Here is a 72,089-nt window from a genome sequence, read left to right on the forward strand (position 1 = left end):
ATTCCTTAAAAAACTGGAAATAGAACTGCCATATGACCCAGCAATCACACTCCTGGGCATACACACCAAGGAAACCAGAATTGAAAGAGACACATGTATTCTAATGTTCATCGCAGCACTGTTTATAATAGCCAGGACGTGGAAGCAACCTAGATGTCCATCTGCAGATGAATGGATAAGAAAGCTATGGTACACAATGGAGTATTACTCAGCAATTAAAAATAATACATTTGAATCAGTTCTAATGAGGTGAATGAAACTGGAGCCTATTATACAGAGTGAAGTCAGCCAGAAAGAAAAACACCAATACAGTATACTAACGCATATATATGGAATTTAGAAAGATGATAATGATAACCCTGTATACGAGACAGCAAAAGAGACACAGATGTATAGAACAGTCTTTTGGACTCTGTGGGAGAGGGCGAGGGTGGGATGATTTGGGAGAATGGCATTGAAACATGTATATTATCATATGTGAAATGAATCGCCAGTCCAAGTTCGATGCATGTTACAGGATGCTCGGGGCTGGTGTACTGGGATGAACCAGAGGGGTGGGGTGGGGAGGGAGGTGGGAAGGGGGGTTCAAGATAGGGAACACATGTACACCAGGGGTGGATTCATGTCAGTGTATGGCAAAACCAATACAATAATGTAAAGTAAAAAAAAAAAAAAATTAATTAAAAAAAATAGAAATAGACTGACAGACATAGAAAACAAATTCATGGTTATGAAAAGGAGGGGAGTAAATTTGGAATTTAGGATTAATTATACACGCTGCTATAAATAAAATAAATAATAAGGATCTACTGTATAGCACAGGGAAATATAGTCAATATCTTGTAATAATCTGCAATGGAAAAGAATCTGAAAAAGGATACATATATATGTGCATGTATATATACATATACATACATATATATACATATATATATACACATATGCATATAAAACTGAATCACCTTGCTGTACACTTGAAAAATTTTAGTCAACTATATGCTAATATAAACTTAAAGCAGTTTGATGTATAGCAGGTATCTGGATCTTTTATTTCGCAAAGTCTCCACACATAGAACGGTGCTGGGAAATGCTACTTCTTCTAGTACTGCTGCTGACACTATGAATATAATCTACTTCATACTCAAGAGCACTGTAAGAATTAATGAGTGCACAGTGCTTTTGTGAAGGGATGAAACTTCCTGTGCCTATGCAGGTGAAATGGGCTGACACTAAATAACACAAAGGCTCCCCTAAGCAGGGTGCCATGACTACTAACATATGTATAATGATGCATCAACAGTAGGGGCAATTATATTAACTCTGACCTAAACTAACAATGGCTAAATCATCCTTACTAGGCAGAGCAGAAAATTGCACACAGCATTTTGGTACAGAGCAATGAATAAGATCACAGCACCTCAATGGCAGCGAGGCAGAGACAGCACTAAACGAAAGCTGTTGGATTCACAAGATACCCTGGCTCATTTCCAGGGAACACTTCCCTGTAATTAAACGTCAAAAGGGTATTCATGTACCCCGCACTAACTCAGTGTTGAGCCATTTATCCCTTTGAAGACACATATATGAACATTATGTGAAGACAGATAAGCAACATTTCAGCTGAATAATAAATATTTTTTTCCTTTACAAGTCTCCAGCTTTGAGTATCTCCCTGCTGCCTATGTAAGACAGTGCAGAAAGATGACAGGAGACTGGTGCTGTCTTGAGCATCATTCGGGAGGATTACAACATGACTTTACCGGGTAGCAGCACATGTGGTTATACTGGGCATTCATTAGAGGAAAGAAAACTTCTATGAGAAGTGAGAGAGCACATTGTAGTCTTAAGAGCTCCTTCTGGTTCAATGGCCTTTACTAATCATTAATAAGGGAAAATAATTGTTTTATTATTTTGCTTGAATAGTAAGAACTCCCAAGCCACTCTCAGGGTGTCAAAAGCTCACTGTGAAGTCTTTGTCCCCCTTCGCCACTGAATCGAGCGCAAGGATGCCTGTGGCTGTGAAGTCACCCTCAACTTCTTGTGGTGGAGCTTGCTCTTCCTTGGCTCTTCTGTTTAACAGGAGCTTTGTGTGAGCCAGTTGCTATGGACGTTGCTGCTGCTTCAGTGAAGTGTTATGAATAAAGCCGCCGTTTCCTGAAGGCTTCGAAAACAAAACAACTGGTTGGTTTAACAACCATCTTTTCAAGGGCTTTCTGCAGGATTAGGAATAGAAGTATGCTGCTTAGAATCTGGGAACTCCCCTCTTTCCTTTAGAAAATAGAACAAAGTAGAACATGTTTTTTGCTGCTTCCTGAAAAACCCAGCTACTTGATAAGAAATAAGCACAAATTGTTAAGACTCTTTTCTCAAAGCCTGGCTATGGTTGAGGTTCTGAGGCCACAGTCAAAGGCTGTATCTTCATTCACATATTTCACTGTTCCATGTGTTGCAGTGGGAATCTCGCCTATAGGACATAATTACACATACGTATTAATCAGAGTTCTCCGTTCCAAAGTTGCTCTCATGCTGGTCAAGGACAGATTCTTAAAGGCAGAGAGGTGAGACAACTGAGTCATTAACGTCAAGACAGTTAATGCTCAGAATTGCCATCTGCTTATGAGAATTTATAAATACTGCCATTTTACAATGTGAATTTTAGAATATAGAGTCACACTTTTATAATATGACTTTTTCTGTTCCTGTTTTAGTTTTGGTTTCATTTAATTCTGATTTGTAGCAGTAATTTCCTGGGGATTCTGTCTAGTTATCTTTGGGGAAAACAATGTATAAAACCCTTCTACTTCAAAACAAGACATAAATAAGATTTCCTTGTGTTAAAAAAAATCAGAATTATGTTACAAGTGTTCATTTTTCTTGCACATTTTCTTCTTTTTCTATTCACATTCCAACAACCAAGGCCTGGCCTTATATAACCAATGTGACCATGTTAAAATGCTAAAATATAGGACTCCCTTGGTGGTTCAGTGGTTAAGACTCCACACTTCCAAGGTAGAGGGTATGGGTTTGAGTCTTGGTTGAGGAACTAAGATCCCACATACTATGTAGTCAAAAGAGAAGACCATATCTCTAAAATACTTTAATGTTTAAGAATGATTAAAATTATAATTAAGGTAATAAAAACAAACATTAAATTTCAGGAAGCAGCCAGTCACCATTCTGAAGGGCCCATAGAATTGCAAAGTGGGGCAGAAGGCAGGAAGCTTCCATAGGATAAAGAATAAGAAAAAAAGAAGAGAGAAAAAAAAAGAAAAGAAGGAACACAGAAATAAGTATAAAGCCCATATGAAATGGCTTATTCTTTTCCTGTTCCTAAAATTGTTGCAGGAAGGGTGACCCCTTCCAGGGCCCAAAACCAGGCTCTTGTCTAACACTCGGAAATGAATTGACTAAGGAGACACATGTGCTGACAAAGCAAGGGATTTTATTGGGAAAGGGCACCAGGGCAGAGAGCAATAGGGTAAGGGAACCCAGGAGAACTGCTCTGCCACATGGCTCACAGTCCTACCAGTTTTATGGTGATGGGATTAGTTTCCAGATTGTCTTTAGCCAACCATCCTGACTCAGAGTCCTTCCTGGTGGTGCAGGCCTTGTTCAGCCAAGATGGATGCCAGCAAGAAGGATTCTAGGAGGTGGTTGGACTTGTGGTGTCTCCTTTTGACCTCTTCCTAACTTTTCCAGTTGGTGGTGGCTTATTAGTTCCCTGATCATTACCAGGATCTCCTTTCCTAAAACAACTCATGCAAATGGTTACTATGGTGCCTGGCTAGGGTGGGCGGTTTCAGTGTGCTTCCCCTAACAACAGGAGTCTGTACCATTTATTTCCTATCTCAATTAAAGACCTCATCATTTCAGTTGCTCAAAGAGACACATAAGATGTGCATCCTCTTCCCTTCCCTCCTGTATCATGAATATTGCTCTACCTTGTAGATTTCTCTTTCCACAGTTTGTGATTGATTTCAGAATAAAATACAGTCTCCTTAAGATGGCATGAAAGACCTTCCTGTTCTGGCCCCTAACTATTCTCCAGGCTCATTCTCTGTTGTCCACTGTTTCCCACCTCTCAAATCACTTTTCAACTACTTGCAAGTCCTTAAATGAACTGTTCTCTTTCTCATTTTCATAATTTCCCATATTCTATTCTTCTTCCATAACACAAGCATGCTATATTTGCCTTTCTAGAAACATTTGTCACAAGGCATTGCTGTTGTTTATTTATGTGGTTTTTCCAATAGACAGTGAACTTCTGGAAGGCAGATACCATGCTTCAGCTTTGTGTATCCTCTATAACTAGCAAAGAATTTAGCATATGCTCTGTATTAAACATAATACATGAATATTAGCACATTTCCCATATTTTAAAAGATTCAATGACCTTGCTTCATCTTCAGCATACAGTACACACTCTTCAGCTCCTCTCCCATACCATCTCTTCCCACTTTCTATTTTATATTTCAACAGTAAGGAAATACCACTTTTCATTGTCTCATACTGATTTACATCTCTTTGCTTTTGTAAACAATGTTGCTCATGCCCAGAACAAATCCCCACCTCCCATTTTCTGTGCAGTAAACTTCCATTCATTCTCAAATATTTGCTTTAAGCATCAGGTTTCTTGGAAAGTTGCTGTGCATTCTCTCCTTTCCCTTTCCTACAACTTTAGGCTCCTTCTCCTTTAGCATTTTAGAAAACTTTTCCTTCATTACAGTACTTTTCATATTATTTTCTACCTGTTGCTCTTATTGTCTTTCTCTTCTGAGAAAAAAATTAAATCTTTTTTACATCCTCAGTACATAACAAGACACATGGTGGGGACTCAATAATATTGAAAAAGGGTGAACATAATAAATCCAGAACTATGTCCTTGATCCCTGTCCTGCTTGTCTGAAAAATTTCCATTGCATCATGACACTTTACATGAAAAGATTTCTCTCCAAGATAATCACACAGTATTTCAATGATGCCTTCATTGCACAGTACATTCTAAATTCTGCATTAAATAGGAAACAGATTAAGATGCTGTAAGAGAGACCACAAAGATATAAAATAAGGTTAAAGTTTTCTGCTATCTCTTATAACATTCTAGAGATGATTGTCTTAGTCTACTGTTAGTTTTTTTCTTCCCTACACCAACCAATTCTCCAATTATCTGACACCAACCTGGTGTCCTACAATTGAGTTCTGATACTGACTAACCAGAATTGATATCAGACTCCACAGATTAAGGACTTAATCCCACAAGATTGCCCTCACTTCAGATGCCAATCTAAAGTAACAGGTCCCCACATTACCCATACTTCTGTTTGACATAGTTACAAAGTTAGAGGTTCCCATAACTGTTTCTCCATGTTTGATAATTTGCTGGAACTACTGACAGGGCTCTGAAAAAGGCTATAAACTTTGTTATCCATTCCGTTCCGTTCAGTCATGTCCGACTCTTTGCGACCCTGTAGACTGTAGCCTACCAGGCTTCTCCGTCCATGGGATTCTCCAGGCAAGAATACTGGAGTGGGTTACCATTTCATTCTCCAGGGGATCTTCCCGACCCAGGGATCGAACCCGGGTCTCCCGCATTGGGGGCAGACGCTTTAACCTCTGAGCCACCAGGGAAGCCCATACACTTTGCCTTCCAACTCCATGACAGTGGTTCTTTGGATCAGGACTCCGGTGAAGAGGTGCATAGGGTGATTTCCTTAAGAGTCCTGATCCAAAGAACCACTGTCATGGAGTCGGAAGGCACTGCCCTTTTAGGACATGAATATATGTTCCCAAACCTGAAAACACTGTGTACCCTATCATTTATGAATTTTTATGAAGGTTTTGTTATCTAGGTATGGTTGATTAAATCACTGGCCATTGATTATTAACTCAGTCTCCAGCCAATTTCTCCTCCCTGGAGGCTGAAGAGTGGGACTGAAAGTTCTAAGCTTCTAATCAAGGGTCAGTCTTTCTGGTGACCATCCCTTATCCTAAAACTATCTAGGGGCTTCTCAAGTGTTGCCTCATTATAACAAAAGACACTTCTATCACTCATTGCTCAGCAAATTCCATGGGTTTCAAAATCTCTGTGCCAGGAATCAAGGACAAAGACCAAATATGTTTCTTAGCACAGCAGCGAAGGGTCTGTTACGTGAAGTTGTTCAGTCACCCAAATTATTTCTTTCTTGTTTCTCCAGTTGCTCTTGGCTAGGTAGTTGAAGTTAAGTTGCCACTATGAAAACTCAACAGTCTATGGGAGGGCAAGAGAGGATTCAGGAGATAAGATTTCTTTTAATCTTGTGAAATGGGAGTTACATATATCTATATATCATTTCAGCTTACATTCTGTTTGGAAGACATCTAGCTATAAAGAAAACTAGAAAATGTATTCTCAAGCTGGGTGGCCTACGCCCATCTAGTAAAGTTCTTATGGAAGAGGAGAGATCAGTTCTTAGAAAACAAATAACAGTAAAATTCAAGTTCTTATTTTGAAATTATTTTTCTGGCCCAAAGCACATTATTTTGACAGTCAGTTGGTGTTTCAGGAGCAAACACAGTGCAGTGTCTATGAGTGTAGGTTCTGGAGCCAGTTCAAACTGAGCTCTAATCATTGCTGGGAGTGTGGCCTTTTGACAAATTTGCTAAACTTTCTGTGTTTCTTATCACTCTCAATTGGATGTAACAAAAGTATCCACTCTTTACATTGAGAATTAAATAAATTAATATAGAAGGAAAGCTTAATATGTTTCGGACACAATGCAAACTCAATATAAAAGTTCGCATTTATTCTATCTATTCCCCCAGGTATTCACACTTAATTTTCTCCTTGTGGATGTAAAGAAATATTTATTGAGTGAAAGACCAACCTAACTAAATGGTAAGTGTGCTCTATATATTAAACAACTCAAGAAATGAATATCTTTGTAACCTGTGTTCAATTTCTGTTCATTTCTACTTTTGTCCTCACTTGGAGATTCTCTGTAGTTACTTTTTTATACTATCAGTGTATCTTCCTTTAGAAGCCATCTCTTTCTAATTTACTGATTGTAGTATCTTTAAATTTTTCCTACCAGGTAATTGAATTGATTAAGGCTGTGTGAAATAGAATTAAATAAGCTATGGGAGATAATCCAAGCGACATTTTTATGACATAAAGTAAGCATACATTTTAGTGCATTGTCCTTGTGAATCTTTTATTATCAAAGTATATTTTTGCCTATTTCCTGTATCTATGGATAGCATTACCGAAGAAGTGTCTCTGAAGAACACGTTATGAAGTTTAATATACACTTAGAGAAAATTACCAAAAACCGAATAAAGTTTTTAAATGTGGATATAAGAGGAATTAAAAAATGCAATTAAGTACCACAACATGTTGAATGAAAATTTATTTTACTCTCTATAAAAAAAACAAACAAACAAAGAAAACAGAAACCTAATTAGAGTTTATTGGTAAAAATATCCATGAGGCAGTCTTCCTTTGGTCTATAGATCACAAGAAATTAGAGGCTTTCCAAGTAAATGTATGGCATATACTCAGACACATTTTTGAAGGCACTTCCTCTGATGCTGCCTGAGTATGCAAGTCTCTCCTTCTGTGTCTTTTTTTATTTTATCATTATTTTTTTTTTTACATGCTATCCCCTGTTTTGCATTCTGGCCAGGATAAATCTATTTTTATCCTTATTCTGTCATATTGCAATCAGGAAGCAAAACAGTGATGGTGACACTATTAGGGAAGACAGGAAGTTTTGGAAGCAGCTAAAATTGAAGTATATGCAGATATACAGATGAGACCACCCTTTTGGTAGAAAGTGAAGAAGAACTAAAGAGCCTCTTGATGAAAGTGAAAGAGAAGAGTGAAAAAGTTGGTTTACAACTCAACATTCAGAAAACTAAGATCGTGGCATCTGGTCCCATCACTTCATAGCATATAGATGGGGTAACAGCGGAAACAGTGGCTACTTTATTTTTCTGGGCTCCAAAATCACTGCAGATGGTGATTGCAGCCATGAAATTAAAAGACGCTTACTCCTCGGAAGGAAAGTTATGACCAACCTAGACAGCATATTAAAAAGCAGAGATATTACTTTGCCAACAAAGGTCTGTCTAGTCAAGGCTATGATTTTTCCAGTGGTCATGTATGGATGTGAGAGTTGGACTATAAAGAAAGCTGAGTGCTGAAGAATTGATGCTTTTGAACTGTGGTGTTGGAGAAGACTCTTGAGAGTCCCTTGGACTGCAAGGAGATCCAACCAGTCCATTCTAAAGGAGATCAATCCTGGGTGTTCATTGGAAGGACTGATGTTGAAGCTGCAACTCCAATACTTAGTCCACCTGATGTGAAGAGCTGACTCATTGGAAAAGGCCCTGATGTTGGGAAAGATTGAAGGCAGGAGGATAAGGGGACAACAGAGGATGAGATGGTTGGATTGCATCATCAACTCAATGGACATGGGTTTGGGTGGACTCCAGGAGTTGGTGATGGATAGGGAGGCCTGGTGTTGTGCAGCTTATGGGGTCGCAAAGAGTTGGACACAACTGAGCTACTGAACGGACCTGAACTGAAGATTGAAGTCCAATAGGGTATGTATGCATGTGTGTGTGCGTAGTTTGATGCTGCAGTTATAGTTGTCTGCCCAGCCCCCAGCAACTCCTAGACTTCCAAGAAGCCAGAGATCCTAGTTATTGAACCTGAATGACAAATGATATGACAAATGGGTAATGAAAGTATCTGTTGTCTTAAATTGCTGCTCAATAGCCATATGCTGTGTGCTCAGTTGTATCTAATTCTTTCCAACCCCATGGACCATAGCCCAGCAGGCCCTCCTGTCCATGGGATTCTCCAAGCAAAAATACTGGAGTGGGCTGCCATGTCCTGCTCTAGGGGATCTCCCCTACTCAGGGATGGAATCAGAATCTCTTGCATCTCCTGCATTGGCAGGCAGATTCTTTACTACTGAACCACCTGGGGATCTTGCCCAGTACCCATAGTCATCTTTTATATCTGCCAGGAGAGTACAGAGTTTTGTCCCTTCATCCCCTTCAAAGATTTTTTTGTTTGCTTTTTACTCAATGCAAAGTCCCTTTTATTTTCTCACTAGCAAGGAAGAAAACAACATATAAATTTTAAGGAACAAAAGTCAATGCATAGCAGTGCCCTTTTTAGAAAAGTCTCTTGCATTCTCCAACAATGTGTGCATATGCAACTGTACTGGCATATTCTTTAATAACTGGACTGTCAAGAGTATAATGCTGTGCTTAGTCTTGCAGTCATGTCCAACTCTTTGTGACCCCATGGACTGTAGCCCACCAGGCTCCTCTGTTCTTGGGGATTCTCCAGGCAAGAATACTGGAGTGGGTTGCCATGCTGTCTTCCAAGGGATCTTCCCAATGTAGAGGTCGAACCCAGGTCTCCCACACTGCAGGCGGATTCTTTACCAACTGAGCCACCAGGGAATCCCATCAAGAGTACCGTAAGCAGAAACAAATCCAAACAGGCCATCCTTATCTAAATATTGTTGGCAATATTGAGTCTTTTTTCACATTTCATCACTATGAAATGGCTTTTCTCTTTCCATCTTCCAACTCTTAAAGTCCTTTGTGATTATATTGGAACACTCAGATAATTGAGGAAAATCTCCCAATTTAAAGTATCTGATAAGAAACCTTAATTTCATCTACAACCTTAACTTCTCTATCCATGTAACATAGCATTGTCACAGGTTTCCGGGATTAGAACGTAAACATCCTTGGGGGACTCTTCCTTTTTTCCCTGCCTACCATAAAAGTCATGTAATTATATTAGTATTAGAACACATAATTTCTTGTACCTATAATCTAACAAGGTAAAGGATAAGTAAACCAGATCATTAGGTTTAGAACCGGGATTTGACCTAAATACTATTCTCCTGAGCACTTTAATATCTTGTTTCCTCAAAATGCCCTTTTAAAACTTGGATAATACTCAAATCAGATTCTGGATGTAAATTAAAGCACATTTAATGAACAGCACACAATTCAATTGTCCTCCAATTCTCTTTAGCATTCAGTCAGCTGACACTTGCAGGTTTTCAAACAGTTTCATAAAGAGAAACACATAAACTCTGCTGTAGGGAATACACTGAATTTGAAACTAAGATTTAATGGGGTTGCGGAGAGTCGGACACGACTGAGTGACTGAACTGAACTGAACTGAATTTCAAACTATGGAAAATTTTAGAAAGATGAGCAAAAAGATGCTTGCATTTACAGTGGATTTGGAAATATAAAATTATTTTTGTTACTGTCAATGTGCAATATCTGTTTTACAAATAATTAGCATTTTATTGATGTTTTATTTCAACAGAGTATTTAAAAAATACCATAATGTTAATTTGATGATCTTACTTTAGTAAATGCTCATATATGTTACTAGAAACAATAATATACTCATTCCAAGTAATATGCAAGCATATATTTTTAATTTAACTAAGATATTTACTATGTGCTTATTTTATGCATCATTTTATAAGGATGCAGACTCCTAGAATTTACATATCTAGTAGATGAGAGAATAAAGACAAACTCATATAAAACATTCCCTTGATATCTCCTCATGTTTTGCTTTAATACAACTAATATAAAATATAATTTCTCTCTCTTTTTTTCTGTGGTTAACCAATGCAGTTTGGTTAACTGAACTACAGTCTTCTTGAGAAAACAGGACAGGTAGAGGAAAACTCTATTTTTGTTTCAATTATTTTAGGTGAATGAACGTAGCTGATTTGTGCCTTTAGGCTCTGTACACACACTCACAATGATCAAAAGAGTAAAAAATTAAAGCACCGAAAGTGTCAGTAGATGCTTGTTACACACACACACACACACACCCCTTGTTTTTATATGGATCATGTTAAAAGAATGAAGATAATAAAGCTATATTGTACATGTATTTCATATTTGTCCTGCATATACAGAGACTAAGTAAATATTCACCAAATGAATGAGGTTTCCTCAATGAGTCTGAGGGGCTTTCCAGGTGACTCATACAGTAAAGCATCTGCCTGCAATGCAGGAGACCAAGGTTCGAACCCTGGGTCAGAAAGATCCCCTGGAGAAGGAAATGGCAACCCACTCCAGTACTCTTGCCTGGAACATTCCATGTATGGAGGAGCCTGGTGGGCTACAGTCCATGGGATCCCAAAGAGTCGGACACTGAGCAACTTCATTTTCACTTTCACTTTCAATGAGTCTATCCAACACATTAAGGTCTTTAAGGTTGCAAAGAAGAGACAGGCTCAGATAGCATTTAAAATAGAAATTTATTGAAAATGTACATGGGAATCTAGGAAAAGAAAACTTCATCTTTTAACCACATGGCCACTCTGAGTCCTAGGTTTTCTAACCCTGTATGTAGCCAAGCTTCCATTGAGTACTAGAGCATTATCTCAGATCCTTGTAAGATATGTAAGGATTTTTCTTAAAGAAAGCTTTTTTTCTTTATTTCTTTAATATCTATCATTGAAAAAATTTTTAATTTATTTTAATAGGAGGATAATTAAAATATTTTGATTGGAGGTTAATTGCTTCACCATATTGTGATGGCTTTTGCCATACTTCAGTATGAATTGTTCATGGGTATACATGTGTCCCCTCCATTCTGAACCTCCTCCAATTTCCCTTCTTACCCTATCCCTCCAGGTTGTCACAGAGCATTGACTTTGGGTGCCCCACATCATACATCAAACTCTCACTGGTTATTTATTTTACATATGGAAAATTTTGATACGTGGAACTAGTTTAATGACTCCATATCTTCATCACACAGCTGCAACAGCCATCAAGTCATTGCCACTCTTGTTTCTTTATTGTTTGCTCTACTGGACTTTACCTCTTTGGATTATTTTGAAGAAAGTCCTAGACATCGTATCATTTCATCTATACATATTTATAGGTGTGTCATATTAAAGTTGGCAAGTTGAATGTGAAATTTTAAAGTGCCTGGTTAAATCAATATTTTGTCAAATATTTTCTATTGGATTGTCTTCTATTATTGAATTGTAAGAATACATTATATGTTGCATGTATGAGTTGGCTTTTATGGATTTGTGTTTATATTTAAGCAATATCTTCTCTCACTGTATAATATGTCTTTTGAATCTTTTTATGGTCAAACAAAACTGAAGCAACTTAGGATGCATGCACACAGTGTATTTGACAAATAGAATTTCTTATTTTTATTGCAATCTATCTTATTGATTTTTGACCTTTATATATTTAGTAATTTTTCTATCCAGTGGAAGAAAGGTTTACCTACACCAAAGTCATGGATATGTTACTGTATGTTTCTATGGCTTGAGTGTTTGTGTCCCCCAAAATTCATTGGTTAAATTCCTAATGCTCCATATGATGGTATTAATAGGTGGCATCTCTGGGAATTTCTTAGGACAGGAGCATGGAGCTCTGACGAGTGAGATTAGTGTTTGTGGTAAAAAAGACCCTACTCCCCATCCCCTTCCACCATGTGAAGATACAGTGGGAAGTCAGTAGTCTGCAACTCGGGAGGAGGGCAATTGCCATAACCTGAACCTTCTGTCACCCCAGTCTAGCCCTTTTAGCCTCCAGTACTATGGGAAATAAACCTCTGTTACGTATTCATTACCCAATCTGAGATATTTTGTTTAGCAGCCCAAGCAGACGAAGACATATGTTATTTTCTAAAAACTATTTTTTTAACTTTCACATTTATCTTCAATCTAACTGGAATTTATATTTGCATAATATGAAAAGCAGGGGCCAAGATTAACTTTTTAATGTGGTCATTTAATTGTCTCAGCAGTATCTATTGAATGCAAAACCCTTTAACACAATCTATGGTACCTCTATCTTTTATTAGATGAGAATATGTGTATGGGTCTCCATCAGTATTACAGTATTTTGATAACTGCAGCTCTATATATAAAAGAATAAGTCCTCTAGAAATTTTCTTAGTTTGTTTTGGCTTGGTCCTTTGCTTTTCCATAGCATTTTAAAATATACTTGGCAAATTCCACCAGAAATTAAAAAGCAAAAGGCTGCTGATCTTTTGATTAGAATCAAAACTATGTATCAGTTAAAAAAAAAAAGGTATCTTTCCAAATAGTGAGTATTCTAATCCAGGAACATGGTATATCTCTCCATTTATTTAATGACTAGCAATAATGTTTTGTTCTGTTTTAATAGAGATTTCCTCTAAAGAAATTTAACATCATTCATTAGTTTACTCCTACTACTTTTTTATGTCTTTGTAAATGGTATTTTTAAATTTCATTTCCTATTTGCTGATTGTACTAGAAATGCATTTAGGTATTAATTGGTATGTATTATTTGGGTATTAACTTTGTAACTTATGTCCTTGCTAAAGTTATTTATTAATTCTAATATTTTTCTGTAGATGCTTTTAAATTTTCTATTTTACAAACAATAGTTTCATTTTTTTATCCAAAGCCTTATACCTTTTATTTTCCTTGCTTCACTGTATTGGTTAAAACATCCAGTATGTGATTGAATAAAAGCAATACATCGTTTTTAAAATTTTTATTTATTTATTCTGACTGTTCTGGATCTTCATTGCTGTGTGGGCTTTTCTCTGGTTGCCGTGAGTGGGTTTCTCATTGTAGGGAAAGAGAAAGTCGATCAGTTCAGTCCTGTCCGACTCTTTGCAACCTCATGGACTATACAAGCCATGGAACTCTCCAGGCCAGAATACTAAAATGGTAGTCTTTCCTTCCCTTCTCCAGGGGATCTTCCCAACCCAGGGATTGAACCCAGGTCCCCCATATTGCAGTGGATTCTTTACCAGCTGAGCCACCAGGGAAGCCCAAGAATGCTGGAGTGGGTAGCCTATCCTTTCTCCAGGGAATCTTCCAGACCAAGCAATCGAACCGGGGTCTCCTGCATTGCAGGCAGATTTTTTACCAACTGAGCTATCGGGGAAGCCCATTGCAGTGGCTTCTCTTATTGTGGAGCACAGGCTCTAGGGCATGTGGGATTCAGTAGTTGTGGCCCGGAGTCTCAGTAGTTGCAGTTACCAGACTTTACAACACAGACTCAATAGTTGCGGCACAGGGGCTGTTTCTCCACAGCATGTGGGGTCTTTCTGAACCAGGGTTTGACTCTGTGACTCCTGCATTGGCAGGCAGATTCTTTACCACTGAGTCACCAGGGAAGCCAAATACTAACATATTAATCTTTTGAATCTCAGTAAGAAAGCTTTCAGTATCCACTATTAAGTTTGATGATGTTTTAAAGGTTTTGTAGATGGTCTTTATCAGGTTAAACAATTATTCTACCTCTGATTTTTTTATGAATGGATTATTGTCGTGATCAATGATGACTGTCCTTATTTTTGTTAATGTGAGTTGCATTGCTTTTCCAATGTTGAACCAACCTAGTATTCCTGAAATAAGCCCAACGTGGCCAGGGTAGAACTATTTTTTATAATAAAGGTTGTGGATTTCTGATAGTTTATTTGGAAACTTTGCATCTATGTTTATAAAGCAGATTTTCCAGTAGTGGTTTTTTCCTTACATTTTAGTGACCTTTTCAACTTTTGATATCAAGTTTATGTTGGTCTCATAAAATGAATCAATATTTCTTTCTTCTTTATTTTTTGGGTCATTTTATATATTATTGGGAATTGTTTTAAGTATGTCTTTAGAAGAATATTAGGAAAATAATCTAAGCTTAAAAGTTTCTCTGTGGAAAGACCTAGAATTAAATGACAAATTATTTTAATAGATATGAGTATTCATTTTTTCTATTTCTATTGGATTCAATTTTGCTAAATTGTATTTTCTCATTTCATATCTATTTTCATATTTACTGGCATAAATCTTATTTATCATTCTATTTACTAATATTTTATTAAGTTTAGGATCTCTCACTTGATGTTACTTTTTGTTGCTGATACTAGAAATGTATTCCCTCTTTTTTATTACTAATCAATCTTAATATAAATGTTTAATTTTTATAAGTATTGTCAAAAAAGTGAGATGTGGGTTGTCTCTGCAGATATTAGAAGATATTATAAAAAATAAGATAGAGCTCATGAATAGAAAGATAAATTAATAGAGCAGGGAAAAAAGTTCATTTGAATGTGGACTTTTAATATTTGAGAAAATTGATACCTCAAATTAGGAGGGAAAAGATGGAGGCTTTAATAATTGGCATTGTTCCAACTAAATAGCTTTATGGAAAACAAAAAAATTGAAACCTCATCTTAAACAACTTCTGTGTGTGTGTGTGTGCGCGTGTGTGTGTGTGTAGTGGTTAGATCTGTTGGTCATCAACCCACATTTTCTACTAGATGAACTATCCCTGACATGGCCAGCCTATTTGTTCATTCTTATCAAGCTTGTCCAATAACAGTTCTGGTGCTGATCCCTACCTTAATCTGATAGAGAAGATGTATACATTTACATCCAGTAATCAATTTATATTCCACTGTAAAATATGTACAAAAATAAAAAGCCACAACAGCTTCAAGATTCTTCTTATAGCCAGTTAAGTACAATGTAATGAAATTATATGATTATTAATGTATGCTATATTTAATGCAGATATTCAAAGGGAGTAGTATGACTGATTATTCAAAAAACTAATAGTTCATTATTTCAAACTTTCTATTTCTCAGCTAGCTGATCTTCTCTCAAGTCATGTGCAACTGACTTTCCTTTGCATAGTTCATTTAGCTTGGAATCTGATGAAAGTATTCTGACTTCTTGGTAAGCTCTTGGAATAAGCCTCTGTTGCTCTGGGAAAATATCCAAAATTTATGGATCAGTAATCTAATTCAGATTGGCAACTCCTATGGAATGAACTAAATTTCCCTTTTACTGTGTTCACCCTCTCAGGTGGAGCACCTGGTCACAAGCTCGGTTCATCACCTCAGCCCAGTTCTCAAAATCACCTTCACAAGCCATGTTTCTGCCTTTTATGTAGCATCCAATTTCCAAGCCTGTGCTGATAAGTTGGATGACATGAATGAGGATGTAAATGCCATATCTGACAGTTTTTGTAGCTCAGTGTCTTCCTTCTGTACCACAGATTTCAGGCTTTCTGAGTAGATAAGATTCAGTATAGAGTGTTATTTTATTCAACGGGAAATGGTAAGTGCTAACTTAATATGATCGTGTATATGAAGAGTCTTGATTGGGAACAAACAGTGTAAAAAATTCTAAAAGAAGCATAACTTTGGGAAGAATAGAACACACATTCTTTCAATCATTCTAGAAAATATGCTGAGAAAAAGGTAGAGGGTGTGATACTACCAGCTAAAAACTTTGAACTTTTGAGATCATAGGAATATTTTCAAGGTAATAGAGTCACAATGGTACTTAGATTCTAGTCTCAGCTCTTTAAGTTTTATGACTTTGAACAATACTTTATGATGCCTGTCTATATCGTTGAAGGACTGGTGCAAGTAACCATTAACAGCCTTTCAGTTTCACTGTGGTGAATCTAAACCTTGTTATCTTGATATCTTCACTTTGAGACATAGATAGGACTGGATTTTCAATTGACTAAATCTAACTACTTTGTCTTGAGGTATATGGAAATTCCCTTTCAAAAAAGCATCTACCTAACCTGTGCTTTGGATATGAAAATAAACTTATGGCATCTCTTTTTGATCATGAAAGAGTTTTAGTTATCAGGAGAAATGGTTTCTAAGGGATTACCAATCTATGAATCTAGACTTCTTAGAATAAATGTTCTCTGAATAGAGTGCAAGAAAGGAACACAAATGGAAGAGGAAAGTATTTTAAAAAGAGGGACAAGAAACCTCATCTTACTCTGAAACTAACTTTAAGTCAATGTTTTTGATAAATAGCAGTCAACCTCCAGGGGACTTTTCAATAGGCTTTCCCATTTGGTTCCCACAGGTATGCTAAACAGAAGCCAAGGGAGGAAAAAAATCCACTCCACTAAAAACTGTCTGTGAGAGGAGCTATGGCAGAAACTATATCTGATCTTCACTGATAATAGTGTTACATAAAGTTCGTAAGATGTCCAGAATACCAAACACCGACAGAAGATATATATGCTATGATGAAGGAAAATATGTGTTAACATGTACAGATACATCTTAAAGAAACATAAAACAGATGAAAGAGTAATGAACTGCTTATTGTGATATAATTATTTGTGTATCCATCTATCCTGGCATTCCAACATATGTATTAACAAAATTATGCAAAACAGCTGTAGAATATTGAATATGTTTCCATGCATGTGATGGAGTAAAACTCAAAGGAAGCATAATTTTAAGAAAATAGAAGATATGATCCTCCAATAATTCCAGAATATTTACCAATAAAGAGGCAGAGTTTGGAATCATATAACATACAACCTTCAAAATTTTGGGGTCCAAGACTATTCCCAGGGTATTAGAGAATGTTTGTAAAAATTCATTCCACAAGGGGCAGGTAGCATTTGACCTCTTGAAATTAGCACCATTCTCACAACAGATGTGAGCTGAAAGTGGGAGAAAATAAATAAATAAATAAATAAAGGCCCCCATCAACTCTGACTGCAGGGGGATCATTTTTACAGGCAGAAAGTAATTATCCAGCTGGAAGTCAGCCAGAACACCAGAGAGAGTGAACATCCTTATCCCATCTCACAATTCTGTGGGATTTTTAATGAACACAAGTGGTCATGACCTTGAGTTTTATGTTCCATACACAAAAAGAACTTAACAACAATGCTGGGGTGTTGCTTCCATCGACCTAAACTGCAGGGCACTGATTCAGAACCAGCAATTAAATCTGTGAACACTAGGAGGATAATGAGGACCCCTGCAAAAATTACTCAGTTCAATTCAATCACTAATTTTATAGAAGAGTAATATTTGGCTGCTAATAGCAAACTGCAAAAGTGCTTAGCAATTTTCTATAGAAGAATTTAGTATTTCAATGACAAAATGAAGATAGTCTATGAGGGTTTAATGCTGCTTCTGCTGCCACATAGACCAGCTCTTCCATCTTCCCCAACATCATTTTTACTGTATTTTTGTTCATTAGTCATGGTTTCCCTGTCTTGGACTAATTTTGCACACATGTATTTGATCTGCAGTGAATGGATGACAGATTAGCCAGATTGCAAATCATAATTGAGCAGAGATCCATGTAATGTAAATCACATAACCCAGCATCCACTTCTGTTTGCCAAGACAGCATTCCTGGAAGTTGCCAAATAAAATGACAGTCCTCAGATTGAATACCAAGCATTATTTATGAGATGGTAGACTTTTGAGAGCCTCTTAACACACACCAAGCTCTGACTTTGTGGCTACAGACCATGAATAACCAAAAAGAGAAAGCCTCTCAGAGGATGTAATGGGATCACAAGACAGAAATGGGAAAGTGTCACTTTTGATCACTTAGTACGTGCCAGACTTTGTACTGGGAATTTTACATGTAGTATTTCATTAAATTTTCTCAGTAACTGAATGGGTACTATTAATGATATTTACAAATAAGGCTTCTGCTGCTGCTGTTAAGTCACTTCAGTCGTGTCCAACTCTGTGTGACCCCATAGACGGCAGCCCACTAGGCTCCACCGTCCCTGGGGTTCTCCAGGCAAGAACACTGGAGTGGGTTGCCATTTCCTTCTCCAATGCATGAAAGTGAAAAGTGAATGTGAAGTCACTCAGGTGTACCCAACTCTTTGCAACCCCATGGACTACAGCCTACCAAGCTCCCCTGTCCATGTGATTTTCCAGGCAAGAGCACTGGAGTGGGTTGCCATTGCCTTCTCCACAAATAAGGCAGAGGGGTGTTAACTTCTGTGCAGGAATGCAAGCAACTAATACCTCTGTCTTCACCTCCCTGAACTTCTTTGCAACTAAAAATGAAAAACACACATAGACCTAGTCTACAAGTTCATGTTATTTACATAAATCTGAGAAGAGAAACATTATGGAATGAATAGTCCATATAATCACATCTTTTGTAAAACCTTGACAATTAAATTGTAGTTTATATAGCTAACCGTAGACAATGATGTTTTATTGTGCCAGGCATTTATTTTCCCATTTCCTTTAAACACATCCCCTCAACACTTCATTTGTTGCACTCTATTGAGGGAGCCAGTCTTTCAAATTATTTCTTGGATTCACTTGCTTCTGTAAAAATTCAGCTAATAGGAAGGAACTAGCATGACATTGAAGGACAGGATACATAAAAAAGCAGGATACGTGTTCTCTTCTCTCTGCCTCAAGCAGTAACCAGTGAATTTCTTCTTTCCTGGCTTCAGCTCCTGCCAAACTAGTCCTTCCTCTCTGCCCCTAGATGCTGTTGTCAGTTACACAATTTTCTTAATTTCATTTTCAAGTTGTTTACTGTTACTTCATAGAAATAAAATTGATCTTTGTATTGATCTGGTGTCCTGCGATACTGATGAACTCTTTTGCTGCTTATAGTAATTGTTATTTGTGGTTTCCTTAAGATTTTTATGTAAATGATCATATCTTGTGCAAATAGAAGTGGTTTATTCCTTCCTTTCCAATCTGGTTGCCTTTTGTTTCTTTTCCTTGTCTCATTGCCCTGGCTAGAATCTGAAGTACAATGTTGAATAGAAGTGGTAAAAGCAAATATCATTGTTCTGTCTGATTTTAAGGTGCAAACATTCAGTCTTTTGTCATTAAGTATGATGTCAGCTGTGTGTTTTTTGTAGGTACACTTTATCAGGTTGAGGTGATTTTTTTTATTTCTCATCTGTTTATTTTTGTCATAAAAAGGTGTTGGATATGTTCAGTTACTTTTTCTATGCTTTTTGAGATAATGATGTGCTTTTAGTCTTTTAATCTGTTAATATGATGTATTGAATTAAATTAATTTTGGATTTTAAACAAATGTTGCTTTCCTGGGCTAAATTCCACGTGGCCAGGGTGTATAATCCTTTCCATATTTTGTAGATTCAGTTTGCTAGCATTTTGTTAAGAATTTTTGCATCTGTATTCATAAGGGGTATTAGTATGTAGTTTGCTTTCTTGTTTTAACTTTGTCTGGTTTTGTTATCAGGATATTATTAGCCTCATTGAATGAAGAGTTTTTCTTTTTCTGTGTTTTGTAATATTTTGTGAAAGATGTGCTCTAGATATTGGTAGAATCCAACAATGAAATCATGTTACCTGGAATTTCTTTGTGTGAAATTTTAACCACTAATTCAATCTTTTTGTTTTTCGATGTTCAGATTTTTTAATTACTTCTTGGATCAGTATCAATAATTTATATATTTCATGGATTTATTCATTTCATCTAGGTTTTCTAATTTTTGGCATTCAATTATTAATATTTTCTTATAATCATTTTTATTTCCATAAATTCAGTAGAATATTTTTTCTTTCATTCCTAATTTTATTTACTGTGTATTTTCTCTTTTATTCTTGATCATTCTAACTAAAGGTTTGTCAGTTTGATCTTTCCAAAGAACTAATTTTTTATGTCATTGATTTTTCTCTGTTGCTTTTAAATTATATCACCTATTTTTACTCTAATTTTATTATTCATTCTTTTGTTAGAATTAGGTATGTTTTGCTTTTTCTAGTTTCTTATGGTGCAATGTTAGGCTATTTCAAGTATTTGTACTTTAAAAGCTTTTATCACTAAAAAAATCCCTCTAAGGGATGTTTTACTTCATTCTACAAGTTTTAGTATGCTAGAATTATTTTTTTATTCATCCAGAAGCATTGCCTAATTTTTCTTGTGATTTATCTTTGACCCACTGGTTATTCAAAATAGTGTGTTTTATTTTTATTTTCACATATTTGTGAATTCCTAAATTTTCTTCTTTGTTTTTAACATTATTCAAAATTTTGGTCGAAAACGTACTTTATATGAACTTACTCTTTTTAATTTATTGACAACTTGTTTTACATCCTAGTGTATAGTGAAAGTGAAAGTGAAGTGAAGTCGCTCAGTCGTGTCCAACTCTTTGCAACCCCACAGACTGACTGTAGCCTACCAGGCTCCTCCGTCCATGGGATTTTCCAGGCAAGAATACTGGTGTGGGTTGCCATTTCCTTCTCCAATGTATAGTAGATCATGGATAATGTCCTATGTACTCAAAAAGAATGCATATTCTACTGTTATTAGGTGAAGGATTCTATAAAGGTAGAGTGGATAGAATTATACTTATAGATTATATATATCTTGGTTAATGATGATGACATATATAGTTGGTTAATGATGTAACCCTTTTTACTTTTTGATTGGTTGGTCTATACATTATTGAAAATTGGGAAATGAAATCTACTATGATTGTGAATTATATATTTCTCCTTTCAATACTGTCAGATTTTGCTTCATCTTTCTGATATTATGTTTTTAGATATACATTTGTAATTGTTATAACTTGCTTGTAGAATGACCCCCCTTATCATTATAAATTGTCCTCCTTTGTACCTATTAAATTTTTTGCTTTTAAATCTATTTTGACTGACATTAATCATGTCAATTCAGATCTCTTTTGGTCATTGTTTGCATAGTATATCTTTTTTTTTTCATTCTTTTCTTTCAGCATGTTTATTTTAATTTAAAGTGTTTCTTGTAGCTAGCATATGGTTTCATCATTTTTTAAACTACTCTGATAATTGCTGCCTTTTGATTTGCAGATTAATAGGTTCGATTCATTTATATTTAATGCAATTACAGGTAAGGCTGGATTTACATCTATTATTTTTCTGTTATTTTTGTCTCTCTCTTCCTCCATTTCTGGAGTGGGTTCCCGACCCACGGATTGAACCTGTGTCTCCAGCATTGGCAGGTGGATTCTTTACCACTAGTGCCACCTAGATCTTTTCCAGCATATCATTAATCATGTTTTTTTTTTTTTTTTGCTATAATTTTTAGTTATTTTCTTAATGATTATCCTAGAGATAAAAATTATTATCTTAACTTAAAACAGTCTATTTTGGATTTGGATTAGAGCTGACTTTGTTTTAATAGTATATAGGAACTTTGTTCCATAATACATCCATTCTATCTACCCTCCTTGTCTGTTTATGTATACAACAATTATATGCAATGCATTTTTACTATTTCTATGCTTTATTAATAGTTGAAAACAAACCTAGCAAACTGGAGGTGATGACACCCTAGAAACCCAAGCAATGAGAGAAATAACCTTGCATTTATCCCCTTTTTAAAAGAATTAAATGCACCATAGGAAAAGTAGATTAAAAGAAGAAAAGGGGAAAGCCCTATGCATAAGTAGGGAGAGGGAAGAGACCCAGAGGAGAAACAGCCCCCTGCACCACAGGTTTCCTTGAATAAATTTTCCTCAAATTTTTGCAATTTACAGAATTCCAAGAAAGTGTTTGCTAATTTACAGAATTCAAAAAAGCTGATTTTGACATGTTTTTGCTAGTGTTTTTATTGCTTTTTCACTTGAGAAGCTTTATGAAGGACCTTGTGCCCCTTTCCGAAGTTCTATTCCTAGAAACATTTTAGGGAATATTTTAATATAACCTCTTCTTGTACATGTATAAAAGCAATTGTTAAGAACAATTTAATGTCCAATATAATGTGAGTCACAAACAGAAGCCACATATGTTATTTTAAATATTTACTGGTTATATTAACCTAAGTAAAAAGAAGCAAGTAAACTTAATTTTAATAAGCTATTTAACTCTATATATTCATATAGTTACTTTAACATATAGTCATTAGAAAACATTGAACTATTTCATATACTTTTTTGCATACCAATTCTCTGAAATTTTGTGTGTATTTTAACTTACATTGTAATTCATTTCAGACTAGCCGTATTTAAAGTATACAAGAGTCACATACAGCTAGTGACTATCATGTTTAGGGTATAGTTATAGAACATATTACTTGAGTTATTAACTATTCTGCCCCTTGCAAACTGAATTACATTGTTGTTATTTATTTATGTATCCTTTAAATTTTCTGAACTTGTAAAATATGAACTTAAAATGACTTTTACTTTACAGTTTTGTCAAAATACTGAAAGAGATGGGATTACCAGACAACCTGACCTTGAGAAACCTGTATGCAGGTCAGGAAACAACAGTTAGAACTGGACACAGAGCAACAGACTGGTTCCAGATCGGGAAAGGAGTACAAGGCTGTATATTGTCACCCTGCTTATTTAACTTATATGCAGAGTACATCATGAGAAACACTAGGCTGGAGGAAACAAAAGCTGGAATCAAGATCACTGGGAGAAATATCAATAACCTCAGATATGCAGATGACACCACCCTTATGGCAGAAAGTGAAGAACTAAAGAGCCTCTTGATGAAAGTGAAAGAGGAGAGTGAAAAAGTTGGTGTAAAGCTCAACATTCAGAAAACTAAGATGATGGCATCTGGTCCCATCACTTCATGGCAAATCGATGGGGTAACAGCGTCTGACTTTATCTTTGGGGGCTCCAAAATCACTGCAGATGCTGATTGCAGCCATGAAATTAAAAGACGCTTACTCCTTGCAAGGAAAGTTATGACCCACCTAGACAGCATATTAAAAAGCAGGGACATTACTTTGCCAACAAAGGTTTGTCTAGTCAAGGCTATGGTTTTTCCAGTAGTCATGTATGAACGTGAGAGTTGGGCTATAAAGAAAGTTGAGTGCTGAAGAATTGATGTTTTTGAACTGTGGTGTTGGAGAAGACTCTTGAGAGTCCCTTGGACTGCAAGGAGATCCAACCAGTCCATTCTAAAGGAAATTAGTCTGGGTGTTCATTGGAAGGACTGATGTTGAAGCTGAAACTCCAATACTTTGGCCACCTGATGGGAAGAGCTAACTCATTTGAAAAGACCCTGATGCTGGGAAAGATTGAAGGCAGGAAGAGAAGGGGATGGCAGAGGATGAGATGGTTAGACAGCATACCGACTCAATGGACATGGGTTTGGGTAGACTCCGGGAGTTGGTGATGGACAGCGAGACCTGGCGTGCTCCAGTTCATGGGGTCGCAGAGTCAGACACAACTGAGCAACTCAACTGAACTTGTTGGCCAAGTTTAATTCACTGCATGCTTTTGTAAATACAGTCTTATTGGAGATCAGCCATACTCATTCATTTGTTTACTTCCTGTGGCTTCGTTTGAACTAAAATGGCAGAATTCACTAGTTGAGACAGAGATTATATTGCTTGAAAAGCCTAAAATACTTATTATCCAGCTCCTTATATAAACAGTGTGTTAGGTCTTGCTTTAGATAGTTATAAGGATTAAATTATTTAACACATGTAAAATACTTTAATAGAAGTTAACATAGAAGTATTTCTCATATATTAGCTAAAATTAAAATAGACACAGAGAAGAAATGTATCTGGAATACTTTGTACCTGAAAATACTGCAAACAGCAGAAAAGAACAGCTTTCCCCACTTAGCTTAATTAGCCGAAGTATGTTGTTCTTAACTTTGATGAATTTTAAGATAAAACAGATACAATAGTTTTTATTTGGAGGCACAATAACCTCATCATGTAAAGCATATTTAGAAACTCTATTATGCCAATGCATTTCAAATTATGGTGCTTTACCTATAACATTTTCGTGGCATTTACTCCAAATGTGATTTTTTTACAATGGTAAAATGAAAGGTCAGCTTTAGGAGCATTATATCAAAATTTTCTACCCAAGTCCTTGACCCAGGAGATACTACATAAGTGTGAACCAATGGGATTTTTTTAAGCTATCTCAAATATTGGCAAATATGCCACCAGGTTAGGGAGAAGAAGAGTCCAAAGGAGATGTCATGAGGGAATTTCCAGTCTTGATCCCATGCAGTAATTATAGTCATTAACTCCAAGTAGTTGTCAGTCACAGAAGGTAATTTGTTTAAAACAAACATCATATGAAATAATGTTAGGGCACCATTGGTATGTAGCTACTGTCTTCCCTGTTCTCATTAGGACAATTTATTTTTAAATAAGTTTCAAACAGATAGAAAATTTAATTGAAGTCCACTGATTGTTTGTATTCTCTCCTTCCATTTGTGCCACATACATCCAGGCTTTAACCAACATTACAGAGTATGTACTCTGCCTGATGCTGTGGGCACTTAAAATTAACAGTTGGAATTTTGTTCTCTAGGAGTTAAAATTAAGTAATTAAGTATAATATGAAGCCAAATGTATTTACTACCAAGTTATTTTGTGCTGTGGGACAACAGAAGGACAAGAGGCCAGTCTGATTGACACGGCCTGGAAATGTTATGTGGAAATGCCCTTTGATTTGAGCCTTCATGGGTAGCTTGGCATTTCCTGACTTCAAAACAGTCCCTGGTGATTGAAACTTTAAGATATCAATATATATGAGGGCTTCCCTGGTGGCTTAATGGTAAATAATCCACCAGCCGACACAGGAGACACAGGTTCAATCCCTGGGACAGGAAGATCCCCTGGAGAAGGAAATGGCAACCCACTTCAGTATTCTTGCCTGGGAAATCCCATAGACAAAGGATCCTGGTGGGTTCCAGTCCATGTGGTCACAAAGATTCCAATACAACTTAGCAACTGAACAAGAAGAAGAAGAATAGCACAGGGACCTCTATTCAATAGTCTGTAATAATCTATATGGGAATAGAATCTAAAAAAGAGTATATACATGTATGTGTATAACTGATTTACTTTTCTGTACAACAGAAACTAACACAACTTTGTAAATCAGCAATACTCCAAAAAATTAAAGAAAGAAATAAAAGATTGTTTGTGGAGTATTTTTGCATACTATGTTAACCATCAGTCAGTTCAGTTCAGTTCAGTCGCTCAGTCGTGACCAACTCTTTGCGACCCCATGAATCACAGCACGCCAGGCCTCCCTGTCAATCACCAACTCCCAGAGTTCACTCAAACTCATGTCCATCGAGTCAGTGATGCCATCCAGCCATCTCATTCTCTGTCGTCCCCTTCTCCTCCCGCCCCCAATCCTTTCCAGTATATCAGAGTCTTTTCCAGTGAGTCAACTCATCGCATGAGGTGGCCAAAGTATTAGAGTTTCAGCTTTAGCATCAGTCCTTCCAATGAACACCCAGGATAGACCTCCATACCCTGTAGGAAAACATGACCCAAGAGCAAGTTTTCAGGTAAGAATAAAACATATTTAAATTCTCAAAGTTCTCCCCAGTGGATAATGAAAGACAACAACAAAAAAAGGTATACAATGACCCTCGGGAGAGGTAAATTTCCCTTTATTCCATCTATCAATCTTAGTAACAGAAATAGATATTTATATATTTTTAGGAAAGAGGAAAAAAATTCTGAGTCTTTATAAGAGTAAACTCTCTCCCTGTATTGTCCTATTTAATATTTTCTATTATGATTCTCCCTTTGGATTAAGCCTTTTTCCCATGAAGCTGGTACAATAAGATAGACTGAGGTGACTAGTCAGTTCAGTTCAGTTCAGTCGCTCAGTCATGTCCAACTCTGCGCGACCCCATGAATCAAAGCACGCCAGGCCGGTGACTAGTAGAGGAAGCTTAAAGTTCTTGCTCTGGAGCATAGGGATAAAGCAGACCCCTCTTTTCTTGTTCTATATGTTCTTGGACTTATTGAAGGAGCTAGTAATTCAATGTGAGCTTAGAAAAGAGTTTGGCAAACTCATCATTATTGATATTTTGGCCAGATAATCCTTTGCTGGGAAGGGGAGGGGGCTGTCCTATGCATTATAGGATATTTAGTAACTTCTATGACCTCTACCCACTAGATACCAAAGCACTCCCCTGTGTGATAACTAAAATATCTCCAGACATTGCTAAACAACCCCTGGAGACAGAAAATTGTTCCCAGCTGACAACTACTGGCTTAGAGACAAAGCAGGACAAGAAGGCTTTCAGTATGTTCAGTTCTAAATATGGGGCTTGTCTCTTACAAACAGGAGAGTGTTAATGGTGCCTCATAATCCACTTAAGTACACAGAGCATTTTTGTTGTTCAGTCACTAAGTCATGTCCAGCTCTTTGCAAACCCATGGACTGTAGCATGCCAGGCCCCTCTGTCCTCCACTGTCTCTGGAGTTTGCTCAAATTTATGTCCATTCAGTCAGTGATGCCATCCAACCATCGCATCCTTTACAACCCCCTTCTCCTATTGCCTTCAATCTTTCCCAGCATCAGGGTCTTATTCAATGAGTTGGTTCTTCGCATCTTGTGATGAAATACTGGTACTTCAACATCAGTCAGTTTTTCCAGAGAATATTCAGGGTTGACTTCTCTTAGAACTGACTGGTTTGATCTCTTTGCTGTCCAAGGGACTCTCAAAAGTCTTCTGGAGCATCAACCTTCAGTCTTCTTTGTGGTCCAGTTCTCATAACCAGACATGACTACTGGAAAAACTATAGCTTTGATTATAAGGATCTTTGTTGTCAAAGTGATGTCTTTGCTTTTTAATATGCTCTCTAGTTTTGTCATAGCTTTCCTTCCAAGGAGCAAGGGTCTTTTAATTTCATGGCTTCAGTGAATGTGGAGCCCAAGGAATGTTGAATGTTGAATTTAAAGCCAGTTTTTTCACTCTCCTCTTTCACCCTCATCAAGAGGCTCTTTAGTTCCTCTTCATTTTCTGTCATTAGACTGGTATCATCTGCATATCTAAAGTTGATATTTCTCCTGGCAATCATGGTTCCAGCTTGTGATTTATCCAGCCTGGTATTTCACATGATGTACATTGCATAAGTATGAGTGAACTCCGGGAGTTGGTGATGGACAGGGAGGCCTGGCGTGCTGTGATTCATGGGGTCACAAAGAGTCGGACACAACTGAGCAACTGAACTGAACTGACACTGGATAAAAGTTAAATAAGCAGAGTAACAGTACACACAAAGCATATACATTAATAAATGTGGTTTTAAAACTTATAATGAAGAACTATAAGTTTTTCCTAGAACATCCTCTCTTCTAGTTCCCATTAGACACCTTATACTAAGTAGCCCTTCAAGGATTCAGATGTTGAGAATGCTAAGGTCATAGGTTACTACTAAATATATTTCAACCCAATTTATAATTTTAGCATTTTTTGATAACACATTAGATATACAGTTTAAAATAGTTTCTGGCTCCCAGTCACCAAAATAAATAAATAAAATGAGAAAGAATTTTCACTTACCAATAATTCAAGTTGGATTGAGAGAAAATGTAGCTTAACTTATGGCATAGAATGAACAAGAGGACAAAAAGAAACTTTAAAAACCTGGGGTATATGGCATCTCAAGGAATTGCTCTTTGAGTGGAACAAAATAGTATTTTCATCCTCCTGACCAATCTAAAGCAATTTTCCTTCTTTTGCCAAGAGAAAGCACATGAGAGAGCAAGAACAAGAATGTGTGTTAGAGAGAATTGTAGAAAATAAGATAACTGAGTAGAATAAGGCTAATTCAGGGTAAAAATAGTGCTTTTGGGGGATGAAGAAGAGTAGTGTTTAAATAAGAGCCCTAGTAATTTGGCATGAAAGTGAAAGTGAAGTTGCTCAGTCATGTCCAACTCTTTGCGACCCCATGGACTGTAGCCTAACAGGCTCCTCCATCCATGGGATTTTCCAGGCAAGAGTACTGGAGTGGATTGCCATTTCCTTCTCCAAAGGGTCTTCCCGACCCAGGGATCAAACCCAGGTCTCCCGCATTGTAAGCAAGACGCTTTACTGTCTGAGCCACCAGGGAAGTAAGTTATATTATTTAAAGCACAAATGTAAGCTGCTGCTGCTGCTGCTGCTAAGTCACTTCAGTCGTATCCGACTCTGTGTGACCCCATAGACGGAAGCCCACCGGGCTCCCCCATCCCTGGGATTCTCCAGGCAAGAACACTGGAGTGGGTTGCCATTTCCTTCTCCAATGTGTGAAAGTGAAAAGTGAAAGTGAAGTCGCTCAGTCGTGTCCGACCCTCAGCGACCCCACGGACTGCAGCCCACCAGGCTCCTCCATCCATGGGATTCTCCAGGCAAGAGTACCGGAGTGGCTTGCCATTGCCTTCTCCGAAATGTAAGCTAAAAGTGTATATTTTCATAGTTTGCCATATCAGACAGGATATGGAGAAGATGCCATTTCATTATAGTAGAAATACTCTAGTTTCTGGATATTGAATGGGGTGTTGTGCACAACACAAGTCTCCACTGAGAGATTTTAAGGGGAGATTTGACCATGACACACCTGAACAGAAAGCTGGCCTAGGATCAAGCTGTACATCCTGTATGGTACAAATGCTGAACTAATGAAATCTCACTTTATCCAAGGCCAAGAAAGGGTTGTAAAAAATTGAACAGAACAAAGGAAAGAAGAGAGCATCCAGAAGAATTGAATGCAGAATATTCTGAAAATGACCTAATGCACAATTCATAACATAATTTGACTACTTCAACAGAATTCAGTAAGGTGAGGCCACTAAAAATTAATGCAGTAATCCATGTGGAGAAAAAGACTAAGCTGAAAAGACAAAAAAGTAAGAAGAAAAGTGGCTGTATTAGAAAGGGTGATAGAAACACATGTACTCCAATGTTCATTGCGGCACTCTTTATAATAGCGAGGACATGGAAGCAACCTAGATGTCCATCTGCAGACGAATGGATAAGAAAGCTTTGGTACATATACACAATGGAGTATTACTCAGCCATTAAAAAGAATGCATTTGAATCATTTCTAATGTGGTGGATGAAATTGGAGCCTATTACACAGAGTGAAGTAAGCCAGAAAGAAAAACATCAATATGGTATACTAATGCATATATATGGAATTTAGAAAGATGGTAACCTTAACTCTGTATACGAGACTGCAAAAGAGACATAGGTATATAGAACAGTCTTTGGGACTCTGTGGGAGAGGGTGAAGGTGGGATGATTTGGGAGAATGGCATTGTAGCATGTATATTATCATATGTGAAATGAATCACCAGTCCAGGTTCGACGCATGATACAGGATGCCTGGGGCTGGTGCACGGGGATGACCTGGAGGGATGATATAGGGAAGAGGGAGGTGGCAGGGGGGCTCAAGAAGGGGAACACATGTACACCCGGGGTGGATTCATGTCAATGTATGGCAAAACCAACCAATATATTAATGTAAAGTAATTTGCCTCCAATAAAAAATAAATTAATTAAAAAAAAAAAAGAAAAGGTGATAGCTTAGATAATAAAGACTATCACTGGGGGATTGCAGCTTCTGTTTAAGATGTAGAAATCTAGAAAAAGCATCAATCTCTCCCTCTGTGTATGTTCAGCGTGAAAAACCTGGTTACTATACAAAATTACATTTTTTAAGAATTGTCATAAAGTCTATGTAAACATGGTGTCTTTGATGAGAAACAGAACACAAGCACTGGCTCAGCTAGAGAAAAGCATGGGAAGAGATAAAGCCATCAGAAAAGTGAGTAAGAAGAACTTAAATAAAAATTTTAAAGTATTTTTGAAAAAAACTGAGATTGGGCTACCATGAGTGATTGAAACCCCTAGAAGCCACAAACATTAGTAGAGTTTGCACCTGTTCTCAGACTCTGCTGCACAGCCTTCACTTAGTAGTCACAAGAGAGTGAAGTTGCCATGGAGGACTGGAGAAAACTCTCCTCAGTGGTGCAGGGCTGGCGGAGGGGCATGTCTGCTGCTACAGAAAAGGCAGAAAGCACTACAGAAAGCATTGTTGCTAAAGAACAGTAAGCCCTGACATTCCTGGAACACAGGAGAAAAACCCTGTGGCTGGGGAAAGGAAAATGAAAAACACCTTTCTCACAAGGGGAGTGTCAGGACTATGAAATTTACATAGAAAGATAAAGAAACTAGAATAGTCAGAATAACTCTGAAAGAAGGACAAAAATGGAGCTTTCAATCTACTTGATATCAAAGTTTACCACAAAGCAACATTCTCAAGGCAGTGTGGTGTTTGCAAAGGGGTGGTATAGATTAGAATACAACATTGGAATAGAATAGAAAATTCAGAAATGGATCCATACACATAGGGTTAATTTTCAACAAAGGTTCAAAATAAACGCATGGAGAAAGCATAATCTTTAAAACATAACTGCTGCTATCTCTGCAGTATTATTGCCTAATATTTACTAATTGTTGATTTGCACTATTATAAACCATTTACCTGAGTTATTTCACTTAATAATAGTTTTGTGGTGATGTTACTATTGCTCTTTCCATTTAATGGAGAAGAAAAATAAAGCTTAGAAGGGTCATATTATATGATAAAATCATAAAAATAGTGTCCAGTAGCCTCTGGTGAAGGTCTGGGTTGACAGTGGCCTGCTGCGGGGTCAGGAGCACTGAATACAACAGTCCTGGGAGCCATGGCATGCCGGCATAAGTCCTTTTGAAGGAGGTCACCATTACCCCTACCATAGTTTGACCTCAGGCCAAATTACAGGGAAGAAACACAGCCCCACCCATCATCAGAAAATTGGATTTAAGATTTACTGAGCATCAGTTCAGTTCAGTTCCATCGCTTAGTCATGACTCTTTGCGACCCCATGAATCACAGCACGCCAGGCCTCCCTGTCCATTACCAACTCCCGGAGTTCACTCAAACTCATGTCCATCGAGTCGGTGATGCCATCCAGCCACCTCATTCTCTGTCGTCCCTGTCTCCTCCTACCCACAATCGCTCCCAGCATCAGACTCTTTTCCAGTGAGTCAGCTCTTCGCATAAGGTGGCCAAAGTATTGGAGTTTCAGCTTTAGCATAAGTCCTTCCAATGAACACCCAGGACTGATCTTTAGAATGGACTAGTTGGATCTCCTTGCAGTCCAAGGGACTCTCAAGAGTCTTCTCCAGCACCACAGTTCAAAAGCATCAATTCCTCGGCGAGCAGCTTTCTTCACAGTCCAACTCTCACATCCATACATGACCACAGGAAAAACCATAGCCTTGACTAGATGGACCTTGGTTGGCAAAGTAATGTCTCTGCTTTTTAATATGCTATCTAGGCTGGTCATAACTTTCCTTCCAAGGAGTAAGCGTCTTTTAATTTCATGGCTGCAATCAGCATCCGAAGTGATTTTGGAGCCCAAAAAAATAAAGTCTGACACTGTTTCCACTGTTTCCCCATCTATTTCCCATGAAGTGATGGGACCAGATGCCATGATCTTCGTTTTCTGAATGTTGAGCTTCAAGCCAACCTTTTCACTTTCCTCTTTCACTTGCATCAAAAGGCTTTTGAGTTCCTCTTCACTTTCTACCATAAGGGTGGTGTCATCTGCATATCTGAGTTTATTGATATTTCTCCCGGAAATCTTGATTCCAGCTTGTGCTTCTTCCAGCCCAGTGTTTCTCATTATGTACTCTGCATATAAGTTAAATAAGCAGGGTGACAATATACAACCTTGACGTACTCCTTTTCCTATTTGGAACCAGTCTGTTGTTCCATGTCCAGTTCTAACTGTTGCTTCCTGACCTGCATACAGGAATCTCAAGAGGCAGGTCTGGGATTCCCATCTCTTTCAGAATGCTCCACAGTTTATTGTGATCCACACAGTCAAAGGCTTTGGCATAGTCAATGAAGCAGAAATCGATGTTTTTCTGGAACTCTCTTGCTTTCTTCATGATCCAGCGGATGTTAGCAATTTGATCTCTGGTGCCTCTGCCTTTTCTAAAACCTGCTTGAACATCTGGAAGTTCATGGTTCACATATTGCTGAAGCCTAGCTTGGAGAATTTTGAGCATAACTTTACTAGCGTGTGAGATGAGTGCAATTGTGCGGTAGTTTGAGCATTCTTTGTCATTGCCTTTCTTTGGGATTGGAATGAAGACTGACCTTTTCCAGTCCTGTGGCCATTGCTAAGTTTTCCAAATTTGCTGGCATATTGAGTGCAGCGCTTTCACAGCATCATCTTTCAGGATTTGAAATAGCTCAATTGGAATTCCATCACTTCCACTAGCTTTGTTCATAGTGATGCTCTCTAAGGCCCACTTGACTTCACATTCCAAGATGTCTGGTTTCAGGTGAGTGATCACGCCATCATGATTATCTTCATCGTGAAGATCTTTTTGGTACAGTTCTTCTGTGTATTCTTGCCGTTCCGTTCCGTTCCGTTGCTCAGTCGTGTCCGACTCTCTGCGACCCCGTGGACTGTAGCCTACCAGGCTTCTCCGTCCATGGGAATCTCCAGGCAAGAATACTGGAGTGGGTTACCATTTCCTTCTCCAGGGAATCTTCCCAACCCAGGGATCAAACCCGGGTCTCCCGCATTGGAGGCAGACGCTTTAACCTCTGAGCCACCAGGGAAGCCCACCTCTTCTTAATATCTTCTGGTTCTGTTGCTGCTGCTGCTGCTAAGTCACTTCAGTCGTGTCCGACTCTGTGTGACCCCATAGACGGCAGCCGACCAGGCTCCGCTGTCCCTGGGATTCTCCAGGCAAGAACACTGGAGTGGGTTGCCATTTCCTTCTCCAATGTGTGAAAGTGAAAAGTGAAAGTGAAGTCGCTCAGTCATGTCTGACTCATAGCGACCCCATGGACTGCAGCCCACCAGGCTCCTCTGTCCATGTGATTTTCCAGGCAAGAGTACTGGAGTGTTAGGTCCATACTATTTCTGTCCTTTATTGAGCCCATCTTTGCATGAAATGTTCCCTTGATATCTTTAATTTTCCTGAAAAAGACATTCAAGGTCAGGAGGGGCGGCCTTGAGGAGATACCCCTCGTCCAAGGTAAGGTACAGTGGCTGTGCTTTCTTGGAGCAGCTGTGAAGAGATACTCCACGACCAAGGTAAGTGAAACCCAAATAAGACGGTAGGTATTGTGAGGGGATATTAGAGGGCAGACACACTGAAATCATAATCACAAAAAACTAGTTGATCTGATCATATGGACCACAGCCCTGTCTAACTCAATGAAACTAAGCCATGCCGTGTGGGGTCACCCTAGACGGACAGGTCATGGTGGAGAGGTCTGACAGAATGTGGTCCACTGGAGAAGGGAATGGCAAACTACTTCAGTATACTTGCCTTGAGAACCCCATGAACAGTATCAAAAGGCAAAATGATAGGATACTGAATGAGGAATTCCCTAGGTCGGTAGTTGCCCAGTATGAAGGGATGGAGCCAAAGCAAAACAAATACCCAGTTGTGGATGTGACTGGTGATAGAAGCAAGGTCCGATGCTGTAAAGAGCAATATTGCATAGGAACCTGGAATGTTAGATCCATGAATCAAGGCAAATTGAAAGTGGTCAAACAGGAGATGGCAAGAGTGAACATAGACATTCTAGGAATCAGTGAACTAAAATGGACTGGAATGGGTGAATTTAACTCAGATGACCATTATGTCTACTACTGTGGACAGGAATCCCTTAGAAGAAATGGAGTAACCATCATGGTCAACAAAAGAGTCCGAAATGCAGTTCTTGGATGCAATCTTAAAAACGACAGAATGTTTTCTGTTCGTTTCCAAGGCAAACCATTCAATATTACAGTAATCCAAGTCTATGCCCCAACCAGTAATGCTGAAGAAGCCGAAATTGAACAGTTCTATGAAGACCTACAAGACCTTTTAGAACTAACACCCAAAAAAGATGTACTTTTCATCATAGGGGACTGGAATGCAAAAGAAGGAAGTCAAGAAACACCTGGAGTAACAGACAAATTTGGCCTTGGAGCACAGAATGAAGCAGGGCAAAGGCTAATAGAGTTTTGCCAAGAGAACGCACTGGTCATAGCAAACACCCTCTTCCAACAACACAAGAGAAGACTCTACACATGGACATCACCAGATGGTCAACACTGAAATCAGATTGATTATATTCTTTGCAGCCAAAGATGGAGAAGCTCTATACAGTGAGCAAAAACAAGACCAGGAGCTGACTGTGGCTCAGATTATGAACTGCTTATTTCCAAATTCAGACTTAAATTGAGGAAAGTAGGGTAAACCATTCGACCATTCAGGTATGACCTAAATCAAATCCCTTATGATTATACAGTGGAAGTGAGAAATAGAGTTAAGGGTCTAGATCTGATAGATAGAGTGCCTGATGAACTCTGGACGGAGGTTCGTGACATTGTACAGGAGACAGGGACCAAGACCATCCCCATGGAAAAGAAATGCAAAAAAGCAAAATGACTATCTGAGGAGGCCTTACAAATAGCTGTGAAAAGAAGAGAAGCAAAAAGCAAAGGAGGAAAGGAAAGATATAAGCATCTGAATGCAGAGTTCCAAAGAATAGCAAGGAGAGATAAGAAAGCCTTCCTCAGTGATCAATGCAAAGAAATAGAGGAAAACAACAGAATAGGAAAAACAAGAGATCTTACTGAGCATAGCCTTGCCTATCAGAGCAAGACTCAGTTTGCCCCACAGCCAGCACATCCCATCAGGAAATTTCCACGGCCTCTTATCCTTATCCATCAGAGGCCAGACAGATTGAAAACCACAGTCACAGAAAGCTAACCAAACTGATCACATGGATCACAGCCTTGTCTAACTGAAAGAAACTATGAGCAGTGCTGGGTAGGGCCACCCAAGATGGGAGGGTCATGGTGGAGAATCTGAGAAACATGGTCCACTGGAGAAGGGAATGGCAAAACACTTCAGAATTCTTGCCTTGAGAACCCCATCATCAGTGTGAAAAGGAAAATAGATGTGACACTGAAAGATGAACTCAAATGTCGGTATGGGCCCAATATGATACTGGAGAAGAGCAGAGAATTAAGTCCAGAAGGAATGAAGATGATGATCCAAAGCAGAAACAAAGCCCAGTTGTGTATGTGACTGATGGTGGAAGTAAAGTCTGATGCTACAAAAAACAATATTGCATAGGAACATGGAATGTTAGGTCCATGAATCAAGGTAAATTGGCAGTGGTCAAACAGGAGATGACAAGACTAAACATCAACACTTTAGGAAAAAGTGAACTAAAATGAACTGGAATGGGCGAATTTAATCAAGATGATCATTATATCTATTACTGTGGACAAGAATCCCTTAGAAGAAATGGAGTAGCCCTCATAGTCAACCAAAGAGTTCAAACTGCAGTACTTGGGTAATCTCAAAAGTGACAGAATGATCTCTGTTGATTTCCAAGGAAAACCATTCAATATCACATTAACCCAAGTCTATGCCCCAACCACTAATGCCGAAGTTGAATGGTTCTGTGAAGACCTACAAGACCTTATAAAACTAAAAAAAAAAATAAAAATGTCCTTTTCATCATAGGGGACTGGAATGCAAAAGTAGGAAGTCAAGATACCTGGAGTAACATGAAAGTTTGGTCTTGGAACAAAAAGAAGTAGGGATGAGTTAACAGAGTTTTGCCAAGAAAGCAAAATGGTCATAGCAGACACCCTCTTTCAACAACACAAGAGATGACTCTACACGTGGACATCACCAGGTGGTCAACACTGAAATCAGATTGATTATATTCCTTGCAGCCAAAAATGGAGAAGTTTTATACAGTCAGCAAAAACAAGGCCAGGAGCTGACTGTGGCTCAGATCATGAACTCTTTATTGCCAAATTTAGACTTAAATTGAATAAAGTAGGGAAAAACACTCAGCCATTCATATATGATCTAAATCAAATCCCTTACAATTATACAGTGGAAGTGACAAATAGATTCAAGGGATTATAGACCTGATAGAGTGACTGAAGAACTGTGGACGGAGGTTCATAACATGGTATGGGAGGCAATGATCAAGACCATCTCAAGAAAAAGTAATGCAAAACAGCAAAATAATTGTCTGAGGAGGCCTTAAAAATATCTGAGAAAAGAAAGAGAAGCTAAAGACAGAGGATAAAAGGAAAGATATACCCATCTGAATGCAGAGTTCCAAAGAATGGCAAGGAGAGACAAGAAAGCCTGCTTAAGTGATCAATGCAAAGAAATAGAGGAAAACAATAGAAATAAAAGACTAGAGCTCTCTTCAAAAATAATAGAGACACCAAGGGAGCATTTCATGTAGAGATGGACACAATAAAGGACAGAAACGGTATGGACCTAACAGATGCAGAAGATATTAAGAAGAGTTGTCAAGAATACACAGAAGAACTATACAAAAAAGATCTCTGTGACCCAGATAACTGCAGTAGTGTGATCACTCACCTAGAGCCAGACATCCTGGAGTGTAAAGTCAAGAGGGCCTTAGGAAGCATCACCGTGCACAAAGCTAGTGGAGGTGATGGAATTCCAGTCAAGCTATTTCAAATCCTAAAAATGATGCTGTGAAAGTGTTGCACTCAATATGTCAGCAAATTAGGAAAACTCAGCAGTGGCCACAGGACTGGAAAAGGTCAGTTTTCATTCCAATCCCAAAGAAAGACAATGCAAAAGAATATTCAAAATACTGCACAATTGTACTCATTTACATACTAGCAAAGTAACATTCAAAATTCTCCAAGCTAGTCTTCAACAGTCCATGAACTGAAAATCTCCAGGTATTCAACCTGGATTTAGAAAACTCAGATGAACCAGAGATGAAATTGAGAACATAAGCTGGATCATAGAAAAAGCAAAAGAATTCCAGAGAAACTTCTGTTTCTGCTCCATTGACTAAGCAAAACCTTTGACAGTGTAGATCACAACAAACTGGAAAATTCTTAAAGAGATGTGAATACAAGACCGCTTTAGCTGCCTCCTGAGAAATCTGTGTGCAGGTCCAGTTCTAACTTTTGTTAGACACAGTTAGAACTAACAACAGCTAGAACTGGACATGAAACATGGACTGGTTCCAAATTGTGAAAGGAGTACATCAAGGCTGTATATTGTCACCCTACTTATTTAACTTACATGCAGAGTACATCATGTGAAATGCCAGGCTGGATGAAGCCCAGGCTGGAATCAAGATTGCAGGGAGAAACACCAATAACCTCAGATATGCAGATGACACCACACTTATGGCAGAAGTGAAGAGGATATAAAGAGCCTCTCAATGAAAGAGAAAGAGGAGAGTGAAAAAGCTGGCTTAAACTCTATATTCAAAAAATGAAGATCATGGCATCTGGTCTTATCACTTCATGGCCAATAGAATGGGAAACAATGGAAATAGTGATAGATTTTATTTTCTTCGGCTCCAAAATCACTGCAGTTGGTGACTGCAGCTGTGAAATTAAAAGATGCTTTCTCCTTGGAAGAAAAGTTATGACCAACCTAGACAGCATGTTAAAAAGAAGACACGTTACTTTACTAAGAAAGGTCCATCTAGTTAAAGCTATGGTTTTCCAGTAGTCATGTATGGATTGATGTGAGTGTTGGACCATAAAGGAAGCTGAGCACTGAAGAATTGATGCTCTTAAAACATGGTGTTGGAAAAGACACTTAGAGTCCCTTGGACTGCAAAGAGATCTAACCAGTGAATCCTGAAGGAAATCAGTCCCGAATATTCATTGGAAGGACTGATGCTGAAGCTGAAGTTCCAGTAGTTTGGCCACATGATGCAAAGAGCTGACACATTAGAAAAGACAGTGATGATGAGAAAGACTAAATGCAGAAGGGGACAGCAGAGGATGAGATGGTTGGATGGCCTCACCGACTCAATGGACATGAGTATGGGCAAGCTCTGGGAGAGAGTGAAGGATGTGGAAGCCTGGCGTGCTGCAGTCCATGGGGTCACAAAGAGCTGGACACGACTGAGCAACAGAATACCAACAATAAGAAAATACATGGACATATATTCTTATCAAGTAAAAACTTTAAATAAGAATTGAAAGAAAAAAATAGCTTTAAGAAACATGGTCTTTGTGCAAATAGATGGGAGATTATCTTTAATCAGTAATATTATAACAAATTTCATACCCAAATTTATTTCAAATTTAAAAATTACTTTTATAATGGAAAGTATCTAATATAAAATATATTAATAATACACTTAATATAAAATAATACACTTAATAATAATACACTTAATATAAAATATATTAAGAATACACTTTCAAATTAAAGGAAAATGACAATAAAAATAAATATCCACTCAAATTAAAACCCCACCTTCTTAAAGTTTAGATTATGACTTTGTAATATGTATTTAATATCTATTTCTAATAAAGTTAATTTCCTTTTTAATTTCTTTCCATTTAACTTTTTTCTTAGCTACATCTCCATGTATTTTTCAGTTTACCATTTCAAAAATTTATCAATTTCCAAAACAATAGAACTTTGAGATTTTTATTAAAGTATATTTATCACTCAGTTTGGAATGAATTAGCTTTTTTAAATTTTTGGTGTTTCCACTTATAACAGGTTTTAGTTTCTCTTTAGTATGTCTCACTCAGTTCTAGAGATCAATGCTTCTTTTGCTTTCTGTTGGCTAAGGTTTTTATTATTATAGTCATTGAAAAATTTTAAATCCTACTTTCTTTCCTTTCAGTTCAGTCATTTAGTCATGTCCAACTCTTTGCAAGCCCATGAATCACAGTACGCCAGGCCTCCCTGTCCATCACCAACTCCCGGAGTTCATTCAAACTCATGTGCATTGAGTCAGTGATGCCATCCAGCCATCTCATTCTCTGTCATCCCCTTCTCCTCCTGCCCCCAATCCGTCCCAGCATCAGAATCTTTTCCATTGAGTCAACTCTTCCCACAGGTGGCCAAAGTATTGAAATTTCAGCTTTAGCATCAGTCCTTCCAATGAACACCCAGGACTAATTTCCTTTAGAATGGACTGGATGGATCTCCTTGCAGTCCAAGGGACTCTCAAGAGTCTTCTCCAACACCACAGTTCAAAAGCATCAATTCTTCAGCACTCAACTTTCTTCACAGTCCAACTCTCACATCCATACATGACCACTGGAAAAACCATAGCCTTGACTAGACAGACCTTTGTTGGAAAGTAATGTCTCTGCTTTTTAATATACTATCTAAGTTGGTCATAACTTTCCTTCCAGGGAGTAAGCATCTTTTAATTTCATGGCTGCAATCAGCATCTGCAGTGATTTTGGAGCCCCCAAAAATAAAGTCAGCCACTGTGTCCACTGTTTCCCCATCTATTTCCCATGAAGTGATGGGACCAGATGCCATGATCTCAGTTTTCTGAATGTTGAGTTTCAAGCCAACTTTTTCACTCTCCTCTTTCACTTTCATCAAGAGGCTTTTTAGTTCCTCTTCACTTTCTGCCAGAAGTGTGTTGTCATCTGCGTATCTAAGGTTATTGATATTTCTCCCAGCAATATTGATTTACTCTACATAGAAGTTAAATAAGCAGGGTGACAATATACAGCCTTGACGTACTCCTTTTCCTATTTGGAACCAGTCTGTTGTTCCATGTCCAGTTCTCACTGTTGTTTCCTGACCTGCATACAGGTTTCTCAAGAGGCAGGTCATGTGGTCTGGTATTCCCATCTCTTTCAGAATTTCCCACAGTATACTGTGATCCACACAGTCAAAGGCTTTGGCATAATCAATAAAGCAAAAATAGATGTTTTTCTGGAACTCTCTTGCTTTTTCCATGATGCAGCAGATGTTGGCAATTTGATCTCTGCTTCCTCTGCCTTTTCTAAAAACAGCTTCAACATCTGGAAGTTCACGGCTCATGTATTGTTGAAGCCGTCTTGGAGAATTTTGAGCATGACTTTACTAGCATGTGAGATGAGTGCAATTGTGCAGTAGCTTGAGCATTTTTTGGCATTGCCTTTCTTTGGGATTGGAATGAAAACTGACCTTTTCCTGTCCTGTGACCACTGCTGAGTTTTCCAAATTTGCTGGCATATTGAGTGCAGCACTTTCACAGCATTATCTTTCAGGATTTGAAATAGCTCCACTGAAATTCCATCACTTCCACTAGCTTTGTTCATAGTGATGCTTTCTAAGGCCCACTTGACTTCACATTCCAAGATGTCTGGCTCTAAGTGAGTGATCACACCATCGTGATTATCTTAGTGGTGAAGATCTTTTTTGTACAGTTCTTCTGTGTATTCTTGCCACCTCTTCTTAATTTCTGCTTCTGTTAGGTCCATACCATTTCTGTCCTTTATCGAGCCCATCTTTGCATGAAATTTTCCCTTGGTATCTCTAATTTTCTTGAAGAGATCTCTAGTCTTTCCTATTCTGTTGTTTCCCTCCATTTCTTTGCATTGATTGCTGAGGAAGGCTTTCTTGTCTCTCCTTGCTATTCTTTGGAACTCTGCTTTCGAATGCTTATATCTTTCTTTTTCTCCTTTGCTTTTCACTTCTCCTTTTCACAGCTATTTGTAAGGCCTCTTCAGACAGCCATTTTGCTTTTTTGCTTTTCTTTTTTTTTGCATTTTTTCTTTTTTTGCATTTTTTTGTTTTTCTTTTTTGCATTTTATTTCCTTTACAGAACTATTATTATATTATCTCTAGAAAATGGTTTCAGTATTAAAATATTTCAATATTATGTTTCATTGCACATTTTTTTCATATTTCCATAAAGTCTACAAACAGAGCCAGCACATAATGATGACTTTGAGCCTCTATTAACTATTGACTGATTTCTATGATGCTACCTTTGACTTATTCATTTAACATGGCTTCAAAATTTCACTTAGGAAATTCTCTGAGGCCTCTATTTTTATAATTTCTCTACATTGTGTACATGGCATAAAGGCAATATATTTAAATGCAAATTCTGCTGCCATGTTTTGAGCACCTGCCATAGCCTAGATTCTGTGATCAGCTCTCATACACATACAGCCTTAATTACTTTTCACAACACCACAAGATATGTATTATTTAACTCCTTTTTAAGTGAGAATGCATTTTAAACTCCTAAAGAAAGATAACGAGCATGTTTTAAATTCTGAAAAACCTCTTCCTACATGCCTTACTTAAAAATCATGAAGAAAACAGTTTTTTAGAACAGATTTTTCAAGTGTGGAACTTTTACATTTTTTCAAATGGGTTTCTTAGGTTGGCTTTTGTGCGGCATTTTGTATACTGAGCAATGTGTTCTTTATACTATCCCTTACCTAAAGCAGTGGAATTTTCTCTGAACAGCATTAAACCAGCAAGAGAGAAAACTGCAGTCCATGAAGTACTTATAAGATTTCATGGGAAGTTCAATCAAATGAAATATGACCCTTGAAAAGTTCAGCTATTCTGAACTTTCATCTAAAAACAAAGTAGATGAAGTACACAATGACACAGCAAGTTGAGTTCCAGGGAAGGAGGATCATTCAGAATTCCCTGTTCCTGCCAAAGGCATTATTAAAGATCTGTTCCCCATCATTTAATATTTTGTTGTTTTCAGGGGCATCTTTACCCCAAGATGTGATCACTTCATTATTTCTTTGTTCTCCCAGATTCAAATGTAGGTTTCTTTGAAAGAAGATATATTTTACTTCATTGTGCTATTTACAACAACAGCAGTCAGACTTGAGAATCTCCAGCTCTAAGTCACTTTCACAAGGCAACTAAGTGCTCACTCAGAACAGGGTTCCAGTTTCTTCCAAAGAGTGGGGTTTGGGTACTGAACAAGAATTGCTAAAGATAATTACCATGACTCTGCCACAGAGACCCAACTGTGTAGGTGAGGAGTGTGTGTGTGTGTGTGTGTGTGTGTGTGTGTGTGACAGAGGGAGAGAGAATAAGATAATGATTTGGTTCAATGATAAATGCAACTATAGTTAAGAATTACAAGCCTTGCACTATAAAGTCAATTTTTGTCTTCTAGAGTGAAACTAATTATTTTATTAAGCTATCCAAACAGAAGATATTTTTCTTCAGTGTGTTTAATCATGCTTCAAGAGTAGTTGACAAAAAGACACTATGTACAATCAATGAATATCTATGAAACATAAAGCACAATGTTAGCTGTTGTTCATACAGAAGTGAACATGGCAGGAACTCAGACACTGTTAAACAAATAGTTCAAAAACAAATTATGCATTTGCAGTTTTAGTAAGAGTCACTTGGATGAAAAAGACCACAAAGGGACCTGTTACAGGAGTCATATTTTATTCCCTCTTGTAATTGTGTGTGTGTGTGTGTGTGTGTGTGTGTGTGTGCAATCTTGGACTCCAATTGCTAACAAGCATCTTGTTGGGGTATGGCATCTGGCATGTTGGAAGAAAGATTAGAAAAAACAAACAAAAAACATGAGTTTGCCTGCTTCTTTTCACTTCTAGGATTCTAGGATTATTGTGTTATTCCTTATGCTATTTACTGTTGGATAATTAAGAACTACTTTTAAAGTTTGGAATCTCTGTCAGAATTCATCAAACTAGTATGTATCCTGGCAGTTAGTCAATGATCTAAGTTGGGAGGAAATTATTAAAAATAAATGGAAACTGTGGTGAGTAGGGGTTAGGCAGTATAAACTACTAGGTATAAAATAAGTTAGTTACAAGGATTTAATACACAGAGGGATTGCAGTCAATATTTTATAATAACCTTGGAGTTAATCTATAAAAACATCCAATTACTATGTGGTACACCTGACACTAATACTGTAAGTCAACTATACTTCAGTAAACAATTCAAATGGGAAATAAATAGAAGCTATGAAACAGTCCTTATCCTGGTTCTGGAGAATAACCTTGCAGTTCTGCTGGCACTCTCTGTTAGCATGCCTGAAAGTAGAAGGCATGGAGTCTCTGGCCCATCATCTCACAGAGCCACTTATTATACTGTTCCCAGAACCATGGCATTTAGGGTAACAGCAAAATAATTTTCCATATTAGAAATCATTTGGATATGATAATTTAGGATGTATATATCCATGTGGGTTGTTTAAAATGCTGAAGCAAGTCAACGTGTCAGTATTTATTAGAAGGGACTTGAAAGATTATAATAAATATGACCTATTTTTCCCCCAAAAAAGAACCTAGATATTAGACAAATTAAATAACTGCCTTGATTTCAAAATTGTGTTATTTACAAAAGCAACTTTATTTGTTTATTTGGTTTGTTTTCAGACTAAATGGGCTTTTCTCATGGCCCAGAAGGTAAAGAATCTGCCTGCAATGAAGGAGACTCCAGTTCAATCCCTGGGAAGGGAAGATCCCCTGGAGAAGGAAATGGTGATTCACTACAGTAATCTTGCCTGGAAAATTCCATGGACAGAGGAAGCTGGTGGGCTACAGTCCATGGGATCACAAAGAGTCAGACACGACTGAGCGACTACCACTCACTCACGTTAGGCTAAATAGGCTCAGTTCTTTCCAAAATTTTTCATTGGAATTTTAAATTCTCTTACTAATTCAAATACATACTTTGATGAGAAAAATGTCATTAATAATGTATACAATAAAAATAAATAACGAGAAGCATTTTGTTGGAAACAACCAATTTTCCTTGCTTTTCTTCCCCCCGCACTGCTTCTTATGGTTGTAGTCACCAAAATTCCCTTCCGGAGAAGTGATTTCTTCAGCTTTTAGCCTCAGCTCATTTTCTTAGTGTTGTTGTTCTTGGTTTCATTAGGGAGCATTTGGGGACAGAAACATATTTTGCAGTGATCATTAGGCTCTCATTAGCAAAGTGGTTAGATATGATAGATAAAATATTCTTGTTAGCATTACAGCAGTTGCACATCAAACCATCCAAGCCTGAACTGAAAGTCTCCAACCCATCCTTCTGGAAAACACACAAGCACATGAATACTGAAGTGACAGATGCAATTAAATCCATAACAGTAGATATCTGGTGGAAGGGACTTGAAAGTGAGTACATGGTTGTGACCAATGGTGCTGGGTTGGATGTTGTAGCTTAAATAAAAGCAACTAATGTTTACCTGATTTTTTCTGTCAACTCTTTTGTTCCTATGGCACCAGAGATGTAGGTTCAGTTTCTTCCAAATCAGCTCTTACAGAATTACATGTCTTCTCTGAAAGGGTCAAATGTCCTTCAGTTCAGTGTAGTTCAGTCGCTCAATCATGTCCAACTCTTTGTGACGCCATGGACTTCAGCATGCCAGGACTTCCGGTCCAACAACAACTCCCAGAGTTTACTCAAACTCATGTCCATTGAGGCGGTGATGCCATCCAACCATCTCATCCTCTGTCATCCCCTTCTCCTCCAGCCTTCAATCTTTCCCAGCATCAGGGTCTTTTCCAATGAGTCAGTTCTTCACATCAGGTGGCCAAAGTATTGGAGTTTCAGTTTCAGCATCAGTCCTTCCAGTGAATATTCAGGACTGCTTCCTTGAGAACTGACTGGTTTGATCTCCTTGCAGTCCAAGGGACTCTCAAGAGTCTTTTCAAGCACCACAGTTCAAAAGCATCAATTATTCTGCACTCAGCTTTCTTTGTAGTCCAACTCTCACATCCATACATTACTACTGGAAAAACCATAGCTTTGACTAGATAGACCTTTGTCGACAAAGTAATGTCTCTGTTTTTAATATGCTGTCTATATTGGTCATAACTTTTCTTCCAAGAAGCAAGCATCTTTTTATTTCATGACTGCAGTTACCATTTGCAGTGATTTTGGAGCCCTCCAAAATAAAATCTGTCAATGTTTCCACTGCTTCCCCGTCTATTTGCCATGAGTGATGGGACCAGATGCCTTGATTTTAGTTTTCTGAATAATGAGTTTTAAGTCAACTTTTCACTCTCATCTTTCACTTTCATGAAGAGGCTCTTTAGTTCCTCTTCACTTCTGCCATTCTGCCATATCTGAGGTTATTGGTGTTTCTTCCAGAAATCTTGATTCCAGCTTGTGCTTCTTCCAGCCCAGCATTTCTCATGACATACTCTGCATATAAGTTAAATAAGCAGGGTGACAAAATACAGCCTTAATGTACTCTTTTCCTGATTTGGAACCAGTCTGTTGTTCCATGTCCAGTTCTAACTGTTGCTTCCTGACCTGCATACAGATTTCTCAGGAGGCAGGTCAGGTGGTCTGGTATTCCTATCTCTTTCAGAATTTTCCACAGTTTATTGTGATCCACACAGTCAAAGGCTTTGGCATAGTCAATAAAGCAGAAGTAGATGTTTTTCTGGAACTCTCTTGCTTTTTTGATGATCCAGAGAATGTTGTCAATGTCCTTAGAAATCACCAAACTTGGGATGGATATAGCTGTTGAGTTTGGAGTTTTTATATATCACATCATTTTCTAGCCCTTTGAGGATGCCTGCAACTTGTTTCCTATCAGTTAAAAATATGCTTTGGTCATGCAGCTATCTCATTTTACTTCTTATTCAAGCCCATTGCCCTGTTGCTCATCCTAGTGTATAACTTAAACATCAACCTAAACATTACCCTGTAATAGATAGGTTCAAAACCTCCCATGAAAATTTGACATGTTTTTAGAAAGCTCTTCCAGACTCTAAATCTACTTCTTTTGTTTCTAAAATTCATTCACAGGTAATCATTAAAAAAAAAAAAAAAAAAAACCTCTGTTAATAATCCTCTTAGGAGATAATTTTGATGACTGAATAAATATTTAAAAGAGTTCCTATCATGTAGTGGGTGTTTGGTGATTGACAGCTAAAGCATGGAAAAAGTGGGAAGACCTGGATTTTGGTTTCAGTATATTTCCAAAGCTTGTTACTCTTGCATTCTTAACTGCATATCCTAGTCTCTTTACACATCAATTTCCTGATTAGGAAATAAAATTTAACTTGCCATGGTAATTTAAGGATTGGCAGTAACATCCCCACCAGAAATGGGGTGCTCTGTAAATCCTAGTGTTATCATCATCACCATCATCACTTTTAGCTGCTCACTTTAGGAGCCTGGCATCTTTGAATTGGCTGTTAAAATATGTTCTGTTAGTTTTCCACACGAGAAATGGGATGATGAACTCATAGCCTCATTACCAGTTTGAAATAAATCAGTGGGAAAGAACGTGGCTCTGGTGTTATGGGCAGCACCCCCAGAAAGAGGAAACCTGGCATGAGTGTGAACTCTAGTCCCAGTGGCGCCATCTTGAGCTCAATGTGTCAGCCCTAAGCTTCTGTTCCCTATTCCAGTCGTCTCAATCATTTTGGCACCAGGGACCGGTTTCATGGAAGACAATTTTCCCAGGACTTGACGTGTAGTAGATAGTTTCAGGATGATTCAAGTGCGTTATATTTATTGTTCACTTTATTTCTATTATTATTATGACATCAGCTCTACCTCAGATCATCAGGCATTAGATCCTGGAGTTTGGGGACCCCTGCTTTATTCTAAGAAGAAGAGAGTTTTTCTTTATTAATTCACCAAATATTTAAACTGCTACACACAGGCCTGCCCCATGGCCTGGAGATGTATGACAGATTTTCTCTGTCCTTGTGTACTTTACTTGGGGAAAATTGGAAAATAAGCAATCAAATGCATGCTTAGGTTCTTTTTTTTTATATATTGAAACTATGAATGCTACAAAGGAAAAGTACAGAATGCCATGACCACATTCAACAAGCACCCAAACTAGCCTAGGAGAGCACTGTGGAATATAACAGTACTTTCTGCAATATAGTCATAAGGATTAACTGTTACAATGAGGGAGGATTAATGAGGATTAACTGTTACAAAGTGCTTAGCAAAATGACCTGGCACAGAGTAAGGGCTCAGTAATTGTTTGCTATTAAAGCTATGTTTATTGAGTTCCTGCTGGGAGGATTGGGGGCGGGAGGAGACGGGGACGACAGAGAATGAGATGGCTGGATGGCATCACTGACTTGATGGACATGAGTTTGAGTGAACCCCGGGAGTTGGTGATGGACAGGGAGGCCTGGCGTGCTGTGATTCATGGGGTCGCGGAGAGTCGGTCACAACTGAGCGACTGAACTGAACTGAACCAAATGAAGAGTTTGCACAGGAATAAGAGCTCTAAACATAAAATAAATCTGAGTTCAGTTGCAAAACCTGTCCTTTAAGGATTAAAGAGTCCTATTGAAGATGCAATAGGTCATATAAACATGGGCCTGAATGCCCAGGCAATAAACTTTCAGCAATTCATATCAGGAAAATTATTAACAGGAGTAGATTGAAAGATGATCCCAAAGGTGATGGAATTTAATCTAGGTCTTAAAAAAAGACTACCTGTTGCACAGAAGAAGGGTAAATACAATGGGTTAATACTAATGTGGACATTCACTCTTTACTCCCTATAACATAATGTATCACTTGGTAGATGAGTCTGAATTGGTGCAACTGTTCAGTGTCATCAAGAACCAAGGTTCTTTCCATATTCCTCCATCATTCTCAGATTGTTTTGAAATCTCCCAAATAAAACAAAAGCACCCTCAAACATATACAAGTAGCTTCAAAGCCAGGGGAATAAAAAGACTTTTACCCCAGAAACTTTTTTTTTTTTTAAGTCAGAGAGGAAAATGTTTTCCATAAGTATCCCCAATGGATTTCTTCTCACATCATTGGACAGAAAGGATTGCAGGTCTGTCCCTAATCTAGCATTTGATAAAAAGGAATGAGAGTACCAAGAATGGTTTAGATAGATCATGATTCATCCCTTTAATATGGCATCTGGTGTTTGAATGCATGCATGCCTCTTCAATTGTGTCTGACTCCTTGTGACTCCACGGACTATAGCCCACCAGCTCCTCTGTCCATGGAATTTTCCAGGTATTCTTGCCTGGCATACTGTAGTGGGTTATCATTTCTTACTCCGGGGAATCTTCCAACCCAGGGATCCAAACCTGCATATTCTGCATTGGCAGGTGGGTTCTTTACCACTGTGCCACCTGGGCAGCCCATCTGGTGTTCAAAAACAGCAAAAACAAAAAAGAGTTCTTCCATCAAAGGACTGAGGGGAAAGTTGCCTCCCTGGGCAATTATCAGGCACACTTCCTCTCCCTCATCCTTTATTTAGAAATTCTCCTCTCATATTACTCTCTCTTAAGAGCCCAAAGAAGAGCTCATTCTTACTGTATTATGCCCCTGATTCCCATAGACTGACTCCATTTTCTCCTGTAAGAAAGACTTAGTTTCACCTTCTTTACCTATTACCTGCAAAACATAATTAGCTAGAATTTCTTCTCAAAGATCTTTTAGGTGCATGATGTTACATGGGAGTAGTCTGAGAGATGGAACACGTGGGTAGAGCCAAGAAAATCTTTCATAGAGGCATGTGATAAAATCAAGGACAAGAGTGCCTAACTGTTGTAGACTTAGATCCAGAATCGTGGGAGGAGTGATAAATAGCTTTGGTATCAGAAGGACTGGTGAGCACAGGCTTAAAGTTAACAAAGTGAGACACAAAGAAATAAAAATGTACACTTATTGTCTAAAACCATTGTTGATTAGCCAGGAGTGCAAACTCCTTCCACTTATCAAAAATTACCACTCAGTACAATATTTGATTGTGCATGTCATGATATATGGTTTTGATTATCTTCTTTGCAAGTCTTCTAGTCTTAGAGTGGAAAATTCCATACCTCTATGTTTGCCTACACAGCAAGTCAATCTATTCACAACATTAAATGTTTAGAATGTATATTTGTAAAACAAAAAATGTTACTCCTCTGACCCTCTAAACTGGTGTTGTTTGAGCTCAATACAGCATATGGTACAGAAAAGCCCTGATCAATTAAATCAATAGGAGGCATGGAAGTGAGGGTTCACAGGGAAGAAGCAGAAAATTAGATACAGGAAATTTCAAACTTTTACAGAGAAGAGAGAACTAAAAGTTGTTGGGAAGACTGATTTAAGAAGTTAAAGACAAAAGAAAAAAGGAAAAAAGTGCAGGCATTTGAGAAACTGAGTGAATTCAGGCCTTGCTGGGAGTTTCATTTCTGTAGCTATTACACTCTTCTGTAGTCTCCTACCACCAACTAGAGAAAAGTCCCTGTTACTCCTCATTTTAATTTAAAAATTTTTACTCGAGTTTAGTTGCTTTACAATGTTGGTTTAGTTTCTGCTGTACAGCAAACTGAATCACCTATATGTATACATTTTATTATTGCTGTTTAGTCACTAAGTCATGTCCAACTGTATTGCAACTCCATGGACTCTGTGGATTCCCCGCCAGACTCCTCTGTCCATGGGATTTCCCAGGCAAGAATACTGGAGTGGGTTGCCATTTCCTTCTCAAGGGGATCTTTCAGACCCAGGAATCAAATACGTGTCTCATGTTGCAGGCAGATTCTTTACTGCTGAGCCACCGAGGAAGCCCATATGTATACGTATATCCCCTCTGTTTTTTAATTTCTTTCCCATTAGGTCACCTCAAAACACTGAGTAAAGTCCCCTATGCTATACTGTAGTAGGTTCTTACTAGTTATCTATTTTATACATAGTATCAATTGTGTATATATGTCAATCCTAACCCCCCAATGCATCCAACACTTTCTTCTTCTGCTTGGTGTCATATGTTTGTTCTCCATGTTTGTGTCGCTATTTCTGCTTTGCAAACAGGTTCATCTGTATTGACCTAATTTTAATACTTTGTATTTTCATAAGTTGTCATATACTTGACATGTAAAACAGTGGCCAGTCTTTTGTGTCTGAATTTGTGCCAGAGGGTTAAAGAAAAGGGATGGCCATGCGAATCCTGGGTATCTGCAGTAGAAGGAAGGCTGGGAGGCATGTTAGTTTCATAAAGAGAGTTGAGGCCACCTATCTTGGGCTGATTGGAATAGTCTTTTTCAGTCCTTCTCCTCTAAAATATTTAATCTGCTCTTACAACATCTGTCACCAGGTACTCAGCACTCTTGTGCTGGCTTCTCCTCAACATCAAATACACAGTCAATTGCTAAGGACTCTGATCTCTGCAATACAATGTTTGGTTTGGCTGGGAAAAATTACAGAACCAGGGATAATGGCACAGGTATTTTATAAAGGGGAGCAGAAAGTAAAAAAGTTCGCTGGAAACCAAATAGCATCACATCTTTCCCCATGCTTGTGGAGATTTGAAGTTTTAATCCAGAATAACTTGTTACAAAGTGTTTGGGGACCATGCATAGCCCAGGTATGGTGGGAGAGAAAAAGAAAGCTTTGCCCTGCAAAGCCTGTCCCTCAGGGACAGAGGTCACCACCACTGCCCTTTTGAGTTTAGACTGTGATGGTGATGTAATCCCACTTTCTTGATACTGGACAGTAGATACATAGGGGTTAGAGGATAAAGGGTGACGGAGTAAGAGGAACTTCTGATTTCTGAAAATGTGTTTGACCACACATGACCAAAAACAAATAGATACTATGTTTTAAACAAAAGTACAGAAATCACCTTTAGGCACTCAGACAGGTAGAAAGGAATCAAGGGGAGGAAAAAGACAGAAAACTAACTATTGCGGACTGACTTCTGTCTGCACCAGCAGTGAGCATTTGTTTATTTGAATGCATCAAACCCTTTGAATTTGCTGATGTTTTTATAAAACTCATGCTAAGATTTGATGGCACATTTTAGTGTCAGAGTAAATTCTAAGAGGCCCTTGGACTGCAAGGAGATCCAACCAGTTCATTCTAAAGGAGATCAGTCCTGGGTATTCATTGGAAAGACTGATGCTAAAGCTGAAGCTCCAATACTTTGGCCACCTCATGCGAAGAGTTGACTCATTGGAAAAGACTCTGATGCTGGGAGGGATTGGGGGCAAGAGGAGAAGGGGACGACAGAGAATGAGATGGCTGGATGACATCACTGACTCAATGGACATGAGTTTGAGTGAACTCCGGGAATTGGTGATGGACAGGGAGGCCTGGCGTGCTGTGATTCATGGGGTTGCAAAGAGTCGGACACGACTGAGTGACTGAACTGACTGAACTGAAATTCTGAGAAGTTGAATTTTTTATGATTTGAGCTGTACAGGGGATGGGGGGTTACTTTTTGAAGCATTTTATCTAGAACCTCACATGTCAATCCTTTATTTTACATGTTAAAAATCTGTTGCTTTGTTCTTGGTCTGAATTAGGACCAATCATCCATGAATACACAGAGATGGGTGAAATCGATTTTAAATCAATGAGCCTAATTGCAGGAATGTAAATTAAATATAAACTGTCATCCTACAGCATTGCCTCAAGAAAACCGGGTCCTTAAGAAATAGCCTTTGATTGTAGTGGATCATCTGGTGAATAAATAAGCTGCTGCTGCTTAAATATGCCTTTACAATATTCCTGACAATAAAGGGGAGAGACAACTGATGCTCTTACAAATGAAACAGCTACTCTCAGAAAAGGTAAGCTATCCTGAAAGTCAGTGTCCTTTCTGCATCCTCACACGCAAAAAAAAAGCAGTGGTTTACTAGTAATTTTAGCTTGGCTGTTTTGAGCAATTACTTTTTTCCAAGAAGTTTACAGTGATTATCTGGTGGAATCCTCGAAGCATATCTGTGATATTAGTATGATTAATGTCATCATGTTACATACAAGACAACTTGTATGGATGTCCAAGGTCACAGAGTCCCTTGATGATAAATCTGGAATTTGAATGCAGATATGTCTAACCTGGTGCCTACACTTTTAACTTTCACGTACCTACTAGGGTGGATGAAAAATCTAGACTAGCTCCTGGCTTTTGCTTAATAGCAATAATAAATGTTTCATCTATAGCCCCTTTGTTTTTTCTGTGCATGTCACCTGCACTTATCAGTATAAGGGTCCTGACAGATGGGCAGAAAGATTCATTGACTACAGGCATGAGTCACCAAAACAGATCTCTAGGTTGCCTTGCCTCTCTGTGCCTGCTCATGCCTATATTTCAGTCTGTGTCTTAGTCTGTTCAGGCAGCTGTAACAAAATACCACGGACTGGGCAGCCTATCAACAACAGAATTTTTTTCTCATAGTGCTAGAGTCTGGAAAGTCCAACATCAAGAGCCAACGTAACTGGGTGAAGGCCATTTCCTTGGTTCATAGCCAATGACCTCTTCCTGGGTTCTCATTTGGTGAAAGGAGTTGGATAACTCTCTGTAGCCTCTTTTATTAGACACTAATCTCATTCATGAAAGTTCCACCTCATAACATAAGTGCTTCCCCAAAGCCCCATCTGCTAATATCGTATCTTGAGAGTTGGGATTAGAACATAAGAATTTCGGCAAGAAACAAGATTTCAGACCACAGCACTCCTTCACAGCCTAAACCTGCGCTTGTTATAAATCTGGCAATTTAGAATTATATCCAATATGATGTTCTACCCTTTCTTCATTCCAATTGGAATACATGTTAACTCACACTTTCCTACCAATACAAACCAGGGTATATTCTCTTTGGGCTTCCCTGGTCACTCAGTTGTAAAGAATCCACTTGCCAATGCAAAGGACTCAGGTGTGATCCCTGGGTGAGGGACGATTTCCTAGAGGAGGGCATGGAAACCCACTCCAATATTTTTGCCTGCAGAAGTCCATGGACAGAAGTACCTGGAGGGCTATAAGCCATGGGGTCACAAACAATCAGACACAACTTAGTGACTAAACAACAACAACATATTATCTTTAGCCTGAAACATTCATACTGCTTTCTGACATTTCAGAATTTCAGAATCAAACACCTCTGTACTTTCTAATGGAAAGCACATTAAAATTATTCAGTTTAAGTAGTTTAAAAATAATACTGACTTTCAGATGGCTTACTGAGCTCTTTGAGGGGCAAGGAAATGCCAGAAAAATCCTTTGTGCTCTGGTCCCCTTCCCCAAGTTTGATTAGATAAAAGCAGAGACAGTTGTCCTTTCAGTTACTATTCCCAGCATAGCCACCTGAGATATTCTTCAAATGCTCTCCTGTTATATCTAAAATAGCAACATTTCTGCTAACCAGTAATTCACTCTAACTACATGAACAAAATACTAAACAGCTGTCTTTAGGATCCAAGAGGAAATTACTAGATAAAGCTTAACAAATTCTAATTTATTTCCCCAAAGGTCACAAGGTTCATCAACCAATAGTTAAATAATGGTTCTATGGCAGTGACAAAAAGCATGGCGATTTAGGAAAGTAAGTAAAATCAGTGTTTCTGGATGGCCCACATATGGGGGATGAGATGGAAGAAGAAGCAAGAAAAGGGCAGATCGTGAAGGCCTTCTGTACCAAGATTTTCGATTTTAATATTAAAAATAAATTTACAGAGACTCTTTTAATTGGAGAAAAAAATAAATAAATTTACAGAGTATCAGTTCTGTTCCAGGGAACAGTTTGAAGCAAGGAACACACAACAGTTACCATGATGGGAATAATTCGAGCACTCATGGAATTTAGTGTCCCACCGACAAAGCACATGATAATTCCCAGAGGGGAGGGGAGCTATTTGAAGAGTATCATATAGATAAGTTACAGTATCAGTTTTACTTTAATTTCTCAAAAATCAGCTCTCCAAGCCTATTCCCCCCTCCCTCAACCCTCAGAAAGAGAAGTAAAGATATACGAAACGCTTCTTACAAAATTCCTGGAAGTTTGAAAGCTGAATCAAAAATCATCTCTCCCTGTACTTGTGACACACAAACAAGAGGTGGCTGGTGGCAGTGACCCTGTGCGAAGTGTTTGTCTCCATACACCGGGCTCTTCCAGGCTCAGTTGGGTCAGCCTCCCAGTGGGAGCCAGAAGTCCTGGGGCTCTTCGTTCAGAAACAAATGGAACAGAATCTACAAAATATTGCCTATGAAACACAGTGGCCACAAGTCTGTGCATATGTTTGTTTCCATTTTTGCCCTGAATGCAGATTCATCAGTACCACCTTTCTATATTCCATTTATACGTGCTAATACATTTGTTTTTCTCTTTCTGACTTACTTCACTCTGTATAATAGTAGAGGAAGGGAAGGATGGAACAAATTAGGAGAGTAGCATTGAAACATAGACATTACCATGTGTAAAATAGATAGCTGGTGGAAATTTGCTATGTGACGCAGGAAGCTCAAATCCAGGCTCTGTGACAATGCAGAGGGGTCGGATGGGGTGAGAAGTGGGGGGAAAGTTCAAGAGAAAGGCGATGTATGTGTACCTATGGCTGATTCATGTTGATGTGTGGTATATATAAACAGAATATTGTAAAGCAGTTATCCTCCAATTAAAAATAAATAATTTTGTTTAAAAAAGCAAAAACAAAACAAAGTGACTTTCACAGATTTTAAACTTTTTCTAATAATACTGACATCTGATGACTTTTTGGAACTGCTTTTAAAACACAAGATAAAATGAAAATAATTATTTTAAGATTGTGTATTATTCCAGTGGTTCTCAAAATGCAGTCTCTAGAAAAGTAACATCAATATCGCTTAGACACTTGTTGCTGCTGCTGCTGCTAAGTCACTTCAGTCGTGTCCAACTCTGTGTGACCCCATAGATGGCAGCCCACCAGGCTCCCCCGTTCCTGGGATCCTCCAGGCAAGAACACTGGAGTGGGTTGCCATTTCCTTCTCCAATGACACTTGTTGCTGCTAAGTCGCTTCAGTCATGCCCGACTCTGTGCGACCCCATAGAAGGCTAGAAATGCATTTTTAGGTCCTCCCCAAGGCCTACTGATCAGAATCTCTGAGGGTGATACTACCTAAGCTTTTCATGTGATTCTGTTGATGCCTGTCTTAGGATCACATTTTGAGATGCTCTCTGTTGTGTCTGACCCATTTTGGACCCCGTGGACTGTGGCCCACCAGTTTCTTCTGTCTATGGAATTTTCCAGCCATGAATACTGGAGTGGGCTGCCATTTCCTACTCCAGGGGATCTTCCCGACCCAAGGATCGAATCTGTGTCTCCTGCGTCTCCTGCACTGGCAGGCAGGTTCTTTACCACTGAGCCACCTGGGAAGCCTACACTTGGAGAATCACTGTTACCTGACCAAATTAATATTATTCAGGTTAATCACTTTTTCATCATATCCACTAACCATCCTTAAGTGACTTGTTAGCTTCCAGCAAGTCACCCTCAGGAGATGAAGAGATGAAATGTCCTCATCACAGAGGTTTTCCCAGGAGCTATGCTTGCAGGATGTTAAGGTAACTAATAAAGCAGCAACAGAGAAGAGCAAGAACAGCACAGGATTCTCTAACAAGTTTGCTGAAGAGGAGATACTTCTTTGAATAAATATATACTCAGTCTGTCTAGCAACAAGCTTATGGAGAAATCGGTGGCCTTGTAATTCAGACTTAGTAGAACTGAAGTCATGTTTCTCTCTTCTGACTTACTTTCTGTCATCTCTCCATGACAGGTGTACTAATCAAGCCACTAACCACATATGCAGCAGAGTTGTTCAGTCTTGCACTTCAGTGTTGGGTTCAAGAACACTCTTTCACTCCCATTACCTTATCAGTTTACCTCCTTAATATTATTGCTAGGCACAGAACCTGAGAGACACACATTCACCCAGTGCTTCAGCAGCTGGTGGGTGGCGTTTCTACCTTCCAGAGTTCATGGCACCTCTGGCCTGATGTAGTACAGGTTGACATGGTTATAACTTCCAGAAAGGGGTGCCAGCTCTTGTGGGCTTTAATTTGGCAATTCTGTTACAATGCTCTTTGACTGGTAAAGAAACTCACAAGTGTTGTTTTTTCCTTTTTTACTACCCAGTATAAAATTTACATTTTCTCTGTAGAAAGTGAATTTAATTTTTTTTTAAATATAGTTGATTCAATGCCATTCTCCCAAATCATCCAACCTTCGCCCTCTCCCACAGAGTCCAAAAGATTCTTCTATACATCTGTGTCTCTTTTGCTGTCTCATATACAAGGTTATTGTTACCATCTTTCTAAATTCCATATATATGCATCAGTATACTGTATTGGTGTTTTTCTTTCTAGTTTACTTCACTCTGTATAATAGGCTCCAGTTTCATCCTCCTCACTAGAACTGATTCAAATGTATTCTTTTTAATGGCTGAGTAATACTCCATTGTGTATATGTGCCACAGCTTTCTTATCCATTCATCTGCAGATGTCCATCTAGGTTGCTTCCATGTCCTGGCTATTATAAACAGTGCTGCGATGAACACTGGGGTACACGTGTCTCTTTCAATTCTAGATTCTTTGGTGTGTATGCCCAGGAGTGCAATTGCTGGGTTGTATGGCAGTTCTATTACCAGTTTTTTGAGGAATCTCCACACTGTTATCCATAGTGGCTATACTAGTTTGCATTCCCACCAACAGTGTAAGAGGGTTCCCTTTTCTCCACACCCTCTCCAGCATTTATTGCATGTAGACTTTTGGATAACAGCCATTCTGTTACCACAATGGTACCTCATTGTGGTTTTGATTTGCATTTCTCTGATTATGTTGAGCATCTTTTCATTTGTTTGTTAGCCATCTGTATGTCTTCTTTGGAGAAATGTCTGTTTAGTTCTTTCGCCCATTTTTTGATTGGGTCATTTATTTTTCTGGAATTGAGCTGCAGGAGTTGCTTGTCTGTTGCTTCATTTGCTATTATTTTCTCCCATTCTGAAGGCTATCTTTTCACCTTGCTTATAGTTTTCTTTGCTGTGCAGAAGCTTTTAATTTTAATTAGGTCCCATTTGTTGATTTTTGCCTTTATTTCCAATATTCTGGAAGGTGGGTCATGGAGGATCCTACTGTGATTTATGAAATGAATCGCCAGTCCAGGTTCGATGCATGATACAAGATGCTCAGGGCTGGTGTACTGGGATGAACCAGAGTGATGGGATGGGGAGGGAGGTAGGAGGGGGGTTCAAGATGGAGAACACATATACACCCGGGGCAGATTCATGTCAATGTATGGCAAAACCAATACCGTAATGTAAAGTAATTAGCTTCCAATTAAAATAAATAAATTGAAAAAATAATAAAAGAATATATAGTTGATTTACAATGTTGCATTAGTTTCAGTGTAAAATAGAGTGATTCAGTTATACATACATAAATAAATAAATATATATATATTTTTTCACATTCCCTTCCCTTATAGGTTGTCAGAAGATATTGAGTATAGTGCCTTGTGCTGTATAGCAGATCCTTGTTGTTTATCTGGTTTATATAGAGTAGTATGTATATTTTAATCCCAAACCCCTAATTTATCCCTCCCCCCTCCTCCCCTTTGGTAACCATGTTTATTTTCTATGTCTGTGAGTCTATTTCTTTTTTGTACATAAGTTCATCTTTTTCAGATTCCACATATAAGTGATATCATCTGATATTTGTCTGGCTTACTTCACTTAGTATGATAATATATAGGTTCACCTATGTTGCTGTAAATGCCATTGTTTCTTTCTTTTTTGTGGCCGAAGAATAATCCATTGCATATATGCATTGTATCTTCTTTAATATTCAGCTGTTGATGGATACTTAGGTTGCTCTGTATCTTGGCTATTGTAAATACTGCTTCTGTGAACACTGGGATGTATGTAACTCTTTAAATTGTGTTTTCCTCTAGGAACTCATAGGCATTTACTATTTGTAAAATGACAATTTTTTAAAGAAGTGATTGACTTATTTTGAAATCCATTTTTAGGTACATTGCTCCTTCTTTCAGACACACAGATTCAGGAGAATAGAAAGAAAGGCAGTTTTGGTTTTACTAAATGAGTGGATTCATAGCAACATTATATAGTCAAAGGGGTTTCTGTCTTAACACAAGTGGTTAGAATTCTAAATAGCTCTAAAGTTTTTGTTCTACTGATTTATAATCAGACCAAAAGAAAAAAAAAAACCCTACTCTGTAAGCCAGGGAAGAACGAGGATATAGACAGATAATACAGATATCGTAGCTGCTGTGTCAGCAGTTTTCAATACTCAGCTCAACAAACAAAGAGATTCTCTCCTGACATCTGTGTTTATGTACAGCAAGCAAAACAATCCCACTTACCAGTGTGAGTGGGACATACATTTCTTGTCACTTATTACCAAATGGATTATTGCCACCCTCAGAGAAATGCAAATCCTTTTTCTTTAATGGAACAAAAGTCTGGACACACTTAATAAACTCCTTTGGAAATGAAGAAGTGATGTACTTTATAGCATGTCTTTTAGACTCAATTTTAATTATTTCTTTTTAAATGCTGTACACTGTGGTGTCTTGATGCCAAGGGAGATATTTACTGTGACCTCTCACTTACCCTTCATTAAATTCTAGTAGACTGTAGAGAGAATGTGTTTGCTCTGTGGGAGGAATGGGAAGAATGTGCAAATGCAGATTTAATTGGTAAAAGAGAATCAGACCTCTGTTCTCCTCCTTCCAACAATCAAAGTGTTTTCTCATTAGGAAATCAGAGTCCTCTCTCGCATCAGACATGCTTCATTGCTAGCAAAATCCACCCTGCCTCTTCTATTTTCTCTCCTACAAATGGAAAAAAAAAAAATTAAGTTGCCAAAGATAACAGGATAACATCATCAAAGCAGTTCAGGGAAAGTCTGTCTGCTGTCAGGCCTGAGACAGATTGTTCCTGAATTGTTCCTTCCCATTCTAGGAAAATGCAGAAGGCCATGGTTATTCCATGGGGAAACACTAAGTTACTAACTGGAATACCCTGGGTTTTATGCCAAGCCCACCCCAATTTACATACATATTATAACATATATATTTGATAATATTTTCCTGGTGGCTCAGTGGTAAAGAATCTGCCTGCTAAGCAGGAGACCTCAGTTTGATTCTTGGGTCAGGAAGATTCCTTGGAGAAAGAAGTGGCAACCCACTACAGTATTCTTGCCTGAAGAAATCCATGGAAAGAGGAGCCTGGCTACAGTCCATGGGGTCTCAAGAGTCAGACATAACTTAGTGTCTAAACAGCAACAGTGTCTTTGATAACACATATGTTTAAAAGAAATCATTGGCTACCATAATCAGATGACCTGGAGGAATCTGGTTGTCTTTAGATGTTGCCTAGCGAGAAACCCCTTAGGGTTAATTTTACCTTCAAACTTCAGTCAGAATGTATTGAGTATCTGGGTCCATATATTAAAAAAGAGTCTGAGCTACATTAAGCTAGCCAAAATGAAGAACATTTTGATTGGGATGTCTGTCCTTGATGAGAAAGGGTGGTCTTGGGCCAAGGATTATCATTCATTTTAGAAAGAGAGGACCATTACCCAAGTGCCACTCTATTGTCTGATGAATATCTCAAACTCATCTGACCCATCAATGCTCCCCACCTGCCTCTGTCTCCCACAGTTTTTCCTATACCAACTGGAGACAGCCTCATCATTCCAGCTGCTCAGGCCCAAGACCTGAGAAGCATCTCGGACCCCTCTCTTCCTTCTGCCCCCTTTCATCCAGCCTCTCAAGATATCCAGTTGACTCAACCTTCAAAATAAAGCCACAGTCCATTGATATCGCTAGGTAGTAGATACCACCATCTCTTCTAGGAAACCTAGGAAATGTGTTCATCCCCACATTCACATGTAGTCTATTTGCAACGTAAAAGTCAGATTTTTCAAAACTGAAGCTGAATTATGTCATTTTTTAGCCTTCTGCCTATGGGAACCTTTGCAGTGGCCATTTCCTCCGCTGGATACCTGTCCTTCTTTGGGAACATGCAGGGAAATGCCCTTTGTTCCCTCAAGTCTTTTTCAAACTTCACTTTCTCATCAAGCTTACTCTGGCCTCATGTCTCTTGTCCCCAGCACTCCTAATCCTCTTTAACTTGATCTATACTTCAATAGTATTTATATATTAACATACCATATCATTTACTTGTACATTATGGTTTGACTTATTTGTTGCCTTTCTTCTTTCACGAGAATATATATTTCATATCGACAGTGATTTGGGGATGTTTTGTTTGCTAATAGATCCCAAGAACCTATAATAGTGCCTAGTATATATTAGGCTTTTAATAAACATCACCAGATGAGGGAATAAATCATGTTCACTTGTGAATGTGGAGGATTATATTCAAGTGTTATTATGGATACTAAAGCTCTGAAAACAAAACATCAAATATATAGACACAAACATACAAAATCTAGATTTTCATGATATTTATTTTTTAGTTGTTTCTCCCTATCTAGTTTGTGAAACTATGCATGAAGAGATGAAACCATAGTAGACTCATGTGGAATGATCTACATAAGTACTTTAAATGGAAAGAAAAAACCTGAAGAGATTACATTAAACCCTTGAATTTCTATAGCTAAGATGAATTCTTCTCCTCATTAGGAGTTGATTAAATGATAAGTCAATTTCCTTTTTTTCTGCAATATTTTCTCTCAGATTTTTCTTATGGCATATGTTTTTAATCCACAGTAATAATAATATAGTTATTAAATTAAATGAGTGCATTGAGCATAATTATCTTAAGTAGATGAAAACTGTATTTACAACCACTTGTTTGCAGACTGCATTCTTTATTCAATTTCTTGTTGATGATCAAATTCCCCTTTGCTGTGAGCGAAAGCTCTTGTTCTATCCATCTTCTGGCTCAATAGAACTTGCCAGCTACTCTAAAAGCCATTATAAAAGAAAGAATGTCATTTAAAAGTAGCTGAATTGTATTGTGTTAGATGATTATGGTGTTTTTTAGTACCCACCCTGCAAACAGTCTTTCTAAAACCATGTTATTTTCATGGAATGTGCCAAAAAGTGATGCAATTAAGCGTAACGAGCAGGGAATTGAACTGTCGGAAGAACTTTGGAGTACACTGGAAAAGCTGTAGCAAGGATAAATTCCCAAAGGAGGCAACACATTTTAAAGGAAAGACATTTTCCCCAGGGAAAAAGGAAGGTGTAGCCTCAGGTGTCTTCGGCGAGTGCCCTCTTGTGACGGTGGCATGAATGACCACGTGGACTGGGGTTTTGGTGGACAGGAACTTGCTCCAGGTTCAGTAGCAATCAGCTCAGTTCAGTTGCTCAGTCATGTCAGTCTCTTTGTGACCCCATGGACTGAAGCATGCCAGGCTTCCCTGTCCATCACCAACTCCTGGAGCCTACTCAAACTCATGTCCATCGCCTCAGTGATGCCATCCAACTATCTCATCCTCTGTTTTCCCCTTCTCATTCAGCCTTCAATTTTCCCCAGCATCAGAGTCTTTTCCAATGAGCCAGTTCTTCGCATCAGGTGGCCAAAGTATTGGAGTTTCAGATTCAGCATCAGTCCTTCCAATGAATATTCAAGATTGAATTCCTTTAGTATGGACTGGTTGGATATCCTTGCAGTCCAAGAGACCCCCAAGAGTATTCTACAACACCACAGTTCAAAAGCATCAATTCTTCTCCACTCAGCTTTCTTTATGGTCCAACTCTCACATGCATATATGACTACTGAAAAAAACATAGCTTTGACTAGACAAACCTTTGCTAACAAAGTAATGTCTCTGCTTTTTAATATGCTGTCTAGGTTGGTCATAGCCTTTCTTTCCAGGAGCAATCGTCTTTTAATTTCATGGCCGAAGTCACCATCTGCAGTGATTTTGGAGCCCCCCAAAATAAAGAAATATCTGTTCCTAATTGGGCTGCTGCTAAGCCGCTTCAGTCATGTCCGACTCTGTGTGATCCCATAGACAGCAGCCCACCAGGCTCCCCCGTCCCTGGAATTCTCCAGGCAAGAACCCTGGAGTGGGTTGCCATTGCCTTCTCCAAAGCATGAAAGTGAAAAGTGAAATGAAGTCACTCAGTCGTGTCCGACTTTTCCCGAACCCATGGACTGCAGCCTACCTGACTTGGTAAAGAATCTGCTTGCAATGCAGGAGGCCCGGGTTTGATTTCTGGGTCAGGAAGATCCTCTGGAGAAGGAAATGGCAACCCACTCCAGTATTCTTGCCTGGGAAATCCCATGGACAGAGGAGCCTGGCAGGTTGTAGTCCTTGGAGTCACCAGAGTCATACATGACTTAGCAACTAAACCACCACCACCACCCACCTCCCTATGGTAATCTTCATGCAGGAAAGCTTCATTTACATAATCAGTAAATTTTCATCACAACTCTTAACAATAATGTGTGTCCATTCCACAGTCAATTGCAGTGGCTTTTAAGAGAACAGGGTCTGGATGCAGGCTTCTTCCACAGCTACTAGTCATTTGAAGAGGTTCAGAATCACACCTCTCTCAGAGAATGCTGTGAGGATTGAACGTGAAGCACCCAGCACAGTGCTTAATGAATGCTCACTGTTAATAGATTCTCACTCTTAATCCAGCTTTTCTTAGAAAACCCTCTGAACTGGTGCCTAACTCATCAAAAGGAAGGAAAGTTTCAGAGTCACTGAAATTCATGGAAAACAGGCTTCTGATACAGAATCAAAAATGTATTTACTTTGTGGATAAAATCCATTAAAATTTTCTGTAAATAAATCTTTTCTGGGTCAGGAAAAGTTACTGGAACCCCAAAGACTAGGAAAATCTGTAGCATCAGCCCGTATTATCAGAAAGCTGTGCTTCAGGGCACAGGGAGGTATATTGGTCTTTTACCTCACCTAAATTTATTAGGCACTAAAAAGTTATGACTAAGCATCTAGGCCCATTTAGCAATTGCATTTGCTTTACTTTAAGATTAGACTAATTATATGATTTAAATACAAGTCAAGTCTGCTGCTTTGTTGGATGAACTAATAAAAATCCATCTGGACTCGAGGCATGATAAGAAAATGAAAGATACATATCAATATTGAAATGAGCACCTAGATGCCAGAAGATTAATATCTTTCAACTCCTGACATATCAGATTGTTCACATTGCTAGTGTCTTTTTTCATAATTCCTTAAAACTTTAAACATGTTTAATAGTTGAAAATAATATATATGATGGAATGAGATAATCCAAATGCTCATTTTCACTTTATAGCCAAAGATCCTGCTATGTTAAATTCACCACACATTTATGGCAGAATACCATGCACTAAGCTATATGCTAAATTAGGGACACTGGGAGCCCAGAAATGATTAGGAGATGGTCCCTGCCTTCAAGGAGATGAGAGAAACATACAAAGAGATCATTAACATTGCAAGTGGCTTATGCAAAGAAATATTTGCAGGATGTATAAGCTGTGCAATGGTTGTGTGAGAAACACACGTTTGGGCTGAAGGTGATTCATGAGAAGAATAAAACAATTTTAGAAAGATAAAGGAAAAAGAGCTTTCTAGGAATTGAGACTAGCACTTGGGGAAGGACAGTACATTCAGAGGTCCTGCATGTTCTGTTTAGCTGTGACATAGCTTGGTGTTTTGCCATTATTGTACCTTTGGATGTTGGCCTACCGAAAACATTCTTTTGATTGTTAATTCTGGCATTTTCCCAGAGTATCACTTTCTTTATTCCTGTTATTTTATCCCCAAAAAGCCTACCCCAAATAAAGCATAGACAGATTCTAGTGTTCACCCCAAAACTGTCTACAACAAAACACATCACTATTGCACAATATTCCCCCAAGTCTTTTTCTGAAGCTTTGAATTCAAGCAGGCATTTTATTCTGTTTCTCTTTGATAATACTATGAAATTTGGATTTTTTTAATGAGCTATTTTTCCCCCATATCTCTTATCCTACATCTATGTTGAATTCTACATTGAATTAATCCTGTTAAATACTGAACAAATTCAGCGGTTGTGGGCAAAGGTTTAGGGTATTATAGATGGGGAAAACAGTTTGCCATGGGGTTCTCTTCTCTATAAGTGAATCTTCTTATCTTCAGGGCAACTCCATAGGACCTGAACTTCAATAGCGTAGAAAGAGAAATTTAAAAATAAATAAATAAAGGAAAAAAGGGAGCGAGGGAAGGAAGAAGGAAAGTAACATAGGCTAATATGAAGTTTGGGCCCCACAGAGAGGTCTTTTACAAGGAGAATTATGACATAGGGGAATGTTAGCACTTTAGATACCCTAAATGATGGGGTGGAAAAAGGAACTGCTCCTATTCGTCCTCAGAACATCATTTGACCCTGATACTACAAATACGAGAGTAAATGTAGTGTACTTGTGTACCCTGCAAACTTTACAACTTTAAGGGAATAAGGAGTTAATACTTTGGCTGAGAAGATCAGCAGTCTTAAGAATGTCAAAAGTTGCAGGAGTGATAAATATTCTTGAAATGGGTCGCAATAAATATAGATTGGAAGCAACCAAGATGTCCTTCTGAAGATGAATGGATAAGCTGTGGTACCTCCAGACTATGGAATATTATGTTAGTCACTCAGTTGTGTTTGACTCTTCGCAACCCCATGGACTGGACTTCTGTCCATGGAATTCCCCAGGCAAGAATACTGGAGGGGGTTGCCATGCCCCAAAGGAATATTATAGTGTTAAAAAGAAATGGGCTATTGAGCCGTGAAAAGGCATGTGGAAATCTTAAATGCATAAAACCAAGTGAAATAAGCCAATCTGAAAAGTACACTGTATAAGTCCAACTATATGACATTCTGGGAAAGGCCAGACTAGAGAGAGTAAAAGGGTCACTGCATCTGGGGGAGTAGGGGTGGATATGAATAGGCAAAACACAAAGAATGTTTCAGAGAGTGAAGCATTCTCTGTGATGTTGCAGGGATGGATGGATGTCATTATGTATTTTTCCAAATCTATAGAATGCACAGCACCCTAATGCAAGCTGTGGACTTTGGGTGTTCATGATGCTTCAACGCAGGTTAATCCTTGGTACAATGCACCGCTCTGGTGAATGATGCTGATATTTGGGAAGGTCATGCATATGTGTAGACAACAGGTAAATGGGAAATCTCTGTTCCTTTCAATTTGTTGTAAACCTAATACTGCTTTAAAAATATCAAATCTTAAAAAGATAGGCTAGAGTTGGAACAATAAAAGGGAACGGTTTACAAGAACACGTGAATTCTTTGCTCCTGGTCATACAGACAGTAAATAGCAGAGCTAAGTTGGAAACTTAGCTCATAACCTCTGCTTATTTTCATAACTGAATGAGGGCTCAGTTCTTACGCAGTTTACACTTTAGTGTCCAAAAAATGAAGCCTCTAATCTCCAAAACAGTAGGGAAGAGAAGATTCTCAATTCTTCTCAAGGCCCCCAAATTAAGTATGCCACATTTAGCAAATAAAACTAAGATGTCCAGTTCAATTTGAAAAGACCTTGATGCTGGGAAAGACTGAACGCTAAAGGAGAAGAGGGCAGCAGAGGCTGAGGCGGTTATTTAGTATCCTCAACTCAATCGACATGGATTTGAGCAAGCTCTGGGAGATAGTTGAGGACAGACAGACACAGCTGGGGTGAGGTCACAAATAGTCAGACACAAGTCAGTGACTGAACAACAAGTTAAATTTGAATTTCAGATAAGAAGCAAATTTTTTGTTTGTTTGTTTAAATAGATACCATATATTTTACACTGAACATTTATTTGTCATGTATCTGAAATGCAAATTGAACTCAGTGTCCATTATTTTATCTAGAGAGCCATACTCAACATGCTACATTGTGGCCCTCTCAATATTAATTTGTACTAAACAAATTTAAAAAATGAAGAAAACTAAGTATTCTAGTGCATATGATCATTTCCTCAAAGCATTAGAGATAAACTACATGCTCTGTGCTGTTTTCACTGAAGCAGCCAGTAAACATGCTCAGAATTTTCTCTGAATTGTTAAGAAGATCTACAGAACAGAACAAATACTGACAAAAGTCCTTCAGAGAAACTTTAGTCATCCTGTGTGCCTCACGGTAAGCTATTCTGGTGATTCTCTAGCATGTGATTCACTCTGGAAATAAAAACAAGAGAAATAATTGGTGTTTACTGAGACTAGTGTTTGTCAACTCATACCTAGCTACCATCATTGTTTTTTCACACACTGAAACCCAGCTTCTTTTTAGCAAACTGGACAAAAGATGAAGTCATTCCATCTAACTGACACTATAGCAACAGGGAAACTTTATGCTTTCAGAATGTAAAATTACTAAGCTTGACATGTAATTAAGAAACTGGGGTTCACGTTGACTACCTGAAATTTAAAAATGTCTGATGTACCCAAAACCATAATTTAGATCTGATGCAGTCAGCCTCTTTATTTGCCTGCAATTTTGGGGCCTGAATATACTTTAAGAAGAGTTGAGTCATTCCAGAACCACAACAACATCTGCCATGAGTATGAGTTCCCTGAGTATATGATTGTAAACTGCATTTCCTACTTAAATTTGCTTATGATCATATGCAAGTTCTGTGGCCTCTCTGTCCACAGTAGAGTATAGGTGTTGAGAGCCTGGTTGGAGGTCAGGCTGTCTGGTTGAACCCTGATTGTGCCATGCCACATGTGTATAATCAAAGCAAATTTTGATTCTTCATCAGGATTGTTAAGAGGACTAAAATACACTTAGAAGAGTGCTAGGCACACAGTAGTTCTCAATATATGTTATTTATTTTCTTAACAAAAGTAGTCCTAGTATACACTTTTGTACAAAGATAAATGCCAGTCATTGGCATAGCAGCCTATGAAACATTTTTAAATCTTGGTGTCCTTGAAGACAAGATGAGGAAACTTGAGAAATCATTCTTAAATAGTGATATATAAAATAATCTAATTATCTGCAAGTGCTAGTGATCACTGTTACAAGACATCTTTAACAGATGTTTCAGATGGCCAAAAAAAAAAAAAAATCAGCTGTCCCTTTGGGAAATTGGGGTGAAAGTGGTAAAGTCAGATTTTCCCATTCACTAAATGTGCTTCTGCTCAGGTCCTCCAGTATCTCATGTAGAAGGAGTTATCCAGGAAACTCCCTTAACCTGTGAAAAGAGAAAAGGAAAACTTGGTGGCTCAGATGGTAAAGCCTCTGCTTGTAATGTGGGAGACCTGGGTTCGATCCCTGGGTCAGCAAGATCCCCTGTAGAAGGAAATGGCAACCCACTCAAGTACTCTTGCCTGGAAAATCCCACGGATGGAGGAGCCTGGTAGGCTACAGTCCATGGGATCGCAAAGAGTGAGTCAGGACTGAGCGACTTTTCTCTCTCTATGAATTTAGTAAATAGGAGTGATGGTGTGTAACTCCGAGATGTAGGTCATAAGCGTCAGTGATTCCTTCCACAGTCTCTCTCACCCTCTCTCTCACTCTCATCTTTCTATCTCTCTCTCTTTCTGTCTCTCTGTCTCCCCGCATTTACACTGTTGGAAGCCAGCTTAAGTCATGAACAGCCAAATAGAGACACTCACTTGGAAAGGAAGTGAAGCCTTCTGCCAACAACCACGCGAGTGAGTTTGGAGACTGAATCTCCATCCCCAGTCAATTCTTCATGTGAATGGTGCCCTGAGCGACAACTCGAACACAACCTCGTGAGAGACTGAGTCAGAACCATCCAGCTAATCTTCCAGGACCTGGCCCTTAATTATTTGTTGTTGTTTTAAGCTGCTAATATTTGGGCAAACTTGTTGTGCATCAACAGATAAATAATAGAGAGAGAGCTCTTAAAAGAGCATAATGCTATTGCTGAGCTGATAGCAATTTTATCTGAGTAGAATGTAGAATGAGCATCATTTGTTTCTAAATGTTCACAACAGATCTGAGTAATCATATACAGAGAGTTGAAATGATTAGCTTAAACAATGCTATTATCAGATCAACGCTGAAATTATTATCTCAAATGGACTCATTGTTCAACTATAAAGAATTGAAAGCTATAGCATTCTTTATTTACCAAGAAAGTACCGTGGCTGAAGTTAACATTTCTGGCATTTACTCAGACTCATCTAACCAGGGCAGACCTCAAATCCACCTCTCTTGTTTAAGGTGGATAAACATGTCTTACAATTCCTGCAGGTGATGACAACTCTGGCAAACACAGTATGCACAGGTGGATTGGATCTTTTATATTGTGACAACAAAGCCAAGAACTGAGGACTTAAAATAGATTATATTTTTCAGACACAACACTATTTACATAGCAATCATTTCAAGTAGATCAGTATTTTAATCCTGGCTTTACACCATGAGGGAAACATACTAAACAGTGGCTCCCAGGTCATTAAAAATCTGTCAGGTTTAGGTAAGCATAAAATTGGAGGTAAAGATGAATCCATGCTGAATCCAAGAGGCATTTTGCCATAACTGGTGAAGAGGTGGACACAATCTCCCCAAAATCAATTTTCAGGAAGTCTGAGATTCTTCAAGTCATAATCAAAGGTAGCCATGCCTTCCTAGAAGGAGCCAAGGGACTGAAATTAAATGCATTTGGAAAAAGATTAGACTAACTTATGGGAGAGAAAGTTTCCTAGGGGAAGAAGGACAGAAGCCAAAGGAGTTAAATGCAATACAAATACCATGGTTCTCAGGAGAAAGGGGCCTAGGAGTATAATATGGAGTCTTCATTCACATTGTCTCCCAGGCATTCCCAACTTGGACCCAATTTTAGATGCCATAGATATTTCGTCATAAAATCACATACATATTTCTGTACCCAAAGAAAAACTTTAAAAACAATTACATGTTCTGGTAAAAATTATTTCCTTTGAGGGTGGCCTGTTGTGAGATATTTTAACAGTAATATAGGTCATCCTTTTACATGTCTATTTCACACAATTATGAATAGGGAATTAGGTGATTCCCTACTGTATTTCACCAGACCTAGTCTCAAGTGACTTTTGACTATTTCCAAATCATATCTACCTCTGTCCTTAGAAATAAAAATTCTTCCACTGTTGACTTTTTTTACAAGTATATAATCTGTACAAATCTCAAAGGAGTGACCAAGTTTCAGAAATTCTTTTTGTGTACACAGCATTTTATATATGCATTATATGGAAATGAATAAAAGTTAAAAATAAAAAAAATATTAAAAAATGATAAAAGGGACCTAAATAAAACATGAAATAACTGTCTCACCAAAAACTCTGTCAGATATTGGGAGCACTGCCTTGGGACTCATTTAGCACGGTGGAGTACCAAGAACAGAGATTTTTTTCTCTCAAAAACTAACCTTTAAACCTTTAAACACTGGATAAAACTATCCAGTGTTTAGAAGGTGCATCCAGCCGGCCTCCAACCAAGAAAAGCCATTTTATGAAATGAGATGGATGGACATAAACATCAGGGCAAGAACCGCATCTACAAAAACACAGTTTAGTAACTCCTCTCTCACTAGTTCCTTGTATCAGTGAATCTGTTTCTGCTTTGCTTGTTTTCTTTCAGAAGTTTTAAGATTTCAGGTTCTTACATTTAAGCCTTAAATTCATTTTGAGTTTATTTTTGTATATGGTATAATAACGTGATAGTTTCATTCTTTCACATGTAGCTGTCCAGTTTTCCCAACACGGTTTCCTGAAGATACTGTCTTTTTCCCATCGTAGATTCTTGTCTCCTTCGTCATAGATTAACTGACCATATAAGTATGGGTTTATTTCTGGGTTCTCTGTTCTGTTCTACTGATCTGTGTGTCTGTTTTTGTGCCAGAACCTTACTGTTTAAATCACTATAACTTTGTAGCACAGTCTGAAATTAGGGAGCATGATTCCTCCACCTCTGTTCTTCTTTGATTATTTTGAATCTTTTGTGGTTCTGTACAAATTTTGGTATTCAGTTCCACTTCTGTAAAAAAAATGCCATTGGTATTTTGATGAAGATTGCATTGAATTTGTAGATTACTTTGGGTAGTATGGACATTTTAACAATATTAACTCTTTCAATCTATGGGCACAGTATGCTTTTCCATTTATTTCTGTCATCTTAAATTGCTTCTGGGTTTCTCCAGTGGCTCAGCTATAAAAGAATCCACCTGCAATGCAGAAGATGCAGGTTTGATCCCTGGGTCAAGAAGATCCTCTGGAGTAGGGAATGACAATCCACTCCAGTATTCTTGTCTGGGAAATCCCATGGACAGAGGAATCTGGTGGGCTCTGGTACATGGGGTCGCAAAGAGTCAGACACAATGAAACCACTGAGCAAACAAAAATTTCTTTTACCAATGTTTTATAGTTTTCTGAGCACAGGTTTTCTTTTTGGTTTAATTTATTTCTAGATATTTTATTATTTTTGATCCAATTTTAAACTGGATTATTTTCATTATTTCTCTTTCTGATAGCTCTTTATTAATGTATAGAAAAGCAACAGAGTTTTGTATACTATTTGTATCATGCAACTTTCTTGAATTCATTTATTCTAATTTTTTTGTGGAATCTTTGAGATTTTCTATATATAGTATTGTCATCAGTGAATAGTGACAGCTTTCCTTCTTTCTTTCCAATTTGGATGCCTTTTATTTATTTATTTATTTATTTATTCTCCCTAATTGCTGTGGCTAAGACTTCCAATACTATGTTAAATAAAGGCAGTGAGAGTGGGCATCTTTGTCTTGTTCCTGATTTAGAGGAAAAGCTTTCATTTTCCTTAGTTGTTTTTAAGGTTCTCTCTTTATCCTTAACTTTTACCATTTTAATTATAATGTGTCTTGGTGTGTTTCTCTGAATTCAGCTTATTTGGAACTTTCTGGGCTTGGAGCTGGAAGTCTGTTTCCTTCTCCAGATGAGGGAATTTTTTAGCCATTATTTATTCAAATACTTTTTCTTGTCTTCCTTTTCTTCTTCTGGGGCTCCTATAATGTGAGTATTATTCTGCTTGGTGCTTTCCCAGGGATCTTTTGGAGTATCTTCATTTTTTAGATTTTTTTTTCATTGTGCTGCTCTGTCCAGTTTGGCTATTTTCATTACTTTGTCTTTCAGCTTACTGATTCACGTTTCCTTTTGTCTATTTTGCTGTTGAACCACTCTAGTGTATTTTTTAGTTCAGTTATAATTTCTGTTTGGTACTGTCTTATACTTTCCACCTCTTTGGTGAAGTTCTCACTGTGTTCATCCACTCTTCTCCTGAGATCAGTGAGCATTTTTATGATCATTATTTTGAACTCTATCATATAGTTTCCGTATCTCTATTTCACTAAGGTCTTTTTGGGAGATTTGCCTTGTTTTTTGGTTTGGAATATACTTGTATGTCTGCTTATTTTGCCTGTCTCTCTGTGTTTATCTATATGTATTGGACAAAATGATTGCATCCCTCAGTCTTGAAGAAGTGGGCTTGTAGGAGCTGTTCCATGTGGCCCACAAACAGTCTTCCCTGGCCACCAGAGACAGGCTTTCTATGGACGTCCCATCTACACTGTGTGTCTGGCTGCTGTTAAAGGGGGAGGGGTTTGAAATGATTGCTAGTTCTGGTTGTGGCCTGGTTTCTGTGAAGACTGGGCAGAGTTCAGGGTGTTGACTTGGATGGTTGTGGGTCAACTGCTATACAGGGATGGATGAATTCAGATGCCTGCCCAGCCTGGTGGTGGCTCGGGAGCTGTGTGAGATGGTTGGCATTCAGGGCACCCACCAGTGTCTATTATGGCTCAGCTGCTGTGAGGCTTGGGTGGGCTTGGGGGTATACTCATTTCAGCTCTGTGTGTGAAGCTCAAGGCTAAGGGCCCTCACCCAGTCCAATTGTGGTTCAGTATCTTCACAAGGTGGTGCTCACCCAACCTGGTGTGGCACCAGTGCTGTGTGGGGTGAATGGAATACAAGACGCTTACCCAGGCTACTTATGGCACAAGGTGGGCAGAGTATGCACTTCCGTACTAGCAAGTTTGGAGTGGGGGCACTG

This window comes from Moschus berezovskii, chromosome 1 (assembly GCF_049115385.1).
Source record: "Moschus berezovskii isolate FMDL1 chromosome 1, NW_MosBer_1.0, whole genome shotgun sequence".
NCBI lineage: Eukaryota > Metazoa > Chordata > Mammalia > Artiodactyla > Moschidae > Moschus > Moschus berezovskii.